The sequence below is a fragment of the Dendropsophus ebraccatus genome, chromosome 13 (assembly GCF_027789765.1).
Source record: "Dendropsophus ebraccatus isolate aDenEbr1 chromosome 13, aDenEbr1.pat, whole genome shotgun sequence".
NCBI classification, from domain to species: domain Eukaryota; kingdom Metazoa; phylum Chordata; class Amphibia; order Anura; family Hylidae; genus Dendropsophus; species Dendropsophus ebraccatus.
The window spans coordinates 66,585,197-66,657,285 of NC_091466.1; the positions used below are offsets into that span (position 1 = coordinate 66,585,197).

The following is a 72,089-nucleotide window of genomic DNA, read 5'->3' on the forward strand; positions in this document are numbered from 1 at the left end:
GCTCTCTCTATCTATCTCTCTCTGAACAAAGTGGTTGGCCATGGTTTTCCATCAACTATCACCACCGACATCATCGACCCCATACACACCAGACAGATGGGTGAATCCGCAGCGAGCGACGGGTTCGGCCAATCAAAGTCTGAGGTGTTTGGGGACCTTGACTCTCATAGTAATGACTGGAGAGATCCATGCACATGAGTAGCCACTTCATTGATCCTCCCCCAGGATGGAGTAAGTTCAAGGCTCCGACATAATACATCTACCACCATGTCCCAAAGGGGGACCATGCATCTTGTATACTTTGTATATGTATATAACTGTATATCTTTGGAATATCCTTAACGCACATGATCAGAGCTCAAAGTATGTCTTTGCCATTGTCTTTATTGTCCCTTTAAGGAGTTGCATACATAGAAAAAAAAAAAATTAAATGCCCCTTTAAGCCCTAGGATTGTTCAAACAATAACTTGTAGGGAAGTTAGACGAGGATTCTTGATTCCAGTCCCTATGACTCTATGTCAGGACATTGCGTCCCCATTCCTGCGCACCTGCAGCCTATACTCACGAATATTCTTCTTATCAATCCCTATAGTAAACAGTGAGGACAGGAAAGGGACCGATCACATGATCACCCCGATACATGCAGTGAATAGGTCTATTGTTAGTGTATGACTATATAACACTACATTGTAACACTGCAGGAAACATGTTTCCACCCTCTTACACTTTGGGATCATAAACCACTTCACCCTCTGATGTGAGGACAAGGGACGTACCATGTGCCTGGTGGTTCTTACAATAAAACCCTATTTATAGATGCCAATTGTTTAATGCCCTTGTGCCTCCTCACAGTCCCGTTCGTCACGCCACAATGTTGGATTCAGCATGAGACTAAAATAGTGCCGACACCTCGAAATGGCGATGGTATGGGCCACTTAGGATGGAAGTTATGTGGGATTGCTATGTAGAACGAGGAAGACGTGTAATGGTATAGAATAGCTCTTGGGAGGGGGTGGTAAATGATGCAGTCCAGAATTATTGTCCATCCCTTTATCCATGTAGGAGTTTTTTCCAACATTTATGGCCAACCCCCCTTACAATTGAATTTTAAGGGTTATAATGTAAGGAAAGGAAGGGAGATAGTATGTAACTAAACACATGGTAAAGAGACCAAGAGGTCACCATAAACATCACCCTACTCCTTCAATACAGCTAATAAACATAAACACGTGTAATAAACCTCACATAATAATAATCAATATGTCACCAGAACACAACCAAACCCGCTCTGTTCTGGTCGACAGGTGACGATCAGGTCACTTCCTCGATGTCGATACAATGTTGTAGATTGAGGTATCACACTATGCTCCCACGTGTTGCAGAGGTCACCTGGTGACTATATACGAAGTCTAATAATAATATAGACATTACAGTATATAATTATAAAGAACACACAACTCCTAAATGGGAAAGGTGTCAGACTTACCTTTTATCAGTCAGGGCCATTTCTATCGCAAGGCATGGGTGTAACCACTGGGGGTACCATTATCTCCTAGCTCTTATAAGCCAAAAGCAGCATTATTATCTCTGAAGCCATGAGAAGCGGGGAGCATTTATACCTTCGCGCACAAACAATTCATATTGATCACGAGCAAGTGACCTGATGGGTGCCAGATCAGTCAGGGGTCCAATCGGAACCCTCACAACACAGAACTCAGTTGCTATGGCTGCTGGAGGTCTTTACTAGATATAGATTCTCTGCTGGTTACATCTTTAGCAGCAGAACGCAGATCTAACTGATCAATGATTTGCAGTACCATAGAATTGATCAGTATATGCAATCTAATGATTGCTTATTATAGTCCCCTAGGGGGAATTAGAGGAAAACTGTAACTGTAAACTGGGGGGCCGAGGTGGGCATCATGAATGTCGGCTGATCGTTGCCTTTTAACAAGAGCTATTACACCAAGCGATTATCGGCCGATAATCGGCCATAACAGCCGATATTCGGCCAGATGCGGCCAATAATGGCTTGTTGTCATAGGGCCTTTACTCTTTCTTATTGTCTGCTCTGCTCTGCTGTGTTCCTTCTGGCCACTTTATGGTTAACCTTTATGGTTTTGGTTTTGACTGACATTTGGTTTCTCCATTTGCCTTGCTGTTTCTCCTCTGTGTGTGGTCCAGTCACCTTCTGGACCGGTTCCTGGTCTCCTGTAAGAGATCTCTGTGTCTACCTATACCTTGCCAATTATTGAGCTTGTCTTTGCCTGCTACTGTGTCTTTTACTATTGCCTTACTACTCTGACCTTACTCTGTTTCCTGACTATCCTTGTTTGCTGCAAGCTCTGACCTTTTGCTTTGCCTATGACTTCCCTTTTGGATCACGTTTTTGTACTGCGCTGCCTCTTTGTTGTGACTTGGACTGTCAACTCCTCCATTGTGTTTTTTTTGTCTTGTATGTGTTCTTTGTTCCACCTATCCAGGCCAAGGATTGTTGCCCAGTTGCTCGCTGCAATTTAGGGCAGATGGCGGCAAGTAGGCAGGGACGCGGCAAGTGGGCGGAGTTCAGGTCAGGATCCACTGTCTTCTGAGCGGCTTGTCCTAACATTTATAGCTGTTAGAATGTGTGGAGTTACATATTTGCCAAAAAGGTGAAGGTTCTGAGGAATCCCTTTTGATGTGTAACAGATGCCTGTAGAGGTGCCTACACCAGTAATGTATGCATGCCTTATTGCTTAATGAGATGTATATGTTAGTAATTGTTCTAGGAAGGAATTCCTGGTATGGCGTCCACTACTCTTCTCTGGAAAAGGAGGTAACTGGTACAGGTCGACCCCAGATAAGATGGTGAGAGTATCTGAAGACAGACATAATCCTTGTCAAGCGATGATGTATTATATGTCCATCTTGGGTCTCGCAACTGTAGATTGTCACCTTGGGGATGTCCACACATTGCAAACACATCCACTCCCACTAGCAATGCATTGCAGTCAAGACAATTGTGGACCATGACGCATGACCAATGTCGCTGTGTAAGACTCTCTATTAGTCTAAATGTTGATTTTCTGAATTTCTTAGAACTTGGGCCATTTTGGACCATGGTAATTTGAGACTCGACTCAACACACAACGCTACAGACAGTCAGGATCTGCAGCACATGTGAAAAAAACCTAGATGATCAACCAATGAAAACGGCCATTTTACTGGTAAAAACCCCAGTATTACTGAAGTGCATGCAGTAATAATGTGATACTACATGTCATGTGCTGCTCTTGTCAAGGCGGTAGTCCTATTTTTAGTCCACCTTGCTTCAATTAACTGTCTCCATCCTAATTGATCCTAAAAAGTTGTACCGGGGCCGCCGCTAGGACCCTGCATCAGAAGCTTGATACATAATACACATGCTCTGGACACAAATTGTGTGTACTTCTGAGTTTAATAAGAGTTTCATGAGATGACAAAGGTGTGGTTATTAAGTCACACGAATATATTTGACAAAACATGATTGGATACATTTGATCTCTAGCCATATATGATATATTATAAGTGCGCAATATATTGTTGCATAGCAATGTCTGATATGAAAGACTTCCTGGGCTCTGGCTTCTTTAGCAGGCCTTTGATACTCCTTCACCAACCAAGGATTATATATATATATATATATATATATATATATATATATATATATAGATTAGGGATTATATAAAATCATGGCACATTGAAATGTTTTCATTTTAATCTATACCCATACCCTTGACGCTCTCTACTAGAGATGACTGAACATCGGGAATTTTCAGGTTCGATCAAACGTCAACTCGGGAATCAAATGACGAAGGTTCGAGTTTGATCATACTTGAAAATTCTTGATGTTCTCTACTCTCTACCTGTACCATAATGAGCTGCTCCTTTGGGCACCAGTTAAGGACGGCTTCATTTTATTTTTCTGGGACCCTGATGGAACTGGACAGAACCCCGAACATGCTGCCGTCTTATTTTACAGATTCCAGTGGCTCTTTTTGACTGTTATATGTAAGGACTTACTTCATCCATATTAGTTAGCTGCTTATTTTCCTTAAAATTTTCTTTCTTTTGTTGCTTTCTTCTATTAACAGCGCTACTCATGGTTGTGACTTGTACCGCATTTCATCTTCCTATACTTAAATGATGATGAATTGCAATACCAGACAAGCCATGCTTTCCTAATCTCACCCCCCTATAGAGAATAAAGGTAAGTAAATTATTAATAGAATGTTCATCTTGGTTAAAGGCCATCAGTCTTAAAGAAACAGACAGAGGTTTCTGGAATTTCCCCAGGACTCGGAGCAGCCCCCTCCTCCCGTCCCCTAATCCATTAGAATTTTTGATGTGATGTTCCTGGTATAGGGTCACAGCCAGGAATTTCCTATGTTTCTCCTCTTGCCCGGTGTCTTGCTCTTGTTCGCACCTTTTCCCTTTGTATAGTTTTCCTGATGAGTCATGGAAAAGCTTTTAAGCTGCCAGTCCTCCCTGGATTAGCAGTGGACACAGTCTTAGCACACAATAGAAATAACCGTGATCCACCTTATACTACTTCCTTGTGTAAAGATTAGAATTTTTGCCATTACCCTCTGTGTAGGGGTTATAGGATGCAGTCTGTGGCCCTATAATTGTGTTTGCTAGAGGAGGCCATGCTTGTGCAGATTTGTCCCCATTGTCTCAGCATTAGCCGAGCATGCGCAGTAGCCGCCAGCTTTCAATAGAGGTGAGGGAGCTCCAAAGCATATGCAGTACCTGTGCATAGGATTCCCCCCTGGGCATGCGCAGTAGCTTCCGCCATTAATCTGAATAGGATGGCTCTCAGTCATGCACAGATGTTCCTGGCCTTAATAAATGTGGATAGGATAACTCCCAAGCATGCACAGTAGCTTCTGGCCTTTAATAGAAGTTAAAGGGGTACTCTGGCCCGGGGGTATTTTTCAGCTACTGCCAGGGATGGGGTGGTTATGGACGGCAGAGGTCACTTACCTTCCCGGTTCCAGCGCCTGGTCGCGGATCGCGCCGCCCGGTACACCTGTCCCGCGGCCGCTTCCTGGTGTGAGCTGCCGCATGAGACATGACGTCTCAAGGCAGCTCATCCATTCTGCGGCCGTAGCAAAGTCCCACCTCGGCTGCTGAATGGCTGAGCTGCCTTGAGACGGGACCGGTGTACCGGGCGGCGCACTCCGGGACCCGGCGCTGGAACGGGGTAGGTAAGTGACCTCCCCCATACATAACCACCCCATCCCCGGCCATAGCTGAAAAATACCCCCTGGCCGGAGTACCCATTTAACAGGAGAGCTCCCAGGTACACAGTAGCATCCAGATACATATTTGGACATAGCCTTCAATAGAAGTTAACAGGATGGCTCTCCAGCATGCACAGCAGTTCCCGGCCTTTAATACAAGTGACTAAAGCCCCTATAACACGGGGCGACGAGAGGGAGCAAGTGAGCGCTGACCTGTCAGGTCAGCGCTCGCTTGCTCCTCGCTACCCGCCGCCGCTATTACATGCCCCGTCAGCGAACGAGTAATCGCTAGATCATCTGGGCAGCCCACAGAGGATAGCGGACGCCGCTCCTACTACACGGAGTGACGGCAGCTGATCGCTGCTATCTAGCTCATACATGTCGGCTGATCGTTGTTTTCTATTACACAGGGCAAATATCAGCCTTAACGGCCAATATTGGCCCCCGGCAGTAGTTCACAACCTTTAATAGAACTGAATAGGGTGGTTTTTCGGGCATGCGCAGTAGTTCCTAGTCTTCAAAAGAAATGAATAGGACAGCTCCTGGGCTTGTATAATAGTTTGTAGCTTTCAATAGAAATGACAAAGACAGCACCCAGACACGCACTATTGTTCCTGGCCTTCGGGACAGATCCCAGACGTGTACAGTAGTTCCCAGACCCTAATAGAAGTGAATGGAATAGGATGGCTCCTGGACATGCGCAGTAGCTCCAATCGTCCATTTTTAAAGATTTACATATTTGGAACATACAGTATCTGAATTGGGGACATATTTAGAGCACCTATTTAGAAGCAAACAGTAATGTATATGGGATTTTATTGCTGATTTGGTAATGACATTGCCAAATACTGTCCAGTGCAAACTATGCAAGAGAAGTCAGGGGATGAGGAACAGACCTGAGCATCACAAACACAGACACACGGGGGAAGAAAACATTATATAATGTCAGCCATAACACAAAAGCTTTTTCCCCACTCACAGTTAGGGGTCGGGTAAAGTCATTTATTCAATGGAGTACTCACTCAAGAGTCTCCACTGATACATTGCCCCCTATAAATTTAAATATGCAAAAAAGGGTCTTTAGAGCCTTTTTTGCATATTCAAATTTATAGGAGGCAATGTATCAGTGGAGACTTTTGAGTGAGTACTCCATTGAATTTTTTGTCGCTGATCTCCCTGAGCTCAGTGATGGCTGTGTTTTGAATCCTGCTCTACACTGACGAGGGGCAAACACCTCGAAACAGCTGTCTGATGATGGATGCCTGGCTTTGGTAAACTCTTGTCATGTTGTAATACTCGCCACAGAGTTAGACTTTGACGTGAAAGGGGCCACCCTGGTATTTCCCTATTTTTATTCTAGTACATCGCAACCGAGTGGGACTTAAAAGGGGTTATCCAGTGCTACGAAAACATGGCCACTTTCTTTCAGAGACAACACAACTCTTGTCTCCAGTTCAAACTGTGTTTTCACTTTTTAAATTATAAGGACAACCAAAAACATCCAAATGACTCTGAAAAAAGGACAAGAAAGCAAAAATTCTGCAGGGGTATGTAAACTTTTGAGCACACCAGTAGTTTGACAATATCAATGGCATGGCATCACATTAACATGACATGAGATCCCAAAGAATCCTATTTATCTCTTATGGATAGGACCCCAGGCCGGTGGGAACCAACTCTGCAAATATGACAGAGAATTCAATATATTTCCATTTTGTTTCTTTTCAAGTTATTACAATTATTATTATTATATTTTTTTCGTTACTTTTCTTAATATAATTTTTTTTAGAAAGTCAAATCGGTGGTAAAAAAAAAGAAGGACCCCTCATCCAGAGACACAGTGTATGTTCTTTCTTGGCAAACAAGAATTCTAGTACATTGTACATTGTAGACTAAAGTTTCTTATAGGTTGTATTGTATAGAAAGATGAAAGTAAGAACATAGCTGTCACAAGCTGTCATGTTTGTGTGTGCCCAGCATCATGTGTCTGTGCAGCAGTTCCCTATATTTACAATGGTGCACGAGTATCCTGTCATAACCCTTATGTGGGGAATCCTGCAGACTCTCTATAGCAGTATTTTCCAAAGTGGGTGCTGGAACAATCCAGGAGGAATAGTAGTAGCATGGGGTGCAATCAGCAGGTGTTAATTGAATTGAATAACTTGTTAATTGAATTGAATAAATTGAGTTGTAATTACTTTATTTTATTGTGGTTGTGTGTAGCGGCACTGTGTATGTGTAGCGGCACTGTGTATGTGTATGTGTAGCGGCACTGTGTATGTGTAGCGGCACTGTGTATGTGTATGTGTAGCGGCACTGTGTATGCGTATGTGTAGCGGCACTGTGTATGTGTATGTGTAGCAGCACTGTGTATGTGTAGCGGCACTGTGTATGTGTATGTGTAGGGGCACTGTGTATGTGTATTTGTAGCGGCACTGTGTATGTGTATGTGTAGGGGCACTGTGTATGTTTATGTGTAGCGGCACTGTGTATGTGTATGTGTAGCAGCACTGTTCATGTATATGTGTAGCGGCACCGTGTATGTGTAGAGGCACTGTGTATGTGTAGCAGCACTGTGTACTGTATGTGTATGTGTAGCAGCACTGTGTATGTGTAGCAGCACTGTGTATGTATATGTGTAGCGGCACTGTGTATGTGTAGAGGCACTGTGTATGTGTAGCAGCCCTGTTTACTGTATGTGTATGTGTAGCGGCACTGTGTATGTGTATGTGTAGCGGCACTTTGTATGTGTATGTGTAGCGGCACTGTGTATGTGTAGCAGCACTGTGTATGTGTATGTGTAGCGGCACTTTGTATGTGTATGTGTAGCGGCACTGTGTATGTGTAGCGGAACTGTGCATGTGTATGTGTAGCAGCACTGTGTATGTGTAGCAGCACTGTGTATGTGTATGTGTAGCAGCACTGTGTATGTGTATGTGTAGCGGCACTGTTCATGTATATGTGTAGCGGCACCGTGTATGTGTAGAGGCACTGTGTATGTGTAGCAGCACTGTGTACTGTATGTGTATGTGTAGCGGCACTGTGTATGTGTAGAGGCACTGTGTATGTGTAGCAGCCCTGTTTACTGTATGTGTAGCGGCACTGTGTATGTGTATGTGTAGCAGCACTGTGTATGTGTAGAGGCACTGTGTATGTGTAGCAGCACTGTGTACTGTATGTGTAGCGGCACTGTGTATGTGTAGAGGCACTGTGTATGTGTAGCAGCCCTGTTTACTGTATGTGTAGCGGCACTGTGTATGTGTATGTGTAGCAGCACTGTGTATGTGTAGCGGCACTTTGTATGTGTAGCAGCACTGTGTATGTGTAGCAGCACTGTGTATGTGTATGTGTAGCGGCACTGTGTATGTGTATGTGTAGCGGCACTGTGTATGTGTATGTGTAGCGGCACTGTGTATGTGTAGTGGCACTGTGTATGTGTATGTGTAGCAGCACTGTGTATGTGTAGTGGCACTGTGTATGTGTATGTGTAGCAGCACTGTGTATGTGAATGTGTAGCAGCACTGTGTATGTGTATGTGTAGCAGCACTGTGTATGTGTAGCAGCACTGTGTACGTATATGTATAGCAGCACTGTGTATGTGTAGCGTTTCTGTGTATGTGTAGCGTTTATGTGTATGTGTAGCGGCACTGTGTATGTGTATGTGTAGCAGCATTGTGTATGTGTAGCAGCACTGTGTATGTGTATGTGTAGGGGCACTGTGTATGTGTATGTGTAGCGGCACTGTGTATGTGTATGTGTAACGTTTCTGTGTATGTGTAGCGGCACTGTGTATGTGTAGCGGCACTGTGTATGTGTAGCGGCACTGTGTATGTGTGTGTGTAGCGGTACTGTGTATGTGTAGAGGCACTGTGTATGTGTAGCGGCACTGTGTATGTGTATGTGTAGCGGCACTGTGTATGTGTTTGTGTTGCGGCACTGTGTATGTGTATGTGTAACGTTTCTGTATGTATGTATATGTGTAGCTGCACTGTGTATGTGTAGCAGCACTGTGTATGTGTATGTGTAGCGGCACTGTGTATGTGTAACGTTTCTGTATGTATGTATATGTGTAGCGGCACTGTGTATGTGTATGTGTATGTGTAGCGGCACTGTGTATGTGTAGGGGCACTGTGTATGTGTATGTGTAGCGGCATTGTGTATGTGTAGCAGCACTGTGTATGTGTAGCAGCACTGTGTATGTGTATGTGTAGCGGCACTGTGTATGTGTATGTTTAGCGGCACTGTGTATGTGTAGCGGCACTGTGTATGTGTAGCGGCATTGTGTATGTGTATGTGTATGTGTAGCGGCACTGTGTATGTGTAGCGGCACTGTGTATGTGTAGGGGCACTGTGTATGTGTATGTGTAGCGGCATTGTGTATGTGTAGCAGTACTGTGTATGTGTAGCGGCACTGTGTATGTGTATGTGTAGCGGCACTGTGTATGTGTATTTGCAGCAGCACTGTGTATGTGTAGCGGCACTGTGTATGTGTAGCGGCACTGTGTATGTATAGCAGCACTGTGTATGTGTAGCGCCAGCAGCGAGCTGGGAATGAAAAGAAAGCATGCGCTGCTCTGGCAGGTAGACGTTCGCTTGCTCCTCCAGATTGGCCTGTGTAATAGGGCCTTAAAGGGGTTATCCAGCAAAAATCTTTTCCTTCCAAACAACCGAATTGAGAAAGTTATATTGATTTGTAATAAACTTCTGTTTAAAAATCTCCAGTCTTCCATTACTTATCAGCTGCTGTATGTCCTGCAAGAAATGTTGTTTTTAGTCTGACACAGTGCTCTCTTCTGACACTTCTGTCCATGTCAGGAACAGTCCAGAGAAAGAGAGGTTTTGTTCTGGACAGTTCCTGTCATGGACAGAGATGGCAGCAGAGAGCACTGTGTCAGACTAAAAACAACATTTCTTTCAAGACATACAGCAGCTGATAAATAATGGAAGACTTGAGATTTTTAAAAATAAGTAAATTACAAATCTATATAACTTTCTGAAACCAGTTGATTTGAAAGAAAAAGATTTTTGCTAGAGTACGCCTTTAAGTTACACTGATAAGCCTCTTTACAGCCACCCAATACCCTGGCATATTCTAAGGCTTCTTATCAGAGTCTGACGTGAAGGAAAGTCACCTCCAAAAGGTGGTATCAGAAAGCTGCGTTGCATATCCTTTTTCCCACAATTCCCAGTGGAGCATGGATGGACTGTAAATCTCTATATACCCCTTTGGTCCCAAGAACAAGTGATGATATACATTGTAAAATCTAGACAATGTGGCCTACTGCCCGATCACATGTCATGTCCATGTATTCCTGACATATCAGGACGAGACATCTTTATTGGTTTGTATGAAACAATTATCGAAGATTTATCGAGTAGAATCAGGTTGCCCATAGCAACCAGTCGCAGCTCAGCTTTCATTTTACCAGAGCTCCCAACTATAAGCTGAGCTGGGATTGGTTGCTAAGGGCAACACAGGCCGTTCCTACTGTAATATTGTCTCATGCAAATCAATGAAAATGTCTCACATATGCCACAACATGTCTCCTCCTGATGTATCAGGAATAAAAGGACATTAAGGTGTTGTTCACACGTCAGTATATTTTTCAATCCGCAAATTTTCATCCGTATTGCATCCGTAAATACGGACCCCATAGAGTTGTATTGGGTGTTACAGTTGAGGTCCGTACTAGGGCCTGTCCTTTTTTTTTTTTTGCGGAACGGATTGCAGTTCACTACACAACACGGATGTGTGTATGGGTCCATTGAAATACATTGGTCCTATTTTTCTGTCCGCAATTGCGGACAGGAACAGGACGTGTGAAAAGGGCCTAAAGGGGTTATCCAGTGCTACAAAAACATGGCCACTTTCCCCCCCTCTCTTGTCTCCAGTTCAGGTGTGGTTTGCAATTAAGCTCCATTTACTTCAATGGAACTGAGTTTCAAACCTCACCCAATCTGGAGACAAGAGAGGGGGGGAAAGTGGCCATGTTTTGGTAGCACTGGATAACCCCTTTTAAACTGCTCCTGTTATGTCCCTTACCTCCTCCAGAACCTGCTCCATGTTTCGTCCAGCCGGTAAGTCATTCCTAGTCGGAGAAATCACGGTAACCCGGGTACGGTATACAGAGTATATGCCAGCGTCCAGGCTGCAGGAGGGTGCACTGTGCTCGCAGCTCCGCACTGACTATTTTGGCTTAGCATAAAGTCGGGGCTCCGGTTACATCTCATATGTCTCAGCCAAGGTAATGGAAACCAAGTTGTGTAAGGAGAGGAGAACATGGGGCAGGGAGGACCAACATGCCCTACTTACTCTCAAGTATGTAAAATTTCTTTAATCCTCCGCCACAAAGTCTGACTGTTCCAATAGTCAGGGACAGTTGTCAAAGTAAGACTATGGGAGGAATCTATTTTGGGGCCTATAATGTAGCTCAGTGTTTCCCAACCTCTGGCCCGCCAGCTGTTCCAAAACTTCAACTCCCATCATGCTCCAGCGACCCAGCTATCTGTAGCTCTCAAGGTATTGCGAAAATACAACTCCCATCATGCCCCAGTGACGCAGCAATCGGTGGTTTTCTACTACCACTCCTATGATACTCTGACAGCTTTAAGCTTTTTAAGGTATATGTTACAACTCCCCATAAAGTTAAAGGGGTTATTAAAAAAAAAAAAAATTTAAAGTTGCCCCACCCATAATCACACATTGCTGTTTCATAGTGTTACTGAATTATTTGCAGTACTTAATCATTTCATTGTGTGCCCACCCGCACAGCACGCTGTATTCTCTACCTGTAACACCACACAGGACACTGTATTCTCTACCTGTAACACCACACAGCGCTGTATTCTCTACCTGTAACACCACACAGCACACTGTATTCTCTACCTGTAACACCACACAGCACGCTGTATTCTCTACCTGTAACACCACACAGCACGCTGTATTCTGTACCTGTAACACCACACAGCACACTGTATTCTCTACCTGTAACCCCACACAGCACGCTGTATTCTCTACCTGTTACACCACACAGCACGCTGTATTCTCTACCTGTTACACCACACAGCACGCTGTATTCTCTACCTGTTACACCACACAGCACGCTGTATTCTCTACCTGTAACACCACACAGCACGCTGTATTCTGTACCTGTAACACCACACAGCACGCTGTATTCTCTACCTGTTACACCACACAGCACGCTGTATTCTCTACCTGTAACACCACACAGCACGCTGTATTCTGTACCTGTAACACCACACAGCACACTGTATTCTCTACCTGTAACCCCACACAGCACGCTGTATTCTCTACCTGTAACACCACACAGCACACTGTATTCTCTACCTGTAACACCACACAGCACGCTGTATTCTCTACCTGTAACACCACACAGCATGCTGTATTCTCTATATGTAACACCACACAGCACGCTGTATTCTCTATATGTAACACCACACAGCACGCTGTATTCTCTACATGTAACACCACACAGCACGCTGTATTCTCTACCTGTAACACCACACAGCATGCTGTATTCTCTACATGTAACACCACATAGCACCCTGTATTCTCTACCTGCAACACCACACAGCACGCTCTATTCTCTACCTGTAACACCACACAGCACGCTGTATTCTCAACATGTAACACCACACAGCACGCTGTATTCTCTTCCTGTAACACCACACAGCACGCTGTATTCTCTACCTGTAACACCACACAGCACGCTGTATTCTCTACCTGTAACACCACATAGCACACTGTATTCTCTACCTGTAACACCACACAGCACACTGTATTCTCTACCTGTAATACCACGCAGCACACTGTATTCTTTACCTGTAACACCACACAGCACTGTATTCTCTACCTGTAACACCACACAGCACGTCAGATTCTCTACCTGTAACACCACACAGCACGCCGTATTCTCTACCTGTAACACCACACAGCACACTGTATTGTCTACCTGTAACACCACACAGCACGCTGTATTCTCTACCTGTAACACCACACAGCACGCCGTGTTCTCTACCTGTAACACCACACAGCACGCTGTATTCTCTACCTGTAACACCACACAGCACACTGTATTCTCTACCTGTAACACCACACAGCACGCTGTATTCTCTTCCTGTAACACCACACAGCACGCTGTATTCTCTACCTGTAACACCACACAGCACACTGTATTCTCTACCTGTAACACCACACAGCACGCTGTGTTCTCTACCTGTAACACCACACAGCACGCTGTATTCTCTTCCTGTAACACCACACAGCTCGCTGTATTCTCTACCTGTAACACCACACAGCACACTGTATTCTCTACCTGTAACATCACACAGCACACTGTATTCTCTACCTGTAACACCACACAGCACTGTATTCTCTACCTGTAACACCACACAGCACTGTATTCTCTACCTGTAACACCACACAGCGCGCTGTATTCTCTACCTGTAACACCACACAGCACTGTATTCTCTACCTGTAACACCACACAGCACTGTATTCTCTAACCGTAACGCCGATATTGGAATAAAGTAAAGAATGCTTTTAATTTAATTACTTTTTTTTTTTTACTTTTCATCTCCACGCATATATTATGATCAAGCATCTTTATTCTTTGACCTTGAGCCCCACAATAAGGACTTTATCTGATATTATCTTACATGAGATATACTGATTATGCCTTGTTTTTTGTCCAGGTGGAATTGGCAGTGCTGGCTCTGCTGTTCAGCATTATTTAATTGTGTTGCTGCATCATTATTGTAAATACGCTGCAGTACTGCAATGAAACTGTGAACACAGCCCTAATTTCACTGCAGACTTTTGCACACTCAGCGGATTTGCTGCACCTGCTTCTTGCTGATCAGAGATGAAACACTCAGGGAATTGGGGGAGCCAGCCAAGCCTCTTGTGAGATCACGCCCTGCCCCCTGTCTGCATCATCAGCCTGTGCTTAGCAAACACACACAATGTGAGACAGAGGCATGGAAGATTTGTCTCCTAAGGTGGGAGAGCAGTGGGAGGAGGAGACAATGTGAATTGGCACAGAGGCCATTTTTCTTCGCTTCCTGGATTTTTATCAGCTACCAGTGTGTCAGAACCGCACAGATATGGTAATACATTGTATAGACATATATATTTAACTTTTAATGTACTTTAAATAGAAAACAAGTTTTCCTTATGTGGAGTTTCCCTTTAAGAGGATGTTGTTCAAGAGCTGTCAGATGCCATACCAAACAGCTAGTTATCTCCTATTCTGTAGATAGGGAGTAACTTGTAGAATATCCACTTTTAATGGTGGAAGTCCCTTTTAATGGTCTCTTCTAAGAAGCCTCAGCACCAGTGGCTTTCTTTCGCTATATACAGTGTGAGCAGTTTTTCTTTTCTTTTTTTTTTATATATGTTGTTGCTTTTTTTTTTTTTACTTTGTTATTTTTTCTAGAATTTCCCAATTGCCCATTTCCTCTTTATAATATAGATTATAATTACAGAAAGCACGAGAGGTCTGTTCTCCTCGGATATTAGTGTCTGGCAGTCTGCCACCCACATAGGGGATGCTTGGTGATTTCTATGATTTCTAAGAATGCTGGGCTGGATCATATTCTGAGTCTGACACATGACCATAGCGTGGGCAGCAAAATATTTCAGGATCTGTGTTTACCAACAGACAGGCTGAGCCCCCACCGCCCATGAAAACAAAGAGGCAGAAGGTTTCAGCTGAGTTCTGCACCCCTCATCTAGGCACTCGCTGTATGGGGATATGAAATAGTAATACATAACTCTCGACTAAACCGTCATTGAGGAGCACACTGGGCAAGTTAGCAAAAAGATTGGGGGTCCGGTGGCATGACCTAGAGGAAGAGTGTGTACTGTAACAGGGGGAAGAAGGGACTGTGCCTACAGGAGGCAGCAAAAACTTTTTAAGGAACAATGTAAGTGCCAAAACACCAAACTTACCAAAACACATTAAACCATCAATAAAATAAGCTATAAACTTAGACCATGATGCTAACATTACCCCTTTCTTGTAATCAATGTGTGGCACTGGGTGATGGTATTCCTGGTGGTTGTGTCAGCTCAGCCAAAGATGGTATTGTGTCATGTTGGTACCAGCTTTTGTAATATGGCTGGCTGTGTTCCCCAAATGGTCGGTGACCTGTCGGGTTGTTGCGGGTCCCTTGGGCTCTTGTCACGGTAGTCCTGAGTGGCAACTGACCCACCCAGACTATCGGTACCACCACCCACAGAAAGGGGGGGAACTAATGTGTGCGGTTGGTGTGTATGGGTGCTGATGCGTACAAAGTATGACAGAGTACCAGTGTTGTAAAAATAGAACACTTTCACAAAATAGATAAATCTTTGACAAAGACTGGAACTTGTCGTGCTTTAGATGGTGCTTAGTGAAGTACAGCAAAAGAGAGGTAGTTGTAGCAGTGCTTGAAGAGTTAAGTAGAGCAGAAGAGTTTGTCGAAAGAGCCCCAAACCAATGTAGCTGTGTACTCTGCCGCAACTTGAAAAAGAAGAAAAACAAGGGACAGCGCTCCATGGCGTGGATCAGCTGGACTAAAAGGGGTGAAGGGATAGAATATGGTAACCCTCACCTGACAGAGTTGTGCTGAACAGGAGGCACAACTCTCGGAATAGCATTTAAAAGTATAAACCTGCGAACCGCAGCCACTCCCGAACTCCACCAAGGGAATAATGAGGAAAAACACCACCAAACTCCAACAGTGGGGATTCAGACGCAGGTCCGACTAATGGTGACCAGTTTTACATTATTCATCTGGTCACCATTAGTCGGACCTGCACCTGGATCCCCGTTGTTGGAGTTTGGTGGTGTTTTTCCTCAGCAACTTGAAGAAATACTTTAAAGTGAGAAGTTTACTTGTTCCTGTGTTTAGACTATGTCTGATCACCTTGTGCCCTACAGTGTCACGCTACTCATCCTAATAGGTTGATACAAGCCACAGCCGTGGTTATCTGGTTGAGTTAAGTGTCCGGGGTTGTCCCAGTTACCTGCGCTGCTAGATAGGATACGTAGACCTTCTTTACAGTAGCTTTGTCCTATCCAGGCTAGTTCCTCTTTAACTAAGGATACTGCTCTGCGCTTTTTAGACATATCGGCGTGGGTTAGGGTGTTCCTGGACTCCTCTGCCTTTAAAGTTCTTTCCCTATGAGAAGCCGTTCCTATGCAGGTGTGACACTAGCACCACATCTGTAAGCCTCTTCAGGAAAACCTTTCCTGCCAGACCTTTCTATCCCACACAGATGTCTCCAAATCCCATGTAGAGCCCACTTTAATGTCCAGGCTCTAGCCAATCTGTATTTTCCCAACTGTCGCCAAACTACTACCCCCAGCATGCCCTAAAAACAAAATCAATGCTAGGACTTGTAGCTTTTCAATAACTAGAGAGAGTCAGAGATTGCAATTCACCATGCCATGGAAAGAAAACCGAATCCCATAGCTCCGAGCCAATGTGTCATCTATTTTTAGTCATCCAGACTACTAGCCTGGGAATACAGAAAGGCATCTGATTTCCAGTAAGTCGTTCTTTCGCTTTCCATTTATCCATAATGTTATTACATAGGCCTGCTGGGATAGAAATGCAGCACTTTATTCCTCGAGCCTCCGCGAATGACTATAGATCACCATGACATTATTTTATAAATGGTTTCCGTATGAGAAATAGATAGGATTGGTATTACAGTACAATAGTATAGAAGTATATAGCTGCTTATTCGGGGCGTGAACTAATGTAGAAGTCATTATAGTGTACACAACATGTATACATGTATACAGCCCTCTAGCAGTCATGAGTAGGTATCAGGTGATTGATTGATTTGACTGACACCCCATATGTATGGCTGCAACATCTGCCAATACTGAGTACAAGGTGTTCAGTGCTCAGAGACATGACCCAAGGTAACGGAGCCTGAACCCAACCACCACCGGACAAGACACAAAAATGGAAACGTCAAGACTGGGACAAGAAACATCAGATTTTTCAGAGGTTTTATGGACTGATGAGATGACTATTGATGGACGAGATGGATGGGTCGGTGACAGTTATTTAACAGCTATACTTACCAGAAATCTAGGTCCAGTGTCCTGAAGGCAGCTATATTTACCGGAAATCCAGGTCCAGTCTCCTCAGGGCAGCTATATAACAGCTATACTTACTTGTATCCAGGTCCAGTCTCCTAAAGGCAGCTATTTAACAGCTATACTTACTTGTATCCAGGTCCAGTCTCCTGAAGGCTGCTATACAACAGCTATACTTACTGTATCCAGGTCCAGTCTCCTGAAGGCTGCTATACAACAGCTATACTTACTTGTATCCAGGTCCAGTCTCCTGAAGGCTGCTATACAACAGCTATACTTACTTGTATCCAGGTCCAGTCTCCTGAAGGCTGCTATATAACAGCTATACTTACCAGAAATCCAGGTCCAGTCTCCTGAAGGCTTCTATATAACAGCTATACTTACCAGAAATACAGGTCCAGACTCTTGAAGGCTGCTATATAAAAGCTATACTTACCAGAAATACAGGTCCAGTCTCCTGATGCTTTTTAGTTCGGTGCTGGTTCAAAAAAAGAGATTAAACACATGCAGTCCCGCCCAGTGTAGAGAGTTAACGCTCAATGTGTCCATCAATCACATGACTTCCTCGTCAGATGCCTCAGGAAACACAGGACTTCCTGTGCTTAGACTCTTTGGGGGGAAAAAGAGTCAGAAGACAGGAAGTGTCGTGTTCTCCATAATAACAAAAAAAAAATTAGTGTATATGGCAAACTTGCTTTATATCACATCTACTGTTGATTTAGGTTTTGAAAGTTATAACGACAGTGACACTTTATAGATGACATGGCCCCCTTCCTCATCTGACCATATTAAGAACTTGGGGGCTCTTCTTAAAGGAGAACAGCCACCTCTCTATACACTATCTGGAGGCTTTGGTGGCTGCTACTACAGCACTATCAATAATAACAATAATTCCCCAAAACAGAACTTGTCCAATAATTGTGCACATAGTGTAACACAGTACAGTATATCGGTTTTGACAATGATGTTCCCTTTAAATCAAGAAGGCAGACTTCTCCAGCCTCAATACTTTGACGGTGTAACATAATTCTATCTGTTCTAGGGACACTGGAGCGGTAGAAAAAGCAGGATACAGATTAATGCTTTAGGCTTAAAGGGTTTTTTTTCTCTTAAGTCAATTGGTGTCAGGAAGATATATAGATTTATAATTTACTTCTATTTAAAAATCTCAAATCTTCCAGTACTTATCAGCTGCTGTTTGTCCTGCAGAAAGTGGTGTATTCTCTCCAGTCTGACATAGTGCTCTCTGCTGCCACCTCTGTCCATGTCAGGAACTGACCAGAGCAAGAGAGGTTTTCTATGGGGATTTGCTACTGCTCTGGACAGTTCCTGACATGGACAGAGGAGGCAGCAGAGAGCACTGTGTCAGACTGGAAAGAATACACCACTTCCTGCAGGACATACAGCAGCTAATAAGTACTGGAAGATTTGAGATTTTTAAATAGCAGTAAATTACAAACCTATATAACCTTCTGGAACCAGCTGATTTAAAAAAAAAAAATTCAATACATCGGAGTACCCCTTTAACCTGGTATTGGTTTTGCCGGGTAATAAGTAGGACTTGCCCCACAGGGCTGGGCTCCATGGTGACATACCTTACTCTTATGTTAGAAATATCATTGCATATATTACTTAAAGATCTCATGATGTATTGAAAAACATATAAACATTGCTTTAACCTCCTCCGCACATTGGCTTGCAGCACATGATATAGAAAGTTAACCATATAGTACGTTTCCTTTTTTCTTATGTATACCCACAGCACATGATGCGGAGAAGGGATTTCCATACCTAGTGAACCAGCCTGACCTCGAATAGAAGAACCCATTTTTTCGGTGTCATCTTTGCAGGGTGCGGGGATGGAGCAGGGATGGGGAGCCTACGGCCCTCCTGCTGTTGCAAAACTACAATTCCCATCATGCCTGGACAGCCAAAGCTAAAGCTTTGGCTGTCCAGGGCATGATGGGAATTGTAGTTTTGCAACAGCTGTGGTTAAAATGAACTCTTTAAGGCAGTAAAGTAATAAAACATTTTGCAATAGCAGCAAGTATATTGTCCTCTCCACCCCCATTCACTTTACACTATATCAGCCCAGAATTGATTTTCCGGCACCATAGCCATAGCTCCCAGAGCCCCCAGCGGCTCGTGTATGCACAGTATATGTGAGGCAGCAATTTCTGGGAAGTCAGCTGACAGCGGATAAATGCCAGGAGGCGGCAGCTGTGCAGCCATCCAGCCAAGACACATCCAGCTAGCCAGAAACGTGGATTTCTTACATATCCGGCTCAGCAAAAACTCTGCTGGAGGCCCAACCCTAATCATAGTAATGACAGGGCTTTATCATGTCTGAGCGACCTGAAATAATCCATACATTCATTAGGGTAATAAGGAGTTACACAAGATGGGAGGAAAATGCAAGGATTCAGGAGTAAAAATGCTTCAGCATCGCGCACATGGCGTAATACTTTGTATTTGGGGCTCTAATAAGTTTGTGCAGCCAGGAATGTGCAGATGTGATGCTGCCGGTCGGCTGGGACTTGTAGTTCCACTCAATAGCAAACTTAAAGAGTCCCTGTTGTTTTAATTTTTTGCAGAAATCAATAGTACAGGCGATTTTAAGAAACTTTGTAATTGGGTTTATTAGCCGAAAAATGCATTTTTATCATGAAAAAGCAGTTTGAAGCTCTCCCCCCTGTGTTCATGGTTCTCTTATGGAGAGGGGAGGGGTGGAGGAAGATGAGGCAACAGAACAGGACAACAAAGAGTTAATTTACAGCTACATCACCAGGCTATCTTCTCTGACATCAGCACTGACCTCTCTGACCTCTGAATACCGGCTTTCACACAAGTCCCACTGTGTAATCCTTTGTTCTCTGCTCTCTGCTGGCGACTGATCTCCCTCCTCCCCCCTCCTCTCTCCATAGGTTACACAGGGCTCGACTGATGTAAAAGAGTCGAGATTTCCTGATAATGAGCAGTGAATGAGAGAGAGGAAGGAAGGGGGGGCTGGGGAAAGGCTTTTTGAATTCAGATAATGGCATATTTGCCTAATAAACCCAATTAAAGTTTTTTAAAATCGCCTGGACTATTGATATCTGGAAAAAAAAAACAGTGACACTTTAAGTCAGGGCAGCTGGAGTAAGGATGGTATTACACGGAACGATTATCGTTTGAAAAGTCGTTAAATCGTTCGGATTTAAATGTTAATCATTTAGTGTAATAGCAGACAACAATTAAATGACCAACGAGATATCGCTAGTCGTTTAATAGAATTTGGACCTATTTTTATCGCTGATCGTTGGCAAATCGTTCACATGTAATAAGACGTCGTTTGCTGTGGCGATGACAGGACGAACGCAATAACAATCATAAGTAACAATCATCGTTCCGTGTAATTGAGTGAACGATTTCAGGTCGTTCGCCATAGCGGTCATTTGAGTTCGTTTATCGTTTATCGTTGATCGTTGAAAAATCATTTTATGTTATAGTACCGTGAGACCTCTTGCCCTGAGGCGCCATCCTGGTACACACGACAGTGACAGATAGGTGGATTACATAAAAGGTGTCTCTGATCCACTCAGTGGGGGACTTAGGAAAGTTAGCAAGATGACGAACTGCAATGCCCTATAGCGGGATGCAGGTCTAATAGAGACATCATGTGCCAGCCAGAAGCTAGAAAGTTCTGGTCCTAGGCAGAGGCCTATCCTAGGCACCAGATGAGCAAAGGGGCACTTGTAAAGGTTTCTCCTCTCTGACTATGTTCGCGCCTTCTCAGAGGCGGATAAGGAAAGTAGCTGGATAGTAGGATTCTCTACCGTTAAAGGGGTTATCCAGAGCTACAAAAACATGGCCACTTTTTTCCAGAGACAGTCCCGCTCTTGTCTCCAGCTTGGGTGGGGTTTTGCTGCCCCATTGAAGTGAATGAAGCTTAATTGCAAACCGCACCTGAACTGGAGACAAGAGTCGTGTTGTCTTTGGAAGAAAGTGGCCATGTTTTTGTAGCAATGGATAACCTCTTAAAGGGGTTATCCAGCGCTACAAAAACATGGCCACTTTTCCCTCTACTGTTGTCTCCAGTTCGGGTGCGGTTTGCAATTTAGCTCCATTTACTTCAATGGGACTGCGTTTCAAAACCCCACCCAATCTGGAGACAACAGTAGGGGGAAAGTGGCCATGTTTTTGTAGCACTGGATAACCCCTTTAAAGAGAATAGGCAATGGAAAGCCTATGGGGGCCTGATCTTACAAGCACAACTCTTATAACCCCTGGTTAGTTTAATATGAGTGGTCAATGAGTCAGGCCAACAGTATGTGTTATGACACATGGAGAAAACCACTGGTACCACTAGTACAGTCTACAGTCTCCTTATTACTACTGAGCATGTGCAGGACTTTCAGTGGACCAGGTGGGAAAACAAGAACAGGTCAGCCGCCTCTATACAGATACACTGTAGTGTTATATTCAACCTTTAAACCCGTCTTGAGAAGATGTAGAAATACTCATCAACCGCAGGTTAAACTTCTTAAATGGCATTATAATATATCTACTTAAAGGGAACCTGTTTACCTCAATGCTGCCTGATCCATAAGTCACCAACGTGGTGCCTGGCTAGTGGCTATTAATCATGGCCATGGGGTGGGGAAAAGCCACTAGGGACTGTCCTGATGACTTTTACTTTGGGCAGCATGAACGTGATGCCAGGTTCCCTATAAATTGGGGGCTAAATCATCTGACAATGTATTTTATTGACAATGCGGCTTGATCCCGTATATCCTGGACTGTTGAATTCAGTAGGAGCTTATCAGGTATAGAGAAGCCATCTTCTCTACGAGCGCTTGTGTTGTGGTGGATCCCCAACATAGGAAAGGCTCTCGTGATTGTGAAAATGAAGCTATATGTGAACTAAAAATATTCCGTGACTTCCCTAAATGAGTTTTAAGAAGCAAGCAATACTCAGAATTATGGCACAAGTACTTCTTCTAATTCTAAAGTGAATTTTCCCAATTGTTGTTTGTGAGGTTGTCAGTACTAAAGTGACCTCCGTAGGGTCAGTCATCCCATACAAGACCACAGCGGGGTCTCTACTATGCCTGGACAGTCCCTTTAAGAGCACTCTTACTGTATGTGGAGAAACCTAATGCTCTTAATGCTCTTATAAATGATTTCCCATATTTTCTGCCGAAAGAATCTAGAACATTTCAGAATTAAAAATAAATTTATCTTTTCAAAACTAAAAATTAACTGAGATAATTCTCTCCATAGCAACACATAGTAACCGCTCGGTGAATTTTATAATAATATCATCGGTAATAATTTCACAAAGTTCTCTTATTGCTCTTCATAGGTAGCTTAGATGGTCATTAACCTTACAACAAGCTTTTCAGAATAACCTTAGCATTATGTATATTATATATATAGCATTTTTTTCTAGTTTTCCCCCTGCAATCTCTATCCCTAATCCTCAGTTCTCCCTTAGCTAGTGGATGAGCTTTGCTCACAAACAGAAGAGGCAATTTTTCTCCCTATATCTCTATAGTGTACCTGCAGAAGCAGCAGCAGCATGGAGAACATTATAGAGGAGAACATTATAGAGCAGTACTGAGCAGTGTATACCAACACTGGGGCAAAATATAACACTAGAGCATTTACCAGCTTCTCTTTGTGTCTCCCCAGCCACTTTTTTCTTTCCATAGATTTCTACAGACAACTGTAACCTGATCCCTCAGTAAGCTTATATGTCTCAGACAGACCTGAGCAATTTCTCACAGTAAAATATGAGTGTAGGAACAGGAAAGAGCATGATAAGCCGCGAGAAGCATTTTGCTCTAATAAACTATATTGCAAAGTGGCTAAAATTCACTTTATGCAAAGTGTGTTAAAAGGTTAGTGACCATGTGAGGTTGGAATGTTATACTATATGCTGCGTGTACCGAGTTACAAGCATTCTGGCAGTGATGTACAGGTCTAATACAATTTAGCTGGCATTATTACACTAGTACTAGACACTTTATATTTTCACAGTTACATTATAAATACTATAAGATGGCGTCAGTGTCTGTGCATCCTCTAGTTTCCGCTACAGTCCCAGCAAAGTGACTAAATAAATTAACAACGTTCAGTCTCTTCTTCCAAGTTGTTAAATATTCTATTCAAATAGATTATCTCCATTTCTTGGTGGCACGTCCGGGATGAGGGTTAGGCAGAGTAGGCTATTGTCTAGATGTCGGTAAAGAGGGGACAAAACAAACTGATTATTGCCTTTGAACTCAATGGAGGCGCTAAGTGATGTGGGGTCGGCACCGGTCACACCAGAATAGACTTTTCCTGTGTTCTGAACTGTCTGATTTATAGAACACAGCGAGGAAAACACTACGAGGGTTCTCGACCAGCATGAACAGCAAAATCTGCCCAGTTGTGTGGTTTTATGGGAATAGGAGGGGATTCTGGGTATTTAGCAGTCAGGGAAAGGAGAGGGATAGTTCACGTGGGAGTAGAACTTTTAACAACTTGACTGAAGATAATCCTTACACAGTACTGGCACTTAGGCCTCATTCACACGTCCGCAAAAAGTGTCCGTATTTGCAGATCCACAATTGTTGGCAAAGATGGGTCACATTGCTTCCAATAGGGTTATTCACACGTCCGCATTATTTGTCTGCGCACTAACGTTCCGCAAAAAAAATTATAACATCTTGTAGAGCGGACCGCAACTGCAGCGCATTTCCCATTATAAATCTATTACAGCCTCCATGACCTGCAAATCATCCGGAAAAAATGCTGCACACAACACGCTAGTTCAAAACACTGTACAATTTCTGGGGTTTAGCAAAAAAAGACACGAATGCTATGAATGTGCACTACGGATGGTTTTTAGCAGATGCCAAAATACGGACAAAAATTTCAGTCAGCAAAAATATACTGACGTGTGAATAAGCCTTAGGTCTATGTTCACACTGAGTAAAAGCGGCGGAATTACGTGGCAGAGCTCACCGCTCCGAATCCCACCTGTCTGTATCGGAGGGCTCGTGCGCCCCCACTCCCTGCTTGAGAGGAGAGCGACGAAAGCGGAGGCGCACAAGCCCTCCCATAGAGACATTGTGAGACACTAAGGCAGGCGGGATTCGCAGTGGAGAGCTCTGCCACAGAATTCCGCAGCTTTTCCTCAGTGTGAACATACCCTTACACGGTATTTGCTAAGAGTAAGAAACTATGCAGAGTAATCTTGTCCTATAGTCTTTCACAGTAGATTTCCGGCACCATGTTTTGGCTCTATTATTAAAACCTAAATAAAATCCAGTCTGAATAATGGCGGCCTCCATGGTCCACATTCACAGGGGTTCATCTTTCGCTATGTTTTGGACGGCATCAGTGCCACAGAGAGGGAAACAAGCCATTTGCGTCGAACATTCAATTCCTGAGAATAATCTGGGTTGCTCGCCGTCCTGCGGTGAAGGATTTTTTTTCTGCTTCTCCTGCAATTTTTGGAAATATTCCAGAAGTCTTCCTTTTTTTCTAGTGTTATAAAGATATAAAATACACGAAATGTGCTCCACGCTGTAAGGAAACAAAGGCAGAAATTAGAAATTCAACTCACGTTATGTGCTGGAACATTTTATAGCCTTCTGCGTTGTAATTTCTTTTTGGTGTAAAAAAAAAACTACAAGAAAATTTTCTAAAGCTAAAATATCAGGCCTTCGAAAGTTTTGTTTTATGTTCTTTTTTTGCTTTACGTATGAACTCACACACGCTGCAAAGATATATATAATAAAAAAACACATTACACATACATCACACACACAGAGTTAGGGTTCCTTTCCACAGACCGATCCTTTCCACTCGTCACTCGTCTGCGATACCTTTATAAAGCATGGCTAATTACGCGTCCGGGCCGCACAAACGATCACTGCATTGTTTGGCCCGTGTTCGCCCAACATTCACAAAAAAATAACGAACATATAGTATAGCATATGTTGCGTACAGATTATCAAGTACAAAGCGTAAAATACATAATATCAGAGCAATTACAAGGTGCGTAGCATTAGCGTATCCTTTATTCACCCGTGGTATACGCAATGACGTGCATACATGTATCACACAATGCGCACGATGAATGCTAAGTCGCAGCGTACAGTCAGTTCATCAAGTCAAGATGTCCCAGCGAGCCTTCCCATTTGGCCTCGGAGAACTCAAATACATTGTGAAGATAATGGACAGGATGGACTATGATGGAGGGCTGGTCACTACAAGGTTAAGAAATGAATCCTTATATACTGGATTCTGTCTCCCTCCCTACACTGACAATATCACAACATTCTAAGACCTACTCGGTCAGCTCTCCCTCCCTACACTGACAAATTCACAACATTCTAAGCCCTACTCGGTCAGCTCTCCCTCCCTACACTGACAATATTACAACATTCTAAGCCCTACTCGGTCAGCTCTCCCTCCCTACACTGACAATATTACAACGTTCTAAGCCCTACTCGGTCAGCTCTCCCTCTCTACACTGACTAACTACCACTGTGAATATTGCTGCCTAACTACATTCAGATACTGTCCCTGCTCGTGTCACTCTCCCTACTGACTGTGAGAAAATTCACCTCAGCGTCGCGTTTTTATAGCATATACGTATTGTACGTAATGCCGCTAATCATACAGCCAATCACAGTAATGCCAGTAGTAAACATGGCTGATGTGCCCTTCCTTCCCCACACATTTCCCACATTCTTTTAAATTGGTGGGAGGAAACTTACGCCGTTGCGTACATTCGCAAGATAAACATTTGCATGTTCGAATATGTTCGAAAATTATCGTTATAGCCATTCTGATCATCAAACAAATTGTTAGTGATCGGCGAACACAAACAATTAGCGTCATCACTACTGATGTTTATACAGGAAAATGTGCTGTTGATGCTGCAGGCATTTTCCCTTTCATCGATTGATTGCTGTCACTTTTATATGGGTCAATTATCAGCCGAATGATGATTTTTAGGAACACTCATTGATGATAATAATCGGCTCTTGTAAAAGAACCTTACACAAATTGCTTACCCCTACTTATTTCTCCCCCAGAGATGTCAGAGTCATGGTTAGCTTAGCCAAGGACACAGACTCCCTCCTCCTCCTTCCTCTTCTGTCCATCTTCACAGAACTGCCGCCTGGGTCAACTTATAACAGCTGGTAGGAAGCTACAGCTGCCCTAAGCGTCATTATCACCTAAAAAACTGTTGACATGTCAAGTGCTTCTCCTGGCTTGTACCAGCAAACAGTGGGGGTCTGAACATAAAGATCCTGACCAATTTTTAAAGTGACAGTGACACTTTGAAGCAGGGATAGGGAACCCTCGGCCCTCCAGCTGTTGCAAAACTACAATTCCCATCATGCCTGGACAGCCAAAGCTAAAGCTTTGGCTGTCCAGGCATGATGGAAATTGTAGTTTTGCAACAGCTGAAGGGCTGAAGGTTGCCCATCCCTGCTTTAAAGAAACACAACCAGAAGAGAAGGAAGGGATCTCCAGACATGGTCAACCTGTGTCTTCTTCCATGTTCCTGTCTATGTTAGGGACACTATAAGTCTAATAATTGCATCATTGGATCAGTGGAAACCCCATTACAGTACCACGTAAACCACAAGTTAACTCTGCCTCGCAGCTTACACAATGGTAGTATTAATGTCACATTTCAATGTCATTATCCAGTTATAAGAGTTTTGAGTGCCACATATGAACATCAATTTCACCAATAGAAAACGTATTGCAGTGCCCCATCCCTTAGCAATGTAATCATCCTATTATGAGTGTCCCGTTGGGATCTCCTCATGCACTGATTGCATGAATAAAAACCCCAATGCGGTACTATATGGAAACAAAAAGTTATAATTGTTATGTTGTGATTTCCCTATGTGACCAACAGTGGCATCTATGGAAACCCCATTGCTGGACCACGTAAAAACCACAGCTAAATCTAGCTTGTTGTTTTCATAGTAGTGGTAGTTTTCCCATTTTCCAGACCATATAACAATGTATCCCTATCACTTTTGTTGTGATCGACACATGACCATCAACTGCAAATGTAGAAATCCCATTGCGGTACCAAAACAATAGAAACCACAGCAAGACTGTGTCTTTCAGTTTACATTATGGTGTTTCCCCTTACTATGGTCTATAATAGCCAAGTCGTAAGAAAAACGCATGTCAATGAGGTTACTCAAAGACCCATTTTTCCCATTTACAGTACCTGATATCTGGATACAGTTGAAACAATTGATCCAGTTTGGGTTTTATATCGTCTGTTTTCTTGACGCCAATGAGTTCGGAGATACAGTGGATTGCATGGTGCAAGCTGTCCAGATCAGAGCCCTAAAACATAAAGAAGAAGTCATCCAGGGTAGTAGCTTTATGGTATACAGAGGTAACAGTGGCTCCTGGGTCCTCCCCCCACTGCATAGGGAGAAGTCAGGGGTCAAATTACACGTGTGGTATTGGGGCAAAAGTTATACCCTGGACCCTGGAAGTTACGGTGGATTCCGTTGCTTATCCCTGCTCACGGCCGCGCGCATCTCCACCTGTGCCATTCTATGCACACGGAATTTGCCTGACTATAGAATTGGGTCTATGTGACGGGCAGAGATGCGCGTGGTCGCGAGCAGGGACAAGCTACAGAATTGGCCAGAACTTTTCTGCCCCGATTCCTCAGTGTGAACCCACCCTTATACAGAACCACTTTGTGTTAACCCATCCACCTACCATGTTGTCCGCAGCCTTGTTTATCAGGTAACCTTCTTCCTTCATTTTCTGTGCTGCTTTTTTTCTTCTTGAGCGTTTGAGTTGCAGTTTCCTCTTCATAATCTGCGCTATGTATTCTTTCACTAGGTAATGGTGGATCCTATGGGCAAAGTCCTAGCAAAATACACAATACTAGCATTAATTTCAAGTTGTTGGTTTTTTTATATGCTAATTAGACATATGAAGAGAGAGGCTACTGAAAAGCAACTATTGGACCACGAGGACCACTGAGCTGAAAGAACTGACAAAAGAACTGCGGGGCAATCAGGCTAAGTAGTTGATCACTGCACTAAAGAGGATACAAACCAACCATGAGACCATTAGAAATAGTAGTAGACCATTGAGCCAACAGGAATACCAAACAAGCTATTGAAACTTCGAAGGACAATAGTCCCACCACCCAAGATAGTTAACGAGTACTAATCCAACTGGTAGACCAATTCAGCCATTGGACCGCCAGGGATAGTAGGAGAGCACGTAAAGGGGTACATTTTTTTTAGCCACCAATACGTTTTATTATACTTGAAGAGGTTACAAAACATGTGATCCAAACTTATGACCCTTAAATGCAACTAAGTCCAGTCTTACAATCACAGACGACCACAAACCGTTTCATGGTCGACTTTCCATTTGATGACTCATTATAAGCCTTTCATTGTGAAAGTACCTGTAAAGAATAAGTTATGTTCCAGGAATGAAATTCAACAAAGACAACATCCATCTCATAGAGGAAGCCTCGAAAGAGGAACTTCACACATTTCAGAAACCTTAATATTACAACATGTATAAAACTATGGTGGCAACTTTGTGGTTGGCTCCATTCATGGTTCCCACCGATGACCTTGTAGAACTACTTGTACTGGCAATGGCACATACTGTATAGAAAGCTTACATCTAGTTTTTGCAAGTTTGGCCCACAAAACTGATCCTAGGGGGTGGATCTTATGCAAATGTTTCCAACTGCTTCTGGTAAGATTCTGGTACGGCTTATCAACTTACCTCCAAGGAGGATTCAGATGTTGGAAGAAACAAGGACTGAGCCTGAATTAGAATTGTCTTATATAGAAAGTCAATAGTCCCCATTGGGTGGTGAGACGGACTGTGAGACTATAACTGATTCCCCTGACATCTTATCTTGGTGTCATTGAGTAGAAGTGAATGGGAATAGCTAGTCGTGCCACGTAATAGATTCAGCTTTGATGCACTGACAAACTCAGCTCTGCTCCATCTGTAAAGCATTTTAACCAATACCCTCTCACTTGCTTAATGCATATGTTTTTGAAGGGGGCTTCACCTTTGACACTGTACAGGAGGTGAAGCGATGCAGTCAGCACATGGAAAAGGAAATTGATGATGTTGTAGCTTATTCAGCAGCAGATGCAACGGGATGGATCAGTACATGGGCAAACAGATAATAAACAGTGAAAGTTCTTTAATCCAGCACTTGTCATCTGCAATGTAAGTTTAGACCACAATAGAATGCTCTTGTAATCTACGATGTGTAAAACTAGACTACGAAGGTGTATTGGGTCTTGTATTCATAATACGAATGAAAAAAAAAACCCTTGGAATGAGGTCCAACAATTGGAAAAATTTTCCTTTAAAAGGGCTGTCTCGTAAAGACTACTCATTTTAACATTGAGGTCAGTCTGGTGGTCAACTGATTATTGGGAATGCAGATTCAGAAATCCCCAGTGATTGACTTATCAGGAGGGAAGCTGCAGCCATATATTGTCCCTGCAGTGGCCACTACAGGGGGAATGTGGTATTACATGTTGTTATTCATTTGAATGATTGACGCTGCAATATATGGAATAGCATGGGAGCTGCTCTTTATTAGTGGATTCTCAGTTTGGTTAATAGATGGAATCCCAAGAATCATCTCTTCCCCCTCCTGATAATATCAGAACCCATTGGTACCGGATAGATGAAGTTTTAAGGCATATGTCTCGCTTTGTGATCTTTTCACTAAGAATCTCAAAAACAAAATCAGTAAAATAAATTGGTAAAAGTAAAAACTAGAAAAAAAAGAGAGAAAAAAAAAACCTGAAAGAGGCCCGTGGGTGCCGTAAATGTACATTCATTAAGATACTAAGGAGCTTTTGTTGCCAAATACAGTGTGTGGGTGAGTCCGCCTCCCACCGCAGCTGCATCCTCTACACCCAAACCCGAGCGTTCTCTATAGAGGGGGAGGAAATGAGCGCAGCGCACCTGCAAACCTGAAACACTCACTACAGACTGCACTAATATCCAGAAACTGGCGGGGAGCTATATCTAACCAGATTAGTGTGTATTAGGGAATTATAAAGCTGGAGCTAGGATTAGCCAGGTGGAGAATTTATAAAGCCACACACATACACACACACATACACACACATATAAACACACACATACACATGCATATACATACACATACACACATACACATATATGCACATACACACACATATAAACACACACATACACATGCATAGACACACACATACATACACACATGCACATACAGTACATACATACATACATATATACATACATATACACACACACACATATAAACAGACACATACACATGCATATACACTCAAGCCAAATTGTATTCATACTGGTAGAAGGCCAAATATATATATACCCAGTGCCTCCATAAAAGAGACAGCTAAAGTGTCTCTGCAATGGTGCCACGTACATACATACCCATAACAGTGTCTGTCAAAGTGACCCCATAACAGTGCCAGGTATACAGCCACCCTTACCAATACCAGGTGTAGGGCCACCCATAGTGTCTCCATAATAGTGCCATCCATAACCCATGCCTGCCAGAGTGTCCCCAAAACAGTCCCAGGTATAGTGTCCCCTAACAGTGCCACCTAATAAGCTTTGCCTGATTATATGCTGTGTATTTATGGTGCAGAAACCTAAAGATTATTGTAACTTCTGGATGACTTTTGGACGGCATTAGGGACATCACCAGAGTAAATCCGACTTCACCCAGGAGCCCACCAGCACCTTACTCATGGTGTCTGTAGGCTTTTGTGCTCACAGACCCTAATAAGGTTATATTATTCATACCATTACGGTACCTTATATACAGTACCTCTCTATGTGTACAGTATAACATGCTCAGGGGAAGGGGGTGTTAGTGCATTGGAACAGAAGCCCAACTTACCTTATTGTGCGGAGGAAGTAAATATTTGAGACTCGGACACAGGATTTCTGTTGACTTCATGATGGCGCTGAATGCCGTATCCTTCTTCAGCCAATGTTCGGTGATTAACTTCTGAAATTGTGCCTGTAGAGAAGACAAAGACAAATTTTGTGTTGTAAACTTTTTGGATTGATAGATCAAAAAAATTGCATGAGCAAAGTAGCCAGGGATGTAGCCATAATAGCCAATGATCTAGTCACCAGGCTTTTGGTCAAGACTTAATAGGCCCTGGGCTTTTCATAGGCCACCACAACGCCACGTTACTTAACAAAAACCATATAGTAGGATGACTGGCCACCCAGCCTATTCTCTCCCAATCGCCCCCCTTCTGGGCATGATCTCTAAACCCACCTAGATTGGGCATCCATTTCTTGCACCCCCCATTCTTCCCTGACTGTAGCCTTATAATCTTCTGCGATTTCTGGTTCAGGACAGTGTCAGGACTATGGCCTCCTAGCCTAGGTTGCATGGATGGATCCGATACCATTGTGACCCCAGTTCTTACACCACTGTTCACACCTGTCCAATATGGAGGTCACATCAGTTTTTTCACCTCCAGCCATTGTTCTCCTGGTAGCTACGCATTTTGCTGCCAGTCACTAACTATATAGAACAGTAAGAACCATGACCTTGCTGTGAATAAGGCTTAGCATTTTTCATTTCCATACATCTTCTCCATTGTCCTCTTGGTAGATCATTTGTGGTAATCTGCACCTTCAGGTCATATTAGGTTCAACATTTTGTGCTGATCTAATTGGTAATATAGTCTTATAGCGTCTGGAAACAGTTTGATTGCTTTTAACCATCTCTAGGGGGAGCTCAAGAGCTGACTGCATACTGGTTTATTGTTGAGTTCAACTAATAAGTCTTCTATAAGCTCCCCCTAGTGGTGGCTGCAGTATGCATAATTGTTTAATTCTGGGGATCTGGAGCTGTGTATTAAGAAAACATTACTCCACATCCAATACAGATATATAAAGAAATGAATCAATGCAGAATTTTGGGGGAAAAAATAAAATGGAATTTTGAACCTCTACTTTGTCCCTACCTTTGTTTCCCTGATAAAAAGATTGAAGAAATGCTGTTTTAAACTCTTGATGGCATTAGTCAGGCTGATCTCCGCAGATCTGCACTGCTCCGCGTCTGACTGGGTTGTGTTGTGTCTAGAATGGAAATGATTTGGGGGGGAAAAAAAGGAAAAAATTAGTCAAAATAAATCCGAAAATCATATGTCTGTGGAAAAACTGGACGACGACCAATACGGCCGCCAAGTCACCACCAACAAGGCTGCCAATCATCTTTGTTATGGTCTTCAATGATAAATGTCCATTGTTATAAAGTGATGTATAGTAATGGATGTAACCAGCCACCACCGCCCTTCGATAGAGCAACACAAGCTGCACCGGAAAGAGCAACCACCTGGCACACAAAGGAAATGGGGTCATAGACGATGACAGCTGCTCCTCTATACAGAATTCACTACTCATTCCATGGACAGGAAAAACGTATTGTGATGGGAAATAATATAAGAAAGGCCTAGGAAGCAGGATAAGTGAATCTATCAGCAACAGTGAGATGGAGAGCGGCAACTCACACGAGAATGACTGATCGTGCACATTGAGAAATTGTACAACATGGCGGAGGGGGTGCCAGCATCCTAGTGATGTATATGTAATATATCTGTACCGTTCACCCTATATCATGGGGTTTCTATTCTATACTGAACCACATGGTGACGGTCGGCTTGTATTTAGTAAGACCCCATTACATATTTTTGATCTTGCAAACAGATGTTTCCCCTATAGGTTACTATTGTCAACTGTTATAGACCAAAGGCCAATTTCTGATTGGAGGAGGTCAGGGCAGGTGAAGTACTTTTATAATGGTGTACAGGCTGGAGGTCGGAAGAGATGGTGTACTTTCACAATGGTGTACAGGCTGGAGTTTGGAGGAGGTGGAGTACTTTCACAATGGTTCACAATGGTGTACAGGTTGAAGGACGGGGCAGGTTGAGTACTTTCACAATGGTGTACAGGTTGGAGGTTGGGATAGATGGAGTACTTTCTTAATGATGTACAGGTTGGAGGACAGGGCAGGTGAAATACTTTCACAATGGAGTATAGGTTGGAGGACAGGGCAGGTGGAGTACTTTCACACTAGCTTACATATGAGGTTGGGGCAGGTGGAGTACAGGTTAGAGGTCAGGCAGGGGGAATACTTTTACAATTGTGTACAGGATGGAGGTTGGGGCAGATGGAGTACTTTCACAATTGTGTATAGGATGGAGGTAAGGGTAGGCGTCAGGCATGCTATCTAATTAGAAACATATGGGGTCAAGTTCAGAGTGTCAAGATAGAAGAATACTTTAGTAAAAAGGGTCCTTATTGCTGAGGCACCAAGATGTCCTTAAAAAGCATAGGTAGGTGATAGAAGAGAGGGCATACTCCCACAATCACTAAAACAAGGGGTACCTTGGTCTTCTACTCTCCAAATCAAAAGACTCATGCTTCTTCTGCACCATTTACCACAGCTGTACGGTCACCACCAAGAGGTCACCAGGATCTGTAAGGGTAGGTTCACACTAAGGAATAAGCGAGGAATTGAAGAGGAAAATTTTGTGCTTGAAATTGCTCACCTACTCAGCTGTGGCAGAATAGGAGCAGAATTTGAGCGTCATGCAAAAGGAATTCAAGCAGAATTCAAGCTTCATTGACTTCAATAGGATTCCTTTAGCGGAATCTGCCCATAGACATGTCAATTCTTAATGACCGTTTTGCAAAAATTTATCGATCGTTCGAAAACAAAAATCGTTTGTTGCATTTTTCAAAACGATCAATTGAACAATTAATCGCTCCGTGTAAAAGGACCATTAAAATGGAACGCGGATTCGCAACGGAAATTCTGCCGTGTGCACGAATGGAAAAGCACATTATACACAATGGAAAATAGAAATGTTCCTATTCTACGGCCAGAATTTCAAGCATTTTGATACGGAATCCACTTGAAATTCCGTGCTGATTCCTCAATGTGAACATATCCCAATTCTACTGGGTCTCAAAGACACAGAAAACCACCGAACCAAAGATTTTTTATAAATATTCTTTGTATGATATATATTCAAAAGCCAAAGTTAATGAAACAGAACAATCCTGAGATATTCCATGGAGTTGTATGCGTTAGTTTTCAGGCATCAGTATTCTCATGCTGGTTCTCTTCCTGATATGTCTTCAAGGTGACTTCTAGACTAAGCAGCTCGTAGACTCTCAGCCAACCATGAGTGACGTTCTATGGAAGCCAACAGGTGGTCCACCAGACGCATGCTAATACAACACAATGGGAAGAATATGCAAATCTTCTATTTTTTCACAGGCGTGGAAAAGCCTCCCACAGGTAGACGGTAATATTCAGTGATCAGTTCCAGCAATGATTTTCGGAAACGCAGATTTACAGAACCAGGGAATTCCAGCTCAGCATGTTTTCTCCATTTAACTTATTAAAATCTCGGGAGTTGGGAGTTGAGCTTTGTTCTGGCAGCGAGGGTTTATTATAGAGACTTTCCTCCCCGGTGACTCATGATTTAAGACACATGCCTTTGTTTTTATCAAAGCAAGCTGAGCAATTACAAGCTGCCCGAAAGTGTCTGCCAGGAATCCTTTGAATTAAAGGAAGGGGGGGGGGGAGTAAATGCAAATACCGCTTGGGAAAGCCGAGAAAAAAAGCTGCTAAATTACTTCCTATAGGCAAATACAAAGGACAAGAAAGGGGTTTTATACACTCCGCAGGTATATCTAGATGTTTATAAAATTAAGAGATAGATTGTACACCTGTCCCCAGCTCTTCTGTAGTGTCCCAGTACAGGTGGTTCTGTTAAGTCTTATTACACCTGAGGGGATAAAGGAGATGTCGTATGTATTCTCACCACTAGGTGTCACTTTCTCTATTGTTATATGTTATGTCTTAAGCACAGCTGAAGGTATAATGGGTTCACTATTGTTTGTCAAATTTTTTGTTCTGTCCATTTACAGTTGCAGGTGCTTTCCCTCACTTTTTCCACCTATTACAGCTCTTCTCTCTCCTCTTTCCACAGCCCACCAATCATAGTTTACCACTATAAAAGGGAAGTTGGTTCCTGGTGGGTGGGTCCTGCTGCAGTGAAGCCCGGCCTGGCCCAGGCCAGGACCCTTGTCAAGGACCACAGCGACTTAGAAAGATTCTAAACAACCTGCTCCAGTAGGCAGTTCTAGACCCTTGGGAGGGGTAGCTGTCCTCTGAGGAAAACCTTGTCGACACCTGGAATCTCTTCACAAGTAAAGGGCAGTAACCACCACAGATAGGTACTGACCCCAGGACAAAAAGCGGGAAAGCTGACGTATCCTACTGTCTGCACAGCTCTTCTGGGAAGTCTTGGAAAGTCTGCTACGTCCAGCTGTAAAAGCATGGGGCTCATACTATCCAACCTGGCACTGGTTAGGGTAGAAGTACCACTCTGTACCACTTCTCCTACCTACCTCTTAAAGTTATACTACCATTCTATTGTATTGCACTGAAGATTTCAAGTAAACTGTTCATCTGGTTAAGTGCTTGTCCTATTTTTGTTGCACCTGCATCTACACCTACACTTGGGCTATCCTCTTCTTCAAGCGCAGTCTTCGTTTGTCTGAGAGTGGGTTCCAACACCACTCCTGGCCACTGTGACAAGTGCCCAAGTGACCCAACACCCAACTAGCAGCCACAACACAGCATAACTACCCTGGCATACGGCACCTCATTATATCTTCTCCTGGGTATTAAGTCCAGATTTTAGACCTTCTCCTTCAACCTATGTTCTCCAGGGTATTCAGTCCAGATTTTAAACCTGCTCCCTTTGTTTTCACCCTGTGCTCTTCAGGGTATTAGGTCCAGATTTTAGACCTGCCCCCTTTGTTTTCACCTTGTGTTCTTCAGGGTATTAGGTCCAGATTTTAGACCTGCCCCCTTTGTTTTCACCTTGTGTTCTTCAGGGTGTTAGGTCCAGATTTTAGGCCTGCTCTCTTGCTTTTCACCCTGTCTCCATTGACCGACTCCTAATCTATTTGTTGTGGAGGTAAGCATGGTGTATACAACTACCTGTAAACTCCTTCACTTCTAGGCCAAATATCTCAGGACCAGCCAATGTGGAGCTCATCCATAGTCACCATCTCCTGTGACAAGTTACTCATACAGGCCTCTCATAAAAGACCATATAACCACCAACACAGTCTTATGTCTTGGATAAACCCCTAGGAGGGTTTTTGCCCTCAGAACTGACTTCCCCTATTGGAATAAAAAGGATCTTGGCCTTTAGAAATAAGACTCAGACTCACTTCTCCATGTATTAACTTTTATCAGACTCTTGAGTGATCCCAGTTGTACGAAAGCTTTAGTAGCATGGTACGAGGTTTATAAAAGTTCAGCCGGCATAGAGATAAAACGTAACAGGGATGGCCCATAGGCACAAATGCCACTTAGGCCTCACCTATATATATATATATATATATATATATATATATATATATATATATATATATATATGGAACAGGGCTGAAGAGTACAATGGGAAGAGGAAAGGGGATAGAAGTGAATGGGGATCTATGAATCCACGGTGACTCTGAGACCTCCACAGCTGCTAAACATGGCCGCTATAACGTATTCATGGCCCAGACTATATGAAGAAGACTAAGCATAACTGGCCGATACAAGAAGGAAACAGCTTATAACATAAAACCTAAGGGATTCGCAGCATAGATGACGTTTCTGGGCAAAGGTCACAACCGAAACCGCTCAGACCTGACTGTCACGGTTTACATCCCTCTGACTTCTTCTATTTTTGCCAAGATTTGCTGAAAATAAAAAAAAATATTCTAAATTCTCTAGAGTCTCCTGACCTAGATACACTTAGAGGGGAAGCATAGAATGGGAAGAAATAAGCTTTACTGTAAACCCTTATAGCACGCTTGTAGAGACAAACAGGAAATTTTAGGGGTCAATTATATATGTGTGTGTGTGTGTCATCTACCATGTTGGCCCATCCACTGGGGTGCATGCAGGTTATTTAGTACAGTGCCCCCTGCTGTCGTATCGAGGTATAGCTTTTTGCTATATTGAAAGTGCATATCAAGAACACATCAACGTATCAATACAACAGACCCCAAAGATGTAGGTTTAAAGGGAACCTGTCACCCCCCGTGCCGGGGTGACAGGTTCCCGACCCCCCGTTAGAGACCCCTATACTTACCTCATCGCGCCGGGTCCCGCTTCTGAAGATGGTCAGGTCCCGGAGATCTCAGCCGCTGCAGCCCGGCGCGCACGCTGAGAGATGAGTCCAACGCTCATAGAGAATGACAGAGCGCTGGACTCTCCTGTCATTCTCTATGGGTGTTGGACTCATCTCTCAGCGCGCGCGCCGAGCTGCGGCGGCTGAGATCTCCGGGACCCGACCATCTTCAGAAGCGGGACCCGGCGCGATGAGGTAAGTATAGGGGTCTCTAACGGGGGGTCGGGAACCTGTCACCCCGGCACGGGGGGTGACAGGTTCCCTTTAAAGGGGTTGTCCAGCAAAAATCTTTTTCTTTTAAATCAACTGATTTAAAAAAATTATAGAGATTTGTAATTTACTTCTATTTAAAAATCTCTGGTCTTCCTCTACTTGTCAGCTGTTGTATGTTCTGCAGGAAGTGGTGTATTCTTTCCAGTCTGACACAGTGCTCTATGCTGCCACCTCTGTCGGAGACAGGAACTGTCCAGAGCAGGAGCAAATCCCCATAGAAAACCTCTCCTGCTCTAGACAGTCCCTGACATGGACAGTGGTGGCAGCAGAGAGCAACATGTAAGACTGGAAAGAAAACAACATTTCCTGCAAGACATACAGCAGCTGATAAGTACTGGAAGACTGGAGATTTTTTTTTATATAGAAGTAAATTACAAATCTATATAACTTTCCAAAACTATTTGATTTGAAAGAAAAATATTTTTTGCTGGATAACCCCTTTAAGCTAAAATGCATGTTGGGGGTAGACGCTATCCTTGAATTTTCTCTATTATGTGTCTGTTTCTTCTGTTCTGTTTGCAGGACTTATTTTATCTGCATACTGTTGTAAAAGTGATTTTTACTTGTATCCATCTGGCTATTGGCATGCGCCATTTGATTTGATTTTTTTTTTTAGTGCATTTAGTGGTACTATATATTGTGTTACATATGTGATGTTATATTTTGTGCTCCATGTTTTACATTGTTTATACTTTATGTTCATTGTTTTATATGATGCAATATATATAATATATATTTGCATTGTTATCTTGTATGATTAAGTTTACATCTGTATTTATAGGTAGAGTTTCTTTTAGTGCAGCTGTAGCTCTGATCAGCCTCTGTTTGTTGGCGCCACCTGGTGGCCACTCTCATCACTGCACTCTACATTAGCAGAACCGTATGAACCGAAGCACTCGGAGCTCCAGGTGTTCACACAATACAAGTGAAGGCTGTCGCTAATAAAAAAGGGACAGTCTGCTCCGAAACAACATTTACTAATGTCACGACAAAGAGAAATCCCATTCCATTGTCTAATTGTTTTATTTTACCTTTGTGTTCTTTAACTAAACTAGCTGCTGTATATATTCTATTCTGTCATTAGAGTAAGTGGGATCAGGTTGTGCTGTGTGCTGCTATAGTCCCCGGGAACAACTCACACATTCACATACACAGTGGTGTCACATTGTACTGAAGGTCTCCTATCTCTTATAGTACATGGAAAGAGATGATTATGCATGGACAAGGGTGAAGAGAATGGATACAGCACTGAACACAACACTGTACACACCGATACACAACACTACACACAAATACACAACACTGTACACAGCAATACACTATACACAACACTGTACACACCAATACACTATACACAACACTGTACACACCAATACACTATACACAACACTGTACACACCAATACACCATACACAACACTATACACACCAATACACTATACACAACACTGTACACAGCAATACACTATACACAACACTGTACACAGCAATATACTATACACAACACTACACACCAATACACTATACACAACACTGTACACAGCAATATACTATACACAACACTACACACAAATACACTATACACAACACTGTACACACCAATACACTATACACAACACTGTACACACCGATACACAACACTACACACAAATACACTATACACAACACTGTACACAGCAATACACTATACACAACACTGTACACACCAATACACTATACACAACACTACACACCGATACACAACACTACACACAACACTGTACACACCAATACACTATACACAACACTGTACACACCAATACACTATACACAACACTACACACAAATACACAACACTGTACACAGCAATACATTATACACAACACTGTACACACCAATACATTATACACAACTCTGTGCACACCAATACACCAAATACTGTACACACCAATAAACTATACACAACACTGTACACACCAATACACTATACACAACACTGTACACAACAATACACTATACACAACACTGTACACACCAATACACAACACTGTACACATCAATACACTATACACAACACTGTACAAACCAATACACTATACACAACACTGTACACACCAATACATTATACACAACATTGTACACACCAATACACAACACTGTACAAACAGTACACTATGCACAACACTGTACACAACAATACACTATACACAACATTGTACAAACCAATAAACTATATACAACACTGTACGCACCACTGTACACACCAATACACTATACACAACACTATACGCCAATACTCTATACACAACACTACACACCAATACACTATACACAACACTGTACACAGCAATACACTGTACACAACAATACACTATACACAACACTGTACACAGTAATACACTATACACAACGTTGTACAAACCAATACACTATACACAACACTACACAACAATAGTCTATACACAACGTTGTACAAACCAATACACTATACACAACACTGTACACAACAATACACTATACACAACATTGTACAAACCAATACACTATACACAACACTGTACACACCAATGCACTATACACAACACTACACATCAATACACTATACACAACACTGTACACAGCAATACACTATACACAACACTGTACAGAAATCCACTACACAGCTAAAGCTTTTGCTGTCCAGGCATGATGGGAGTTGTAGTTTTGCAACAGCTGAAGAGCCAAGGTTCCCTATCCCAGTTCTATAGGGAAAGACTGCAAAAAAACATTCCGCCATGTGATCGAGGCCCAGGTTACACCAACTCCCACTCACCTGAGTTTAGTGAGACTATTCACATAGACAACCGTGTACTGAACAAACTTGAGAGTGAAGCTGGTGCCAACACAATCCTGGAAGGCGGCCTGTAATCTGAGGACAAGGCAGATATACATGTTATAGTCACTGATAAACTAGATTATATGTGCATCTCTGGATGGATACAAGACTGAGCATACAGTGTGAATGAGGGCCAGGTTGCTTCGCATTAGTAGGGTATCCCCTATGGTCGCTGTGGGGATTGCAGGGGAGTCCCAGCTCTCATTAGTCATATATAAGTTCCTCGTGGGCGGCGTTAGTGAGGACTTCTCCTCCCAAGAGGTGCAGTACAGTTAAAAGGTATATGGCAGAGCTAATCTGAGGGTCACTTGTCCTTCTTACCTGTTAACAATGAAGCAAACAATCAACCATCCTCACCCCTATCATTGGTACAAGGTACAGAAGTGGATAGAGGAGGATATAATAGAGAGTTCTCTGTTTACTTGTGTTTATTGGGGCCAAAGACAATTCTCTATTAGCTCAGCAATAGTTTATACTTAAAGGGGTACACCAGTGGAAAAAAATAATTTTCATATCAACTAGTGTCAGAAAGTTTTGTAATTTATTTCTTCTATCCACTTCTGTCCATGTCAGGAACTGTCCAGAGCAGGAAAGATTTTCTATGGGGATTTGCAACTACTCTGGACAGTTCCTGACATGGACAGAGGTGGCAGCAGAGAGCACTGAGTGAGACTGGAAAGAATACACCACTTCCTGTAGGACATACAGCAGCTGATAAGTACTGGAAAACTGGAGATTTTTAGAAAGAATTAAATTACAAAACTTTCTGACACTAGTTGATTTGAAAACAATTTTTTTTCTTTCTCCTTTATTATGCCAAGTTACACTAGGATGAGCAGCTCTGAGGTCCAAACTGCAGCTGCAGAGGAAAAATACTGATGTAGACAACAGGAATAATGAGGAGACAATGAAAGTGTTAGAACAAACCTTGTGGTGAAAGTTCCCAGTTCCTCTACACAGTCAGTGAACGTAGAGGTCTCCAGCTCTTCGGATAGCGTCGCCGACTGTCTGACATGGATCCCGATCATCTACAGAAGATGAAAGATACGGAGCATGTCAGCCCATAGATGGATCAATGGATCCTCTGGCAAAGATACAGGTGCCATTGGTTACCCAATATTTCTATAGATATATCACTGTAGAATGCCTAAAAGAAACACCACAGTGCCCACAATAATCCCGCCACACAGTGCCCACAATAATCCCGCCACACAGTGCCCACAATAATCCCGCCACACAGTGCCCACAATAATCCCGCCACACAGTGCCCGCAATAATCCCGCCACACAGTGCCCACAATAATCCCGCCACACAGTGCCCACAATAATCCCGCCACACAGTGCCCGCAATAATCCCGCCACACAGTGTCCACAATAATCCCGCCACACAGTGCCTCCATAATATAAAGGGGATAGACTGGTGGAGTGAAGGAGTCACAGTGTACAGTATAGATGTCAATGGTAGATTCCATTTCACTTCAAGACTGTGAGGTAGTTATTGGTTAAGTCCCTGGTGGTCTTGGGCAGTAATGGTTAAATCCCTGGTGATCTTGAGCAACAACACTGTGTCAGACTGGAAAGAATACACCACTTCCTGCAGGACATACAGCAGCTGATAAGTACTTGAAGTCTTGAGATTTTTAATAGAGGTAAATTACAAATTTCTGGCACTCGTTGGGACCAGTTGATTTGAAAGAAAAAAAAATTGGTGGACAACAACTTTAGGTTAGGGGTGGGCCCATATATTGTCCATTCAGCCAGCTAGCAACCTTAGCAGGGACAAAATAGGAATACCTCCCTTACCTCCACAGAAATCTGGAGTCAGGAGGTCAACATAAAAAAATAGTTGAATGATAAAAAAAAGTTCTTTGTATACAACTGTTATCGACAGTTACAGCTTGTGTCTCTATGGTTACAGACAACAAACAAACCATGTGTAGTCGGATCCTGCTGTCATGTCAGTTTTTCCATTGACTTCCATTTAAAAAAAAAATTTAAAACTCATCCAAAAAATATGGCTAACTACGTTTTTGTGTACGTTAAAAAAAGGGAAGCGTTTTGATCCGTTTTTTTTTTATAATGAAATTCAATGGAAAAATATCAAAACATAAATTTTTTCCTATTGTACACAAAAACCTAGTCAACCACATTTTTGTGCACGTTAAAAAAAACTGATCCGTTTTGATCCTTTTTTTTATTATGGAAGTCAATGGGAAAACGGATGCACACAAATGCATCAGTTTTTCCATCATTTTTTTTGCAAAAATGGATGAAAAAAAAGCAGGTTGCAAAAACGTAGTGTGAACCCAGTCTTAGACCTATGGCAAAGTTGTTCTATTTTTTAAAAAAAAAATTTATGCATTAAAAGAAGTTGCTCGAGTAACCCAATCCTTTAAGTTAGAGTTTTGCTTTTTAGTACAGTGTCCCTTTAAATCCAGCACAGCACTGAGAGGGTTAAACCTAAATCTAGATATTTAAATTCCTTGACGCCAACAATTAAAACACTTTGTACGCTGGCATATCCGCTATTGTGATGCCAGTATAGCGGCCATTGATATGCAAATGGGTCTGAGATCGCAGTTTCATAATCCCCCATCTCTGTCCCGTTCTGCCAGGAAGCGGCTGTATTCGCTCCCATCGTCCACATGAGTCACAGCGTTGCGGTAAAACAATAGCCGCCTCTTGCGCTTCATTTCACAAGGTGGAACAACAAAACATTTGTTCGGACAAAAATCTACAGGGCGGTAAATTGTGTGAAATGACCAGAATGCGAGGACGGCTGGTCAGACTGTATGTCTGGCAGCAGCTCGGCGGCCCGATGCCAGGCAAAGGCGAGCAGCTCGAAACTGATAATCCCGTAAAGGGATGTGTCATCACTATATTACCACATTTTATGTCATATCCATTTAAAATAAATTACTAAAATATTCCAGTTTTCATTGTGACCATAAAACACACAATAAGTTAACATTTCCCCTTTTCTGAGGCTCTTTTGTCAGCTTTGCTGTGTAGGCTAGGGCAGAAAAAACAGAGTCAACTCAGTATAGTTAAAGAAGTCCCACTAAAGTAAAAAAAAAAAATCTAAAAAAAAAATACTTACCCGTCACGCCGCTGCCAGATGCCGGGTGACATTCTTGGACAGCAGCTGGGTATGTGACGTACCCGGCTTGTCCAGCTGCAAAGTTATGTACCCCACTGAGGAATTGCCCACTCAGCCAGTCAGTGACTGCAGTGCTGTCCTTCCCCAACCACTGATAGGCTGAGCAGGCAGTTTATTAGCAGGGTACATGATGTTGCAGTTGAAGGAGCTGCAGGACAACAGGGGGCTGGCAGGAACCGGTAAATCAGCTCTGCAGGGGCACAGGGATGGGTAAGTATGCTTTCTTTATTTATTATTACAGAGTCATCTCATTATGGAGGGAGGGGTCAGCAGAGTCATCTCATTATCATTAGAGGGCGGGGTCAGCAGAGTCATCTCATTATCATTAGAGGGCGGGGTCAGCAGAGTCATCTCATTATCATTAGAGGGAGGAGTCAGCAGAGTCATCTCATTATCATTAGAGGGTGCGGTCAGAAGAGTCATCTAATTTTTAGAGGGAGGAGTCATCAGAGTCATCTCATTATCATTAGAGGGAGGGGTCAGAGTCATCTCATTATCGTTAAAGGGTGGGGTCAGCCAGGTCATCTCATTATTAGAGGGAGGGGTCAGCAGAGTCATCTCATTATCATTAGAGGGAGGAGTCAGATTCATTTCATTATCATTAGAGGGAGGGGTCAGCCATCTCATTATCATTAGAGGGAGGGGTCAGCAGAGTCATCTTATTATCATAAGAGTGTGAAGTCAGCAGAGTCATCTCATTATCATTAGAGGGAGGGGTCAGAGTCATCTCATTATCGTTAAAGGGTGGGGTCAGCCAGGTCATCTCATTATTAGAGGGAGGGGTCAGCAGAGTCATCTCATTATCATTAGAGGGAGGAGTCAGATTCATCTCATTATCATTAGAGGGAGGGGTCAGCCATCTCATTATCATTAGAGGGAGGGGTCAGCAGAGTCATCTTATTATCATAAGAGGGCGAAGTCAGCAGAGTCATCTCATTATTATTATTATTATTATTATTATTATTATCTAGGAGGCATCTGAATGATCACAGCCCAGCACCCTTACCCCCTCAATGTCTGTGTAAAGTGGCAGGTGGCAGCTGTCACTCCGCACCAGTTCTTCCACCTCTTCTCCATTCTCCCAGTTCTTCTTCTCCATTTCCAGTAAATTGTTCATATACTTTCTGGTTGTTTCCTATACGGAAAAATAAATAAGAATGACGAGTAACATGTAGTATGGGTGCGTGCACACTACGGAATCTGCGCGTATGACCCACGGCGGATTCCGTCGCTCATACCTGCACGCGGCGGCGCATCTCGGCCCCTTCCATAGTCACTATTCTGTGCACGGGGGGATTCCGCATTCCGCCAAAAGAACTGACATGTCAATTCTTTCGGCGAAATGCGGAATCCGCCACTGCATAGAATAGTGTCTATGGCACGGGCAGAGATGCGCCGCCGCGTGCGGGTGCGAGCAACGGAATCCGCCGCAGGGCATACGTGGGTAAACTGGAGGTTTACTCAATCATATTGAGATTTTACAATCCTGGACAACTCCGTTAATTTCAAATACAATAAGGATAGAATCATTTTAACACCATTACTTACCTGCAGAGACCGACTATAATCTTTTTTGAGTTTTTCAAGACATTCTCCATCTAGCAAAGTTTGGAGACTTAAAGGGTTAATTTCTTGAACTTCAGGATGGCCCATAAAGTCGTCGCTGCAAGAGTGAAATAGACAAGATTAGTCCTCATATTATTTCATTCGGAAGGGATTCTCCAGATCTGTTGGAGGAAAAGTTTGATTGCTTCTCCCCTGGATTGTGCGGCACTAGGCCCTTGACCTCCAGGAGTTATAATCTGCAGCAAGCTGGGAGTTGTAGTCTTGAAACAAATGGAAAGCAATAGTTTGCATTGCAAACCACTGCTCCAGGAGTTTAACAATAGCCATATTGGTTGCCACCCAGCTTTCCCAAAACCAGAAATTCTAACTTCACATGAAAGACAATTTAATGGGGTTATCCAGCGCTACAAAAACATGGCCACTTTTGTCTCCAGTTTGGGTGGGGTTTTGAAACTCAGTTCCATTGAAGTAAATGGAGCTTAATTGCAAACTGCACCTGAACTGGAGACAACAGTAGGGGAAAAGTGGCCATGTTTTTGTAGCGCTGGATAACCCCTTTAAGTGTAGTATACCAAAGCACAATTCCTGTGGCTGGGCTTAGGATGGCGCCTGTCCACAAATGGTTTATTGTATGTTCTACAAGGTAACATGTTCTTATATAAAACTGTCTTATGTATTCACTGTACAGTGTAACTTGTAGGCAGAGAATGGGTTACATGTCTTACACAGCACACACTACACCAGGGGTACTCAACAACTTTTAGTGAAGGTTCACTTACCGGGGTCTTCAGTCAGGTTAAAGGTCCGGGTTGAACACCAGTAGTAAACGTGTTTTGTTAACTTTTCAACTATTTACATACAGAATTGTTGCTTATCAGTGGGAAAACTGCCATTTTTTCTCTCTCACCAGTCCTTTGAAATTAGGTACAATGGGGGTGACTGCCCGCAGTAGTATATAGCTTCCTGTGTGCTCTCCCAGTAGTATATAGACCCCTGTGCGTTCCCCCAGTAGTATATGGACCCCTGTGTGCTCCCCCAGTAGTATATAGACCCGTCTGCTCCCCCAGTAGTATATAGACCCCTGTGTGCTCTCACAGTAGTATATAGACCCCTGTGCGTTCCCCCAGTAGTATATAGACCCATGTGTGCTCCCCCAGTAGTATATAGCCCCCTATGCGCTACCCCAGTAGTATATAGCCCCCTGTGCACTCCCCCAGTAGTATATATCCTCATTGTGCGCTCCCCCAGTAGTATATAGACCCTTGCTTTGTGCTCCCCAGTAGTATATAGACCCCCTGTGTGCTCCCCCTCCCATATAGCCCCCCTGTGCACTTCCCCAGTAGTATACAGACCCCGCTTTGTGCTCCCAAGTAGTATATAGCCCCCCTGTGCTCCCCCTCCCACATAGCATATAACATAAAACAAACAAACACTTATACTCACCTTGGTCCGGGCATCTCCTCTTCTCTTCACTCTTGTGGCCGCACTGCAGCGGTCATAAGTGGACACTCTCCCCTTGTCCTGGAGCTGGCGCTCAAGTGACGTCACTCGAGCGCCAGCACCAAAGACAGAGAGCGGCCTCTTGTGACCGCTGCGGCCACAAGAGTGACTGACAGGGAGGGAGCCAATGGCTACAGGTATACTGAGCTGCAGCAGGGGTCCGGACAGCTGGTCTCCAGTGGAGGACCCCTGCGCTACACAAACTGTTAGGCAACAGTGACACCTACAGTCTTTAGTGGGAACTCTTTAGGTCAGGGATGGGGAACCTTCGGCCCTCCAGCTGTTGCAAAACTACAATTCCCATCATGCCTGGACAGCCGAAGCTAAAGCTTCGGCTGTCCAGGCATGATGGGAATTGTAGTTTTGCAACAGCTGGAGGGCCGAAGGTTCCCCATCCCTGGTTTAGGTAGTGCAGAAAGTTTCCAGTTTTTGAACTTGCTAGAAAGTGGGTGGAGTATACTAATATGCTCCCTATAAAAGGTTTGCAGAAGCAGAGTATAGCTGAGACAAGTTGAGTAGCTGACAAGCAAGTTAGAGAACAAGGAGAGAAAAGCTGCTGAAAGAGGGGAACAAGGAGTTAAAGTTGGATCACATGCTGAGCAGCTGGGAGGCTTTGGGAGAGAGTTTGTCAGACGCACCTTCCACAGCTAGGAAAGGGCCTGCACCTCTACAGACCGTGGGAATCCTCATATTGGGAAGCCAAGTGGATGGACTTGAGTGTTTGGGAGCAGAGTTAACTGAGGCCTCTGTACCGTCTCTTTCTGAATTTGGGGGAAAGATTTACTAGGACCCCTGGATACTTCTAGGACCTGCAAGTTGTGGCCTACAGCCGGGCCTAGATACACAAAGCAGAAAGCTCCCTAGCTGACAGGGAGGGTAAAACTCAAGCACCATTGGGGGAGAGGTCCACAGGATCACAGTGCCCACCAGCGCCCCACACGTCTGAGGCCGTCACAAAGCGCAGTAACCCATTCAAGGCCTTCAGTCTTAACAACTGTAAGCAACTGGACTGTACAAGTGCTGCAGGTTTATCAGTACAGGAGTTATTGTTACACTGCCTCCCTGTTGTCTGGTCCACCTGCACCATACCATCATCCAGGGCCATCTTGCCGGACAACAGTATTTGAGGTTGGCCCCAGGGGAACTACAGGTCCCCACCACGACCACCTTACAAACAGGTGCAGCCCCCCTAAAACCTCTACAGCATCCCCCAGAAGAGAGAACACAGAGAAGCTCCAGAGAGTAACCTGTTCCTATGGAAGCCGCCGTGCCCACCTAAGGCTGCGGTGCACCACAAGGCCCAGCCATCCTGCAGGTAACAGCACACTCTCACTTAGTGTATCCCCTCATTCCAGAGCTCAGCGCTAGACAGAGGAAAGGCCCAGCCACCTACAGGCCTTACTACTACTACCATCATCATCCTCTCCTCACCCTCTTACACTCTTCCACAACCCCGGCTGGCTGCATAAGGATTTACAGCCTACGACCCCTTAGATGTTTCGGAAAACTACAACTCCCAGCATAAAACAGTCCCCAGTCTAGTAGGTTAATGGCAGCCATATTGTTTGTCACTCAGCTTTCCCATGACTGGGTATAATGTAAATATAGGAGAAGACAATTCAAGGTTTAATAATCTGTTTGGCCAAACTACAACTCCCAGCATGGACAACAACAGGTTGGAAGCCACCGGCAGCCATATTGGCAGCCACCCAGCTTTCCCAGATCCAGATATAACAGAAAACTTATTTTAAGGTGGAATATCACTTTAATGGATTCTCTAGGAAACTTTCTGGAAGTGACAGGTCCTCCTTAAGTAAATTGATTTTTCACACGGAGTGTATTATCCTCTTGAGATATCAGACTGTCAGAGATGGAGGCAGATCTGTTGCCATGGTGACCGTTCGGGGTTACTCTCCGGTTCTGACACGAGTTTCCTTAGAAGGACACTTAACCAATACGGGAAGTGCGCTCTCAAGGCTCCTCCGTATCCCCCTGACACAGCGCCATGCTGATAAATGTACTTTCCTCCTGGCGGTAGGTCATGAATGTTGGATGCTTCAGGGCTTTGATTACAGGTGTGGAGAAAGGCACTTAATGCAGCGCATGAGGCCGCGTGTGGTTACAGTATACAGCCACAAGCAGTGTGACACAGGCATGTTCCTTCAAGGAAATCACAAGGTAATCTTACAGCCCTCTAATTCAGTGCTGTCCATCTGAGCATGCTAGGAGTTGTAGTTTTACAACAGCTGGAACACCACTAGTTAGAGCAGGGTGATCTAGTTATAATTGTATTTTATATCACTTGGAAGCAGCTAAAATTTATTAGCAATTTTTCAAATATATTTTTTTTGTGTGTGTGTTTGTGTATCCAGTGTATCTCTATGTGTGTATCCAGTGTGGTGTTCCACCATGGGTGTTGCTGTTAGTTACACCCTTCGTAAAAGCCTGTACTTTTTGTGTATAAATGGTGATGTAGTAGTGTTAAAGTTTCGCCACAAGATGTCACTATTGTAAGTACAGTATGTGTATTCAGTGTTGCACAGCTGTAGTATTGAAAGGGTTATTGGTTTTTTATGTCACATGGGATTTGTAAACCAATGAGAGTACTCTCTTCTTCTATCCTATCATTTCTCTCTTTAATTCTCACATATGCACTCCTCACCCACTCACAGCATACCTTACAGGGGCTGTAGATAGGAAGTCACATGGGTAGAGGAAGTGTAGGGTCTTTTGTCGCTAGAGTCTGTAGAGGAAGGACAGAAGCCAGAACGCTCTCTACAGCGGTACAGTTAGGCCCTCTGCCAGGTCCCCAGTCTGTGTGTAGTCTAAAAGCAGACTTAGGCACATGCAACCAACAGTTTCTTCTGAAGTAACGCCATTCAACACTATGCAGTGTTAAGTTTCCACTAGAGAGGACAAGTCAGAGATCATCTCAACCCACGCTGTGGACAAGGAGAGACACAGTGCAGGACAGTATCCATAAAGCAAGTCAAGGAACTAATCCGGATAGAGCAAAGTTGCTACAAGCCTATTAACTCTATCTCACAGCGCGGGTGTAAGCAGGGAACCCTCAGCATTCCGCTCATGCCAGGTAACAAGGTCTGGGGCTTGTGTCACCCACTAGGACAGGTCCTCCGACACTGGTAGGGCAATAGGTGGTGCAAAGACTAAAGAGTCAAAACATGGGCACAAGTATTCTCTCTCTTTTCAAGTATTCTTCTATTTCTACCTCCGGCATCCCGGCTGAGCACAGTACTACTTGGATTGGGACTCTCATGACATCCTCCTCTCTGCTCTTCTGATTCTCTACTCTCAGCACGCAACCCAGTCAGCACGACTGTACCACTCTCTATACTCTCACTACAGATCTGGATCCGGAACTATCAAGTGTTTTATCAGGTGTAATGTATTATGTCAATGCAAAGCTGTATGACCTACTGCCTACCTTAAGTATCCTCAGAGTAAACCCGATTCTATTTATGATAAAGAGACACCCAGTGATTCCTCGTCAAGCAACAACACAGTACACACGCTCCTTGGGTCATCTCCCCTTTCTGTGGGTGGCAGTGCCAATAGTCCGTGTGGGTCATTACTGCACTCCGGACCACCGTGATAAGCACCCAAGGGACCCCGCAACAACCCGGCAGGTCACTGTACACAGGGGAACAAGGTATAGCCGGCCCTTTAAAATAAAAGCAGGGAGTGGTCTGTCAGTCTGTAACCATGGAGGCAAACAGAACAACATGGGAGCTTTATACACAAAACGGTCAGAAATTTCATATCCAACCCTCCAGTTCAGTAGTCTTCAACCTGTGTAAAACTATGACTCCCAGCCTGCCCAGACAGCTGTTGTCAAAGAGAGGGGAGTAGTGTACACCCATAATCTGTTACCATTGAGGTGCATAGATCTGCATGGGAGTTGTGTACAGAGAGCAATAGGGGGTTTTATATCCATTTCAACCTGTTGTTTTCGATCAGTTGTAAAACTATAACTCCCAGTATGTACGGACATCTGCTGGTGTAACGTACTGTAACAGAAGGAGATTTCATATGGTCTCCAGCTTTTTCAAAACTACAACTTCCAGCATGCTAGGAGCCCACTAGTTTGGGATTGATGGTCTACTTATAGGGTGTATTTTTAAAAAAGAATGCAATTTAAATAAACAGTTTTATGTATCCAGTGCAGGTGCATGTGTCTCCATGGTAACAGACTACCAACAACCTATGTGTAGTCTGATCCTGATAATTTATTGAACTTTCTAGAGCAGAGGGAGTAATCTGTTAGATCTGCATGGGTGATGTGTACGCAAAACGGTAGCAAATTCAATATCCAACTTTTGAGTTATTTGGCCTTATTTAAGCTTAACTTAGTGCCTTTGGTTTAGCTAAAATAATTTTCTAATTGTCTTGATTAGAACTCTTACACTTGTATGTATACGGCTTTAATAAGGACTTATGTGTCTCCATGGCAACAGACTACAAACAAAGTTTAGTCTGTCTCCATGGCAACAGACTACAAACAAAGTGTAGTCTGAGTATAACCTGTTCTACCATATGCAGGCATGCTCAGCTGCCACTCCATCCTTCGCTATCTTCAACAGTCCCATTGCAAGTGAACAGAGCAACATCCCAGCATGCTCACTGATGCTCTACTCACAATTAGCTTCCCTTCTTATAATCCATGGTGGTCCCAGCAGTCGCCCTACTACCACTAATAATAAAAAAACAATTTATCGCATATTGTGTAGATAGGTGATAACGTTGCATCTTTGGATAACCCCTTTAAGTGTCAGTCTTCACTGCCATTCTTGCATTTTATTCATGAATTAAAGTCTCAAGATGAAAAGTGCTATAGTAATCCACACAGATTCCTAAATTACAGCTGTGATACCCCTAGACTTTCCAATGTACATACACTTACTGTGTGAATATAGATAATATTGTATTACTTTATACACCTTCCCCCAGTTGACAATGGCGGGTGACATCACAGCGCTGCCACTAAGAACAAAACTGGTATCGGCGTGAAAAACAAGTTAAGTGTTGAGGAAAATTGCTTTATTTGTAGAACACGAGGTGCCTGGGCTGAACAATTAGTCACAGTGCGTAGGATTAGCCGCGTTACACAACCTTTGTGTTATTTGTTGCTGCCATAAGAAAACAAGAAATTAATGCAGCCGCCAGAAGATTGGAATTAAGATGGGAGAATACATAGCGGAGCGCACACTAACCCCCGTACACACCTAACAGGCAGGACGCGGGTGCCATGGAATCCGGCCACTCATACTATTCAGGAATCTGCTATTTATTGCTTTCTATTTTATGATCTGTCAATCATTTTATTTCTTGCTTTGTATCTAGTGTCGCACAGCAGCTACATATCCAGCATCTTGCCGTGGGCAAAAGAAACAACCTTAAAGAAGCACTGTTGTAAATTTCTATTTTGTTTTCTTAAATCAACAGGGGATGTGATCGCCAACAGCTTTGCAATATTCTCTCATTTACTCTTTTTTTTTTTTTTTTATGCTGATGTTATACATATGGCCACTAGGTGTCTCCCTTCCTGTCAGACTGCGGACCAAACACAGGAAGTCCCAGTCCTTTGTGCCCTTACCCACATCCCTGAGCGTACACGGAGCAGGGCAGGTCTTCACTGCATATGTGTACAGCTGCCGTACATCCACTTTCAGTAGCAGAGAGTTCTGGGGGTGCTCGCATTGTATGGTCAGCTCTCCTGTCAAACAGGATCAAAACCTCTGTAACCACTCAGTAAGGTTGTATGGTCAGCTCTCCTGTCACATAGCACCAAAACCTCAGTAACCACTCAGTAACATTGTATGGTCACCTCTCCTGTAACACTATAACATTATACTGACTGAATTGTTACATAACAAAGAGTATTGTCTCCCGGTAAGTTGCCAAGCTGATAATAGAATTAGCCCAAGTTAACAATATAAATAGCGTAATTTCATTGTCGTCAGTTGATATACAACCTGCATAATGAACAGGGGTCATTCCTTGTGTAAGCGCACAAAGAATGGGGACTTCCTGTGTTTGGTCTCTTCTTTTGAACAGAGATAAGACCAAATATCGTCACAGAGGGAGCATGGAGCACAGTTTGGCAGAAAGGGAGACACCTAGTGGCCATATGTATAATGTAGATTTAAACAAAGAAAACTTGCGACAGGTACACTTTAAAGTGTACTCCTACTCCTACCAACACCCCCCCCCATACCACTTATCGCCTATCAACAGGAAGTCACCAATCGAAGGTGGTCACGTGAGCTCACGTGCACTCAATTCACACCGCACTCACTTCAGTCAATGAGACTCCTACAGCGATACACTTGCAGTATCCCGCTGCAAGTTGATTGTTGCATAACTCCAGTAATATTATCACAATAGATTGTGTATTTCTATGTGTTTCTCTTTACATGCTTTCTATATACTGTAAAATGTATTATGCTGCCACCTAGTGGTGAATCTTAGTAAGCTGTTATGAGTTAGGTCTCAATTCACTAACATTAATCCATATTGGGGAGAGTTCTGACTATTATCCCGTCAAGTCCATTTTCCAAGACCTGCATCCTACGGTGGACATTGCAGCACAGGTACCGTGAGCAGCTTATTACTACGAATATCACTAGAGGTAAACATATTCAATGTTGGCTCATCTCTAGTAATAAATACAAATGGTTGCAAAACTAATTGGCTACTGACATGAGAGTCATAAAATCTTTATAGTGTCCCCACCAACCATCCACCATCTTTATATGGCCTCAGGGCCCAGGTGCAACTACTCTCTTAGTATTTGCTATAGCTACTCCCCCATGTCTCAAGTACTATTCTATTCTATCCACTACTGGACTACCGAAGAAAGCCGCGTATAGTACTTGACTTTCTCCGACAGTTCGATAGTGAGTAAATGGAGCAGTCATCAAGCATACGTGCCACCATTCCATCCACTTGAAGGACAAAGGAACCCTTCTATGTGTCCTACCTTCTGTATTGGATCACTATCCAGTTCAGTAGGCAGTACAGCTGACTGACCTCCGAGGCCAAAGGTATGACAGCATTCTCTATGTGTGATGCCAGAGCTTCATGAAAACTTCTCGCGTAGGTTCCGTACACGTCATAGTCCTCAGGGTAGAGGGGCTTCAAGGAATTCTTCACTTTCGTCAAGTCTTTCACAGTAATTGACTTGAGACCCTCCAAGTGTTTTCCGAACCAACCTTCCTCTCTGTCGTCCAAGGACACTGACTCTATTCGATTGCTAACACTGTCTCTCACTGCCTGTTTCCATAATTTTTTCCATCCTTTGGGTTGTCCGAGAAGGGGGACTTCCGAGTTTATTGGGATCATTGCTGGATTTCTGTGAGTTTCTGCTTCTCCATTAATAACATAGACCAAGGAGGACATCAAGGATTCATCTACATGGTCCTGACAAAGAGAGTCCTTCACAATGGACCTTATCATGTTGAACAGGGATCCGTATAACAATTCCACGTCTCTCCCCCGTATGGTGTATTCTGTTACGTTCTGGTGAAAATCGTTGGTTCCACATTCCTCGAGCAGTTTGTGTTCCAATAATTTTATACTTTCAAAGGCTTTTCTAACGTCTTTGCTTTGGATGAGACCATTAATTTCCATCACTAGAAAAGGAGAATATTCACATTGATATATAAGATATTTTACAGACTTTCATAGGACCATTTTAGGGGACATTAATTATATTAGTTCTATTCTTGTATATAGGAGCAGTATTATAGTAGTTCTATTCTTGTGTATAGGAGCAGTATTATAGTAGTTCTATTCTTGTATATAGGAGCAGTATTATAGTAGTTCTATTCTTGTATATAGGAGCAGTATTATAGTAGTTCTATTCCTGTATATAGGAGCAGTATTATAGTAGTTCTATACAATAGAAAAGTCAAAGATACGTGCACTCACCGATGTAGTGTGCCGCTGGGTTACTTTAATGGAGGTTACATCCAAACGTGCAGGGAGGGGGGAGTGGAGGCAGGTGTATTCTCAGGTGTAGACAACAATTGTTTCACGTGTTCCCACGCTTCTTCCGGTCTACGTGGGAACACGTGAAACAATTGTTGTCTACACCTGAGAATACACCTGCCTCCACTCCCCCCTCCCTGCACGTTTGGATGTAACCTCCATTAAAGTAACCCAGCGGCACACTACATCGGTGAGTGCACGTATCTTTGACTTTTCTATTGTACATTACCTTACTGTTTATACGGAGCACCCTGAGTTCAGTGGCCATAGTGGGGACACCTCGTAGGTCTCTCTCCTGGGAATCCGGCTGCCGGAGATTGCGAGGGCGGTGCGATCCACCCCTCCTCCCTTGTCATTATAGTAGTTCTATTTCTGTATATAGGAGCAGTATTATAGTAGTTATATTCTTGTATATAGGAGCAGTATTATAGTAGTTATATTCTTGTATATAGGAGCAGTATTATAGTAGTTATATTTCTGTATATAGGAGCAGTATTATAGTAGTTATATTCTTGTATATAGGGGGCAGTATTATAGTAGTTATATTCCTGTATATAGGAGCAGTATTATAGTAGTTATTTTCTTGTATATAGGAGCAGTATTAGGCTGGGTTCACACTATGTATATTTGAGGCTGTATTTGTGAGGCTGTATAGCAACCAAAACCAGGAGTGGATTGAAAACACAGAAAGGCTCTGTTCACATAATGTTGTAATTGAGTGGATGGCCGCCATTTAATGGCAAATATTTGCTGTTATTTTAAAACAACGGCTGTGGTATTGAAATAATGGCCGTTATTTACTGTTATATGGCGGCCATCCACTCAATTTCAACATTGTGTGAACAGATCCTTTCTGTGTTTTCAATCCACTCCTGGTTTTGGTTGCTATGAGGACCTGACATGAGGACCAAATACAGCCTCAAATATACTGTGTGTGAACCCAGCCATATAGTAGTTATATAAGTTATATTTCCGTACACAGGGAGCAGTATAGTAGTATTATAGTTATATTATTGTACATAGGAAGCAGTATTAGGCTGGGTTCACACTACGTATATTTTAGTCAGTATTGTGGTCCTCATATTGCAACCAAAACCAGGAGTGGATTAAAAACACAGGCTCTGTTCACACAATGTTGTAATTGAGTGGATGGCTGCCATTTAATGGCAAATATTTGCTGTTATTTTAAAACAACGGCTGTTGTATTGAAATAATGGCCGTTATTTACTGTTATATGGCGGCCATCCACTCAATTTCAACATTGTGTGAACAGAGCCTTTCTGTGTTTTTAATCCACTCCTGGTTTTGGTTGCAATATGAGGACCACAATACTGACTGAAATATACGTAGTGTGAACCCAGCCTTATAGTAGTTATATTCCTGGATATAGAAGCAGTATTATAGTAGTTATACACGAACTAGAGAGAATGGAACCGCTGCACATCCCATCTATGGCTGATACTAATGCCGCTAGGCCTATATTAAAAATCAACACCAGAGTGTCTGTATATGAATTGATCAAGCCATATTGCCCCGTGTACCACCGCGCAGGTCCTCTGGTCCACACGGGTCCCTACGCTAACTCCACACCGTGTGGGTCAGCGACCGCCAACCCCGCAAAGCGTGCACATGCAGGGAAGGGAGGCCATGGAACGGCCCTGCAACCCCAATGTCACAGGACCAGACCCAAAAAGCCCCACCAAAACCCAGCCAGCACCACCGGCGGGGAAGGCTGCCCCCAAACGACACAAGTATGGATATGGTATTACACTTACCATTGCTGCTCTCACAGAATGGGGAAGACATAAGGTCCAGACATGTGAGCACAGACATATCCTGCTAATTTTGGTCATGTGGGTCCTGACCAGAGGACCTGCGCGGTGGTACACGGGGCAATATGGCTTGATCAATTCATATACAGACACTCTGGTGTTGATTTTTAATATAGGCCTAGCGGCATTAGTATCAGCCATAGATGGGATGTGCAGCGGTTCCATTCTCTCCAGTTCGTATTATAGTAGTTATATTCTTGTATATAGGAGCAGTATTATAGTAGTTATATTCCTGTACATAGGGGCACTATTATAGTAGTTATATTCTTGTATATAGGAGCAGTATTATAGTAATTATATTCCTGTATATAAGAGCAGTATTATAGTAGTTATATTCTTGTATATAGGAGCAGTATTATAGTAGTTATATTCCTGTATATAGAAGCAGTATTATAGTAGTTATATTCTTGTATAAAGGAGCAGTATTATAGAAGTTTTATTCCTGTATATAGGGGCAGTATTATAGTAGTTATATTCTTGTACATAGAAGCAGTATTATAAAAGGTATATTTTACAATAATATTGTACAATATTTTACTGTCAGAAATACTGAAAATATTTGTGGAATTTAAACTATTCAGAGAAATAGCTCTATATAATATTCAGATAACTCTGTGCGAAAACAAATGGTGTACACAAGAGGCAGTGACCATTTACTGTAATATTAGTAAAAAAAAAAAAAAAAGAAAAACGTGTTCAAAGGTCACTTTTATAGATTATTTTTCATAAGTTACAGGACGGCCTATTTCATATACTGTGTATCTGGATAGATATGTGCGGAATGTACAATATGTAGTACCGTGATTTTTCTCAGGGTTGAAGCAAACAAACGCTCAGTAGAAGATATGAGAAGTAAGGGGCAAATGGTGGGATAAGTCATGGCCGAATACGATCTATTCTTAGGGCGATAATTTGGTAATGCTCTCAGGATAAACCATAGAAAACCATAGTTTGGGATCTATATTGTACTATGTAGGGATGGGGAATAATGGGCCCTCCAGCTGTTGCAAAACTACAATTCCCATCATGCGAGGACAGACCAAGCTTTAGCTTTGGCTGTCCAGGCATGATGGGAATTGTAGATTTGCAGCAGCTTGAGGGCCGAAGGTTCCCCATCTCTGTGCTATGGGATTCTATGTAAATAGTGATAGGGCAACTAAGATTATGGTAATGTTGTGTATGAATGAATGTGGCCTTAAAGGGACAGTTCACTTTAGAAAATCCAACTCCTAGAAGAGTTGCTAACTAGATCTTATTATTACAGTCTGGCCCTATATAGGTGTCTCTTACCTGACAATATCTGATGTTCCTCCTTGTCTTCATGCACCATCTCCTCTAAGGTAGGGCTCTTCTCAGATCCATTGTAGTCAATCTTCTTCTTCCCCCTTATACTTCTCCTCAATTTACCCACCAGAGAATCATCTTCTTCAGGTGGCACTTTACTTTCTGGAGAGCCAGCATCTTTTTTGGAGCCCTTCAAACTTCTTCGAAACATCGATATCCCAGACTCTTCCGACTTCTCAGGAGACTCTGGTTCCTCTACAGGCTTCTGTTTCATTAATACTTTACCGGATCTCACGCTCTGATCCTTTCCCTGATTGAAGTCATGTTTCTCTGGAGAACTTAGTTCTTCTTCACTTGGTTTCTTAAATCTGTTACTCAGTCTAAATCTTTTTTTCAGAAAACTTTCACTTTTCACTGGAGACTTTAGTAGATTACCATTCTCTAGGTTGTCTTCTGTAGATTTTGGATGGGCTTCCTTTGTTGAGGTCTCCATGGTTGTCCACCAACCCTTGGTCTACACCTGATGATACAAGGAACATACATCTGTTGCTGCTATGGGTATCATGGGAATTTCCACATCTCCTGGCTGGTTTCAATCTACAAAGGTTTAGGTGTTTCCCAGAAATGATGTTGCATAAGACAAGTTGGGGTTGACCTACCATTCTTCCTAACGTGTAGCAGATGAAGGTATGGACTATCTACCAGGGTCTGCATGCTAGAAAGCGGAACCAAAAGTAATAAAGATGAGGAGGCTAACCAAGCCCCAGAGTCTTGTTTCACGAATAAGGTGTCATGCACCAGTATCGGGAGGGGGTCTATAGAGGCTCCTGTATGTCGTACCTTATTTATCTAGGCAATATGTATCAGTCAGGGCCTTCCTCTTTTAGAGGTCCAGACCTATCAGGGAACACAGTTCTGCAAACAAGAGCAAAATCCTGCGATGCCAAATATTAGTCGGTGCCATAAAGTGACATCACTGGTTACACATTTGAATTCAAATAGTATTTTGAGGCCAGGTCACATGGAGTAAAACTAGTGGAATTCCACGACGGGACACTTCGCCGCAGAATCCCGCCAAACTCGGTGTAATACAGGCTGTCTGTGGGAGGGCTTGTGCACCTCCTCTCTCCGCGCCTCTCCGCTCGGCTGGGAACTGACGCTGCAACATTATAGCAACCAAATCAGTGTGATCAATTTTGAAATTTCTACTGTGGATTTGTCTGCGCTTTCGGACATGGATTTCACCCGACACAGAATTAGGCCATGTTCACACGGCTTAAAACATTGGCCATTCTGTGACCTGGCCAGTGTTTGTGAAGATCATCCCAGCTGGTACTGCAGTACCGGCGGATGATCTGCCTTTGTGCATCCGCCTTTGTGCTGAATTGCTGAACTCGCCATAGCCGACAATGGAGTGTGCGGCCGGGGCCGCACTTTCCATTGTGTGACATTTTGGTTTTTTTTGTGCCGCCGCTAGAGATCCCGGCCGGAGTGTATACACTGTGGCCGGGATTCCCTCAGCTTGCAGTGCACGTAAGTTTTTAATTGGCAACAACGGCCATGTTCATGGTGTGAACATGGCCTTACAATGTATCAGGATCCTGATAGGTAATATGGATAGGGGATTGTCCACACTGGATACAATGGAATCAGAATCTTGGAGGTGAGAAGTATTCACAGACAGTAAGTAGAAATCTTAAAGGAATACGTGTGTCCATGGCAGCTACTTGGTACTTTCATTATCGTCAGATTTCATATCTACTTGTGCAAATACAGCCGTAACAACAGCAGAGACATAAGGATTAACCTCTTTACTGCCGCATAAGTGTAATATATCCCCACCCCACCCCCCATGAGCGCGTTTACTCACCATTCGCGCGAAGGAAAGGATTTCGTTGACCTTCTAGGTGTTCTCGTCTTTCCTATATGTTTCACAATGCGGCAGGCACAGAAGGTTAATGCACAATCCTTCCCACCTGACGCCCTTTGCTTGCACTTTCGCTTTGTGGAACGTCATCTCATGTTACCACCTGTCCTAGGGAAGTCCCGCAATCATTAACAGGCAGAGTGGAGCAATTTAAAGGAACACTAACTGCAGAGTTCATCTGTTCCAGTTGTTGCAGGTGTGACTGGATGTTGTTGCTCCCTGTTATCAGCTAGTCAGGAGAGGATAACTGCAGTGTTCCTTAGTGGGATGAGTCCCAAGAAGTAAAGAAACCTTCCTGCTGCTAGGACCACTATTATATATGTCATATCTAGTGCTCAGATCTCTACATTATCTTTTCTTATAACGCTCCAGCATTTACAGTAACTTCCAGAAACATTTACATCATACGTGACTGGTACCAACCACTCTTCTTATAATGCTCCAGCACTGATATAACCTCCGGAAATCACATGATATGTGACTTGTGGTACACTCTCTAAGCCAGTAGTTGAGCTAACCATGAGGCTATGGTGTACGGCTAGTAATGATGGTTGACGTGACGCCAGTGCTAGTCCAGCACACAGGTGTGACCTTGGTACCTGCTTTGTGTATGGCCGGTTTGTATTGTTTCCCAATGGTCGGTGACCTGCCGGGTTGTGATGAGTCCCTTGGGCTCCTTTCACGGTAGTGGCAATTGACCCACCCGGATTATCGGTACCGCCACCCACAGAAAGGGGAAAAATAACCCAAGGTGTATAGTGGATGTGTATAGGTGCTGGTGCAGAGGAAGAGATGACTGAGTCCCAGTGAAATAAATAGAAAAGCTTTACTGTACAGTCTCTGAATAATAATAACACTTTGACAGTAGATAGAAAATCTTGATACAGACTTTATTGCTTCACTGGATCTGTGCTGTAGAGATACTTGAAAGAAAAAGGTAGTGGTAGCTGTGCTTGTATAGTTGAGAGTTTAGAGAAGAGTGAAGCAGCGTAGAGGAGAGGGGTTTGTCCAGGGAGTCCCAACCCAAAGTAGTAGTGTGCTCTGCCAGAACATTAGAAGAATACTTGAGACTTGAGAGTGAGACATTAACTTGTACCTGTGTTTAAACTGGTGAAGGTGTCTGATCACCTTCTGCCCTACAGTGTTGAAGTTTCCCATTCTAATAGGGTGATACAAGCCCCAGCCGTAGTTACCTAGGTGAAGCTAAGTGTCCAAGGGTGTCCCGGTAGAATACGTAGACCTTCCTGTATCTTTGTTTTATCTAGGCTAGTTCCTCTTGTAGCTTAGGATACTGCCCTGCACTTTGTAGAGTGGTTCTTGGCGTGGGCTGGGTTTATCCCTGACTCTTCTCCCTTTGTAGTGTATAGCACTGCATAGTAGACATACAAGATAGAATGTAGAAACTGAGTATCTCTGGTTCATTACACGTGTGTACTGAACTCACTATTACACAAGACTGCCACGGACAGGGGTCCTGGCGAAGCCAGGCCCTGGCTTGGCTACAGCAGGGACATCTGCTCTGTGTCCCCTTCTCCCATGAGAATCTGAGTAGAAACTGACGCTACACTTCCTCCCACCAAATGACTACTTCCTACAGGGATGTGTAAAGGCCCTGTGAGTGGTGAAAAGGAATGTGTGCAAAGAAAAGGAGAGGGATAGATCAGAAATAAAAAGTATCTCTATTAGACAATAAAAGTACATACTACATAAGAGACAGTAACCCTTTGCTTACTTCAGCTGTGCAAAAGAAAAGAGATCACACAGAAAACACTGACATCTAGTGGCAAAACTAGAGAATGGTACCTTAATCACCACCAAACTTTGAGAAGGGGCTTTTGTGACAGGTGTGAGATAAAAAACATCCGTGTTGGGACACCACATGACTGATATCAGCGGCTCTTCCTATAATGCTCCTGTACTGATATAACGTACAGAGAAATCACATCATATGTGACTGACATCAGCGGCTCCTCTTATAATGCTTCAGTACTGATATAATGTACAGAGACATCACATCATATGTGACTTGTGTCTGCTGCTTCTCTTATAACGCTCTAGGACTAATATAACCTCCAGATACATTACATCTTATGTGACTGATGTCAGCAGCTCCTCTTATAATGCTCCAGCACAGATATAACCTCCCGACATTACATCATATATGACCGTTATCACTCATTTTTTATTATATATCATTATATGATGCGAAATATGATTTCTTCTTATCTTTAGATATTTACCTGCAACCTTTGCTACACATAGGTTGAACTAAGTCAGAGTCCCCTACATATATTCCTGCCTCTTATATAGAAGGACGTGCTCTGTGTTCATCCAGATCAATCATGTAAAATAATAAGGAATTCTCATGTCCATATCCAGGGCCGGCCTTAGGGTAGAAGGCGCCCTCTGTGGAATTCGCTCTCAGCACCTCCCCTGTTAGTGGGTTATGATAGAGACAGAGCAGCTTTACCCATAGGCGGAGGCAGCAGTCCTGTCAAGCCTGGGATTAGAAAGGGGGTGGGGACTTTGTTCTTTGGCTGCTCCTGTCTCCTTATCTTTAGCTTTTATTTATTACAAGTTTCCACAGAAATACTTAAAAAACAGTTTGAGCAGTTACATAAAGTCTCTTTAAGAAGGTTACTGGTAAGGTAGACTTGTGTTTTGCAGGTTAGGAAGACTATCGTAAGATGTAAGGGGATCCTATCCAATACAGTATTGTTCTCAGCTGGAAGAGCACTAACCTTTTTGGAGTCAGTGGAAATAAACTTGAGAAAAAGTACCTGTGTCCATGGCTGTGACTGATCCACCTAATGCTGGTCGAGGGCACTGAGTGACACGATCCAGGAACACAGGAACAACTGAAGGGTATGCTAGCCACTGGGCTTCCGATTTAAATACTTCCTAGCGAGTTGCAGGAGGGTAATTCGGCTTTACTTGCACTTTCCAGACTGCTGGCAGGTTGAAACTCCTAAACAACAATGCAGGGCCTTAGAAAAGAGAAACTCCAGGAAAGCCCCTCAGCATGTATGAGGATGGTCACTTGCCAGCCTCTTCGAGGGTTTACTGGCCTAGCATGGCAAGTACACAGGAATACTTGAGAAACAGGATGTTGCAAGGTCAGACTCTGAATGCACCCACTGATTCATAGCAGCCAAGTAAAGTCTCTTAGCAGGGATCATTCTTAGCTTGCACTGACTAAACTGAACTAAGCAGGACTAACTATCTGCCACACGGCCTGCTCCATATGTAGATATAGACCTCAGGGAGCTAACTGGTCGGTAGAGAGAACCCAGGGAGGCAGTGGGACTGGCCTCTGGTAGGCTGCTATAAAGAGGAGGGACTTCTGTGAAGTATCCTTAATAGGAAAAGGACAGCTAGCCAACTCTAAGCTCAAGTGAAAAACATGAGTTTAGGCTTGTACATAGATATATAACCCTTGACCATGATACCTTCAGCTGTTCTTTTACCATGCCAGAGAATACAGTGAGACACCTAGTGGTGAAAATGCTGCGACTGGGGTTGCTGGTACTGATGTTCGGCCTGCTGGTGGGCCTGGTGTTTTGGGGGCTACTTTTCACGGTGGCCAGGAGTGGTAACTCCCACCTCCGGCCATACAGTTGGCTAGAACAGGTGTGAGGTGTGCAGTGTAGGTGCAGGTATGGAGGCAGAAACACTTAAAAACAAAGTCCAAACTGTACTTATCAAAGGATCCAACAATTATCCGTGTTCAGGTACTTGTGCAAATGGTAACAAACAGTGCTCAAGTACTTAGTGCTAAAATAATCAGCAATAATACTCCAACAGGTAGATAGATAAGTTTATAGAAGAAACATGTCAGGATGGTATCTCTGCGGAGCATTATGCGTCCCTCTGCTCGTGCTGTTTGGCCGAGAAGGCACTGATTTTCTTGTATCCTGTTTCTGTGTTTTGTTTTGCTGTGTGTGAACTCTGGTTTATTGCTCACCTGGGTTGAGAGACACACCCGACTTCACCTGCTGAGTTCTGTCTGGCCATCTCATGGTTAATCTGTGTTCTGGTTCTGCTGTGACTGACAGGTCATCCTGCCAGTGGATCTGTCTTGTTCTCAGGTTTCTGTGGTTGGAGATCAGGGGGATCGTCCAATTACGTTCTGGACCAGAGCCCTGGCCTCCTATATAACAAACCCAGTTTGTGCACTTATTGCTGGTTATTGACTTGTCTCTGCCCACTTGTATCGTCTGTGTTTTTGCCATCCCTGATCTTTGCCTTATTCCTTGACCTCCCTTGCTTGCCGCCTGCCCTTGACTATATTGCCTGAACTTTGACTACGTTTATAGGATTGTAATTTTGTACTTTTGCTGCCCGATTGTTGTGACCCGGACTGTTTACTATTCTTCATGGTGTTTTGTCTGTCTTGTCTTTGTGTTCCACCTAGCCAGTGCAGGGACCGCCGCCAAGTTGCTCGCCGCCATCTTAGGGCGGATTGTGGCAAGTAGGTAGAAGACAGTGGGCGGGGTTGAGCTTAGGGCTCACTGTCTTGTCTTGTCCTGCTGTCCGGTTCCTGACAAAACAGGTCTCAAAGACCGGATAGAAGGGCCCTTTACTATGTACTTTGCTGGGATGGGGTGAAGTGTTGAGAAGTATTTGAAGAAATCCTTGTATCTACGTATGGATGAGTCTATTTATCTTACCTAACCACCTTCTGCCCCACAGTGTCGGGTTTCTGTCCTACTTGGGGTAGTACATGTCCCAGGTCCCTGCTCTGGGTGGAGCTGGCTTGTAGAACCCTTCCTACAAAGCTGAGCGTCTTGTCAGTAGAGAGCGGCTTGCTGGCACTGTGCTCCACTGCAGGTCCAGTCTTGAGTTATCCGTCCCTTTTCTCTAAGGTGGTCGATGTCCTGTGTTAGCTAGTATGTCCACGGCGTAGGCAAGGGCCAAGACTCCCTTGTCTTCGGTTTCCCTAGGGGTCTTGTCTAGCAACCTATAGTGGTGGGGTAACTAGTGCTGGAAAAACAGGTTTACCCTCTTCTCCCTCTGAAACTAGCTACAATCAAAAGATTCCCACCAATTGTACGACCTCTCACTGATCTGACTTGCAAAATGTACAGATCTGGTTAGCTGGTCTGCAGATGTCACTCAGGAAGATGCTTGATGTCACTTGACAGACTCAGAAGATGCTTCTCTGAAGCCCCAGTCTCTTCACAATTAAACTAGACTCTTCTGAGGTAGGGCCAGGGGCTGTTCTGTCACAAGGATGTGAATCTTTAACCCCTTAGGGACCAAGCCTGTTTGGGCCTTAAAGGGAACCTGTCACCCCCCGTGCCGGGGTGACAGGCTCCCGACCCCCCGTTAGAGACCCCTATACTTACCTCATCCCGCCGGGTCCCGCTTCTGGATTCGGTCGGGTCCCGGAGATCTCAGCCGCTGCAGCCCGGCGCGCGCGCTGACAGACGGAGCGCTGGACTCTCCTGTCATTCTCTATGGGTGTTGGACTCATCTCTCAGCGCGCGCGCTGGGCTGCAGCGGCTGAGATCTCCGGGACCCGACCGAATCCAGAAGCGGGACCCGGCGGGATGAGGTAAGTATAGGGGTCTCTAACGGGGGTTCGGGAGCCTGTCACCCCGGTACGGGGGGTGACAGGTTCCCTTTAATGACCAGGCTCATTTTTCAAAATCTGAACTGTCTCACTTTACGCGCTTATAGCTCAGTGATGCTTTAACATATGCTAGCGATTCTGAGATTGTTTTTTTGTAACCTATGGTACTTTATGTTAGTAGCAAAATTTGGTCACTGTCTTGTGTGTTTTTTGTGAAAAACATCAAAATATAATGAAAAATTTGAAAATTTTGCACTTTACGAACTTTGAAATTCTTTGCTTCTAAAAAAAAAAAAAAAAAGGCACATGACAAAAATTAGTTAGTAAGTCACATTATCAATATTTCTTCTTTATTCTGGCTTCATTTCGTAAACATATTTCACTTTTTTAGGGTGTTACGGGGCTTAGAAATGTATCAGCAAATTATAAAATTTTCATGAAATTTCCAAAACTGATTTTTTTTTAGGGACCAGTTCTTTTTTTAAGTTGATTTAGAAGGTTTGTATACTGGAAACCACCATAAGTGACCCTATTTTGGAAACTAGACACCTTAAAGAATTACTCTAGGGGTATAATGAGCATTTTAACCCTACAGGGGCTGGAGGAAAGTATTCACAATTAGGCCGGAAAAAAATGGAAAATAGAAATTTTCCAATAATATATTTGTTAAGATTAAAGTATCTCATTTTCATAATAAACATGAGAGAAAATGCACCACAAATTTACCCCAAATGGTACCCCATATGTGGGCGTAAACCACTGTATGGGCACCCAGCCGGGCTCAGAAGGGAAGGAGCGCCTATTAGCATTTCCAGTTCAGATTTTGCTGAAGAAGTTTCTGAGCGCCAGGTGCGTTTGCAGAGCCCCTGTAGTGTCATCAGAATAGAACCCCCCAAAAGTCATCCCATTTTGGAAAGTACACCCCTCAAAGAATACATCTTGGGGTGTGGTGACCATTTTGACCCAACAGGTATTAGAGGAAAGTATTCAAAAGAAGACAGTAAAAATGAAAAAATAGAATTTTTCCAATAATATGTTTGTTTAGTTTGAAATTTCTCAATTTCACGAGGAACAGGGGAGAAAACTCACCCGAATATATGTAACGCAGGTTCTCCTGAGTAGAACGGTACCCCATACATGGGTATAAACCACTGTGTGGGCACACAGCGGGCCTCGGAAGGAAGGGAGCGCCAATTAGCATTTTCAGTGCATGATTTTTCTGAAGTTTCTGAGCGCCAGGTGTGTTTGCAGAGCCCCTGTAGTGTCAGCAGAATAGAACACCCCAAAAAATCACCCCATTTTGGAAAGTGTACCCCTCAAAGAATTCATCTTTGGGTTTGGTGACCATTTTGACCCCACAGGTATTAGAGGAAAGTATTCAAAAGAAAACAGTAAAAATGAAAAAATCTAATTTTTCCAAAACCATGTTTGTTTAGTTTGAAATTCCTCAATTTCACGAGAAACAGGGGAGAAAACTCACCCCAATATATGTAACGCAGGTTCTCCTGAGTAGAACGGTATCCCATATGTGGGCATAAACCACTGTGTGGGCACACAACGGGCCTCAGAAGGAAGGGAGCGCCAATTAGCATTTTCAGTGCATGATTTTTCTGAAGAAGTTTCTGAGAGCCAGGTGCGTTTGCAGTGCCCCTGTAATGTCTACAGAATAGAACCCCCCCCCCCCAAAAGTCACCCCATTTTGGAAAGTACAACCCTCAAGGAATTCATCTTGGGGTGTGGTGAGCATTTTGACCCCACAGGTATTGGAGGAAAGTATTCAAAACTAGACCGTAAAAATGAAAAAAAATTGAATTTTTCCAATAACATGTTTGTTTGGTTTGAAATTTCTCAATTTCACTAGGAACAGGGGAGAAAAAGCACCCCAAAATTTGTAACGGAGGTTCTCCTGAGTACAATGGTACCCCATATGTGGGCATAAACCACTGTATGGGCACACAGCAGGGCTCAGAAGAGAAGGAGTGTCATTTTAGTTACAGGCAATTTGTGGGTGTTTACTGGTTATCTGGGGTGGTAATGGACAATCTCGGGGTGTTTACTGGCTATCTGAGGTGGCAACAGGCAATCTGGTGGGGTTACGAGCAGTCTGTGCCAATCTGGGGTGGTTACGGTCAATCTGGGGTGGTTACGGGCAATCTGGGGGTGTTTACTGGCTGTATGGGGTGGTTATGGGGTGTTTACTGGCTATATGGGGTGGTTATGGGCAATCTTGGGGTGTTTACTGGCTATCTAGGGGTGGTTACTGGCTATCTGGGGTGGTGATGGGCAATCTGTGGGTGTTCACTGGCTATCTGGGGTGGTGACGGGCAATCTGGTGGTGTTCACTGACTATCTGGGGTTGCAACGGGCAATTTGGGGTGGTGACGGGAAATCTGGGGTGGTTGCGAGCAATCTGGGGTGGTTACAGGCAATTTGGGGTAGTTACAGGCAGTCTGTGGCAATCTGGGGTGGTTACAGGCAATTTGGGGTAGTTACAGGCAGTCTGTGGCAATCTGGGGTGGTTACGGGCAATCTGTGGTGGTTACGGTCTGGAATGGTTATGGGCTATCTGGGGGGGATACGGGCAATCTGGGGAGATTACGGGCAATCTGGGGTAGTGACAGGCAATCTGGGGTGGTGTCGGGCAATCTGGGGTGGTGACGGGCAATCTGGGGTGGTTATGGGCTGTCTGGGATGGTTATGGGCTGTTTGGGATAGTTAAGGGCTATCTGGGGTGGATACGGGCAATCTGGGGAGATTACGGACAATCTGGGGAGATTACGGACAATCTGGGGAGATTACGGACAATCTGGGGAGATTACAGGCAATCTAGGGTGGTTACGGGCAATCTGGGGTGGTTACGGGCAATCTGGGGTGGTTACGGGCAATCTGGGGTGGTTACAGGCAATCTGGGGTGTTTACAGGCAATCTGGGGTGTTTACTGGCTGTATGGGGTGGTTATGGGGTGTTTACTGGCTATATGGGGTGGTTATGGGCAATCTTGGGGTGTTTACTGGCTATCTAGGGGTGGTTACTGGCTATCTGGGGTGGTGATGGGCAATCTGTGGGTGTTCACTGGCTATCTGGGGTGGTGACGGGCAATCTGGTGGTGTTCACTGACTATCTGGGGTTGCAATGGGCAATCTGGGGTGGTGAAGGGAAATCTGGGGTGGTGACGGGCAATCTGGGCTGGTTGCGAGCAATCTGGGGTGGTTGCGAGCAATCTGGGGTGGTTGCGAGCAATCTGGGGTGGTTACAGGCAATTTGGGGTAGTTACAGGCAGTCTGTGGCAATCTGGGGTGGTTACGGGCAATCTGTGGTGGTTACGGGCTGTCTGGAGTGGTTATGGGTTATCTGGGGGGGATACGGGCAATCTGGGGTGGATACGGGCAATCTGGGGAGATTACGGACAATCTGGGGAGATTACAGGCAATCTAGGGTGGTTACAGGCAATCTGGGGTGGTTACAGGTAATATGGGGTGGTTACAGGTAATCTGGGGTGGTTACAAGTAATCCAGGGTGGTTACGGGTAATCCAGGGCACTTGACTTTGGTGACAGGCGTAAAAAAGTGCCGGCACCATTTGGAACAAGCGATCAGTGGTATATAGTATATACTAGTATAAACTTTTCACTTTGACACCCAGGGCAGAGAATGATCTACCCCCCTGTAGAGCCCCGGATACTGCTCCAGAAGCCAGTCTCTCGCAAAGACATCGCTGCCCAACGATCTGTAAATGACAAAAAATTAGTCCGCATTCATAGGAAATTACTGGAGCTGTGATTTCTTATGGACGTTGGACACAGACCATCGGGCAGCAATTTCTCCGCTGCAGGACCGGCTTCTGGAGCCGGACCTGCAGGGGTAAGTATCTGGGGCTCTACTGGGGAGTCGGTCGGGCTCTGCCCCAGGTGCCGGGGTAAAAGGTTTCCTTCAACTGTTTCGGAGCTCCCAGCATCATCATGAATCGTGATGCCGGGCACTCCGAACTCCATTCCGTATGGCACATCCCCTGTATTTACGAAACATGCACAGAACATGTCAATTCCCCCTTACATTTACATTTCCCTTGCTCAGGATGCATAACGGTTATTCTATGGCTGGGTTCACGGTGCTTTTTGCTGTCCGTTTAAAGGATCTGTTAAATGGAAAAAATAGATGTAAAAAAAAAAAAAAAAAAAAGCGGATGAAACAATGGCTGCATTTGTTTTGATCTTTTTTTCCATTGACTTCCATTACAAAAAAAAAAGGATCAAAACGCACCCGTTTTTTAGCATACACAAAAACGTGATTGACCAGGTTTTTGTGTACGCTAAAAAAATGAATGCATTAAAAAAAATTATTTTTTTTATCCTCTTTTTTTTTATAATGGAAGTCAATAGAAACACCTATCAAAACGGATGCAAAACAGACTGATGAGCCCTCCACAGACATCCCCTCCCCCATGGCAGTAACATGTAGAAGAGATGGGATTTACTGGAAACCTGTGTTTGGCTGGTAATTTTCTTACCTTCCCCTCTACTTATAACCGTTACATCGACCTTTCGAATCCCGACAGCCGCTCTGCAATTTTCTACATAAAATATTCCGTTAGGTAAAGTTCTGGGTGTAACGGTGGGGCGGAGGGGAGGAACACAAATACGCTTACTGTGCACTGTAATAAACCGGTATTAAATAGGTGACTTGCAGAATATGCCGATCTGCAGCCTGTATGAGGCGAAGGATTGTACATAAAAAAAACACTGGACTTTACTGTTGTAAATCTCCTTAAAGTGTAACTGTCCTTTAAATGTCATTTATCAGAAATCAATAAGTGTTAATAGTACAAGTAATTTTAAGAAACTCTGTAATAGTTTTTATTAAGGAAAAGAGTTTCCTTCTGTACTCAAAAAGCTGTTTTCCTACCTCCCCCTCACTTCAGAAGAAGCAGCTTTTCAGTGTCCATTATGCTCTATGGAGAGGGGAGGGGTCAAGGGGGATGAGTGCGCACAGAGAGGAGAAAAGGCAGCCCTGCAAAACATATCATCCTGCAATCTTATCTCACCAAGATCCCAGATAAGCACTGACCTTTCTGACCTCTGAATCCAGCATTTTATGTGCCCAGACAGTCTCCAAAAAGCAAGGCTGCTTCTCTGCTTTCCCTGCTCACTTATTTCCTTGACCCCTCCCCCCTCCATAGGTTATAATGGACTCAGCAATCTCGTCTTCACTTTGCTCCTCTGTGATGAAGACAGCATTGTCTGATAATGCACAGATTGGGGAAGGGGGCTAGGAAACAGCTTTTTGAGTTTTAAAAGAAGTTTTGTCTTTTTTTTTTTTTTTTTTCTCAAATAAAACTTATCATAGAGTTTCTTATAACTTGCACTATTGATTTCTGCAAAATCTACTTAGCCTTACTTAAAGGAAGGGCTACAACCCCCAGCCTGCCCCCTCTAATGATAATCGATAAAAGGGGGCTGGCAGAGGGCCAGCCGGATCGGTGTTCAGGGCTGCAGTAGAACAGCTTACCAGGCAGAGGGTTTCAGAATAAAGAACATGGGACCAGGATGAAGGTAACCGACATACTTTCATACTCTGCGCCCCATGCCCACTAGGGGGCTAGGATCAGGTCAGATTAATTTAATCTGCTGATAGTTCTCCTTTAAAGGGGAACTCTGGAGAGAGAAAACAAAAACATTTCTTCAAATCAACTGCTGTCACAATGTTATACAGATTTCTAATTTACTTCAATTTAAAATTCTCCAGCCTTCCAGTACTTATCAGCTGCTGTATGTCTTACAGGAAGTGGTGTTTTTTTTCCAGTCTGACACAGTGCTCTCTGCTGCCACCTCTGTCCATGTCAGGAACTGTCCAGAGCAGGAGCAAATCGCCATAGAAAAAGGTGGCAGCAGAGAGAACTCCGACTGAAAAGTATACACCATTTCCTGCAAGACATACAGCAGCTGATAAGTTCTGAAAGGCTTGTTTTTTGTTTAGTTTTTTTTAAATACAAGTCAATGACAAATCTGTATAACTTTCTGTCATTAGTTGTTTTAAAAGCATTTAAGGAGTACCTCTTTAATAATCCAACTGCATAAAGGCAAGAAATTCCCTATATTAGCTCTTGACAAGGCATGCTTTATAACTGGGTTGTTGCTTTAAAGGGTGCAGTTTTAGGGCTCTGTTACACGGGGCAATTATCGTGTGAAAAATCGATATCTAGTTCGAATTTAAACGATAATCGTGCTGTGTAATTGCAGGAAACGATAGAAAAATCGTTCGTATGTCGTTGATTTAGATCTGAACCTAAAATTACAGTTAATCATTTGTTAATCGTTCGCTGTAATTCCACGTTCGTTCGCTCAAGTTCCGCATTTTTTCACTAATCGTTCAGTGTAATTGCACATTGTTCATTGTTTTGCTGGGATCAGAAGGAGTAAACGATCATAGTAACGATCGCAATAACGTTCGTA

At 43.6% G+C, this 72,089-nt stretch overlaps 1 protein-coding gene across 1 annotated transcript; it reads right to left on the reverse strand.

Annotated features, from left to right (window-relative positions):
* Window positions 1-22,579: 22,579 nt before the first annotated feature.
* Window positions 22,580-60,112, reverse strand: EXOC3L4 (exocyst complex component 3 like 4). The gene is made up of 12 exons (XM_069949906.1): window positions 60,010-60,112; window positions 58,146-58,659; window positions 54,014-54,665; window positions 45,496-45,610; window positions 44,954-45,082; window positions 41,716-41,816; window positions 40,726-40,821; window positions 32,419-32,533; window positions 31,332-31,454; window positions 28,130-28,282; window positions 27,621-27,742; window positions 22,580-24,937 (listed from the first exon to the last, which is right to left on the reverse strand). Exons 2-12 carry the CDS (start codon window positions 58,630-58,632, stop codon window positions 24,712-24,714), a joined length of 2,319 nt encoding a protein of 772 aa, XP_069806007.1. The 5' UTR covers window positions 58,633-58,659; window positions 60,010-60,112; the 3' UTR covers window positions 22,580-24,711.
* Window positions 60,113-72,089: the final 11,977 nt, after the last annotated feature.

Excerpts from the sequence above, each read along its gene's own strand:
- EXOC3L4 (XM_069949906.1), bottom strand. The coding sequence starts at position 58,632 with ATGGAGACCTCAACAAAGGAAGCCCATCCAAAATCTACAGAAGACAAC. Across the intron at positions 41,817-44,953 it reads TTTACACAGACATTGAGGGG|ATGATCGGGATCCATGTCAG; the intron begins GTAAGGGTGCTG and ends CATCTTCTGTAG. Across the intron at positions 32,534-40,725 it reads AATAGTCTCACTAAACTCAG|ACACAACACAACCCAGTCAG; the intron begins GTGAGTGGGAGT and ends TTTCCATTCTAG.